We start from the raw sequence: 54,550 nt of genomic DNA, 5'->3' as shown, positions 1-54,550 counted from the left end.
GGCTGCTAATCTTCAACAATTTGGGCTTGCTGTGGTGGCTGGTTTGGCTTGTTTTTGCATACTTTTTCAATGTGGCCAAATTGATTACATGCTCTACATTGAAGGTTTGGTCTGAAGCAGCACTTCTTCTCAGAGTGGCCCTTCTTCTTGCAGTGAGAACACGGTGGAAACTCCATCATTCCACCTGATTTGTTCCACTGATTACTTGTTTTCTCCTTCCCTTTCTTATCTGCAGCAAACCTCATATTTCCTCCCTGACCAGCTTTGCCTTTAAAGCCTACCACCATTGCACCCTCACTTGGATCCTCTTGTCTCAGTGACCTCCTTTGCTCTTGAGCTTGTAGGGCATGCACCAATTCAGTGAGTGTGATATATGACAAATCTTTAGAGTCCTCAAGTGAAGAAATCTCGGACTCAAACCTCTTAGGTAGACTCACCAATACCTTCTCCACAATTCTCTTGTCTGTCATTTCCTTACCGAACAATTTGATTTTATTCACCACATTCATTAACCTATCCACATACTCCTTTACTAATTCTGATTCTGATTCTTGCATCTTCAGCATCTCAAACTCCTTCCTTAAGTTCAATACATGCATATTCCTTGTTGTATCACTACCACCAAACTCCTCCTTGAGCTTGTCCCATGCTTCCTTGGCTATCTCATACACCATGATTCTTGTAAAAACAAGTTTAGTTACAGCTGCATGGATATGAGACAAAGCTCTAGGAGCTTTAGTAGCTTCCTCCTCATGAAGCCTGATTTGATTAAACGTGGGGTTTGGCCCCAATGCAGGTGGTTGCTTGTTCTCTTTAACATACTACCACAAACCTTGTCCCCTTAGGAAGGTCTTCATTTTGACAGCCCACATGTGGTATTACTCACCATTGAAGATTGGAGGAATAAGAAAAGTTGTGTATTGTGCCATTGAATCAAGTTGTTTGGAGTTGACAAAGGTTTCCCCGTAACAGAGGTTGAGGAGTTGAATAGGAAGAGATGAATGTATCAAGCCCTTAGGATCAATTACGACTCTGATACCAATTGTTGGTTCAGATGGTTCTACTGGAGAGTGATGAAGAAGAGAGATTTTGTAAAGGAAAGAGACGACTGCAACTGGAAATGAGTGCTCTATTTTCATTCATAGAATATGGATAGTATATGTACAAGACCAATCCACTCTTTTACCTAAAACAACCTAATGCAATGGATAAATTTTATACATTTGAATTTTGAAATAAACTTACAACAAAACATGTTTTAATCTCAACTAAACATGTCACAAAAACCTTACACTAATTCATCAAAACAATAGCTTCAACCACTGCACCCGTAACAGCAACTTGAACACTTGGCGCCAAAAACAGTTTGAAGCTTTAACTGAATAATTCTGCATTTCCAGCAAATTATCACCATCTTCAACAATCTATTTCTCTGATCATTGCTTCTTGCCATTCTGAAATTTTAACTGCTTGGGAAAAGTTTGTGGGTTCCACTTTAGAGTCAAAGGTAGTAAGAAAAACTTAATGGTTAGTGGACAAACAGTTATAAGAAATGAAATTAGACAAAGGATGAAGCGTACCTGAACCATGAGAAGACATTAGCTGTGGGCAAGTTACTAAAATGGTGGTGTTGCATATGTAGTCATTCAAATGGAGTGGTGCACGTCGATCGAGTTAAAGCAGGCTAACGTTCTGCTTTAGGAGATTCTGTGCTAATAACATTAAAAGATGATTCAGATGTGAGAGTTGTATCTCTATCATCGAAAATAGGCAAAGGCAACACCAGATGATCATATGGTAGAGTATAAGAATCAAAATATGAAAAAACAAGTTCATGAAATAAAACATCCCTGGAGTTATAGATGGTTCTTGTTTCAAGATCATAAATTTTGTATCCTTTATGTCCAAAAGGATACCTAACAAAAATGTCATGCTTGGAACGGGCATCTCTTTGAGGAGAAAGATTATGTGCAAAGCAAAGACATCTGAAAACTCTAATATGAAAATAAGAAGGGGAATGCCCAAGAAGCATTTCATAAGGGGTTTTGTTATTTAAAACAGGTTAGGGAATTTTGTTAATTAAATAGGTAGCATTGAGAACACACTCTCCCCAAAAATTTAAAGGGAGATGACTTTGGAATCGTAGGTTGAGAGCTACATCAAGTAAATGACGATGTTTATGCTCCATGACCCTATTTTGTTGTGGAGTGGAAACACAACTAAGTTGGTGGATGACTCCATGAGACTTAAAAAAATCTTGCAAATCTTTCGAGAGGAACTCAGTCCCATTATCAATGCGAATACCTTTTATGGGAAAAGCATGTTGCAAATCATCACTTTTTATGACAATGTCATTATCAGTTTGTATATTTTTTACCTTGATGTTATATTGAGTAGAGACAAAGGAAAAAAAATATTTTAACACAGACTAAGTTTTAGACTTGTGTTTCATCAAGAAGACCCAAGTGCAACGACTAAAGTCATCCACAATAGTAAAAAAATAATATGAGCTAGAATTGCTTGGAATTGAGAAACCTCCCCAAATATCACAGTGGTGCAATTGAAGAGGTGAGGTCGTTTTTATTGTACTTGAAGGAAATGAGTTTCTTGTGTGTTTCCCCAAGGACATACATCACAAAAAACTTTTATTAGAGAAAGAAATTTGAGGATCTAAAGCAGAAATAGAACTTGTTCGATTAGCTGAGGGGTGTTCTAAACGCCAATGCCAAATGTCAAAGGAGGTTTTCAGATTGGCGTAAAATTTTGCAGCTGGATGATGCACTTGATAAAGAACATTCCAACATTTACCCACTCCAATCGTTTTCTTCGTGGTGAGGTTTTGAAAAATGCAATAATTGGGAAAAAAAGGTTATTAAGCAGTTAAGTGTTTTTGTAATTTGTGATATTGACATCAAATTAAACTTAAAAGCTGGAATGAGAAATATATTATCAAGATGAAGAGAAGAATTAATGGAGGTGGAACCAATCTTTGTTATTTGTGTGGTAGAGCCATCTGCCAATGGAACACTTGAAAGAGAGGTGTTGGGGGACAAGGTTTGAAGGATTTGAAGGGTGTAACACATATGATTTGTGGCTCCACTATCAATAATCCAAGCATCATTATGAGAATTGTTGATGCTTTATTTTGACATCAACGATTCGCATGTGCAAAGTGCTAAGTTGGCTTAGAAATTACACGTGAATGAAAATGAAAATAAATAAAATGGAAGATGATTTTTAAAGTGGTTTGGATGCCCTCAGCAAATCCTACGTCCATTGATATTTTATTATTCTCTGATTATTTCCATGATATTGCCTGTAAGACATACAAAGATGGAGAAATACTTTGTTTACAGAGAAAAATAAGCTCTGATGTGCCTAACTCTCATATGCTCAGCCTCTCATTTTACAAAGAGAGGTGCCCATTTATACACCTTTGAGGTCAATGTAATGAGTGCTTTTGCAAATTGCCTTGACACATGGAAAGCTCTCATTCATCCTTATCTTAAAATGAGATAGGGTTGGTATAAAATATTTTTGAGGCGGTATGGGCTTGACAGCTAGTATACTTTGTCTTTTAGATAGAGCTGACATCAGTGTGATTTTTTAGGCACAACATGAATTATTGAGAGCAATACCTGCAAAATTAGACACGGGATCAATTCTACCTCGTTGTAGCATGGCAACTTTTTGATCATACTGCTCTTGTGTTAAAGTCAAGGTAGATGAAATCAAAGGTTCTTTAGTGTCTGAGTTAGGTGCTGCTGAAATGGAAGTGGATTGTTCCTCAGATGACACAACAAAACCATGACACTGAGATTGATTATTATTGCGTGGTGGATATCCATGTATTTTGTAGTATTTGGCAATGGTGTGGCCTTCCTTCCCACAATGATTACAATGTCCCTTTGAATGACTTTTCGATTCGTTTCCTTGGTTTGATGTTTGCCAGTTTCCAGATTTGTTATGAGCTGGAGCATTTGAACCTTTGTTTATGTTTTGGCTATTGGGTTGTGATCCCACAAATGATGACCCTTCATTTGAAGTAGATGATGATATGGAGATAAGTCATTGTCTCTTTTCTTGTATTGACAATGAGTAAATTTTATTCATAGGTGGAACAAATGGGCGGGGTTAGGCGGGTCAACCCTAACCCGGCCTGCATCTAGGCAACCCGACCCGAATGCAACCCCCGAGCGGGTCGGGTTTATATATGGCAACCCAACGGGTTGCTGTTTTTTTTTTTTTTTTAAAGAACCTGCCAACCTGCTGGGTTGGCCCAAAAAAAAAACAAAATTAATTTGTTTTTTTTAATTCCCTTTTACCCTTGAAATATAGTCGTTTTATAGCTATTGGAGGGGTCTTTTTCGTCATTTTCTTTTCCTTTTTTTTCTATAAATTGCCCTAAACTCTCATATTTCTCAATCTCATTCTCTCATTTTCTCTATCTCTTTGAAATCTCTCAATTATTCTCTTGTTGTCAATTTGCTCTCATTTAATTTTTATTAGTTTTTGCAATTTTCAATTCATATTTCCATATTCCAATTGTCCTTCTTTAATTTTTATTTCTTCAATATCAAATTTTTTTTTTTTAACTACAATGGATACATATTTCCATCCTGTCAATTCCTGATGAAGGAAACTACTATCCGGTCCCCCGAATTTACTAACATAAATGCAGTAGATTCAAATGTCCCGCTTTCCAGTCTCAGAATCTGATACATCTCATAATATTTCCCCGATTCCTCCCCATGCTGCTACAGCTCCCGATTGTTAATCGTCGTCCTCGTCCAACTTCATCTCAAGCTGACGGTTCATCAACTGCTGTCGAAACTGACGACAGACATACATCAGACGTTTGGGTGCATTTCAATAATTTTACGAGACAAAAAATGGAGTTCAAGTGAAGAAAGCAAGATGCAAGTATTATGAAAAATTTATAAAGTTGATTCAGTAATGGTACTAATACTTTAAAAATGCTGCTAATAAACATATTGCTCAATATGGAAATAGATAAACCCATCAAACTCAAATAACTAATATGGATACTACTTGACGTTATAATTCTGATGTATATAGGGAACAATTATTTTTATATATTCTGAACTGATCAACCTATTAATATGGCTGAAGATAAATATTTTGAAAGATTTATTAAAAATTCATTTTTTCCAGGATTTAAAAGTTATTCTAAAACTGCAACTAGAAATGATTTAATAAAATTGTTTGGGAAAATGAAATTAGAATTAAAAAATAAAATACATAATTGTCATGTTAGTGTCGCTCTAATTGCCTATATTTGGAGTGGTACAGCTAAACAAGATTATATTTGTGTGACTAGTCATTATTTTGATAACGAATGTAAATTAAATAAATCTTTATTAGGATTTAGATTAATGGATGTGGATCATAGTGGTCAACAAATTTATAATAAAATTGTTGAAGTTTTAGAAAATTATGATGTTGTTAATAAAGTGATAAGTTTAACTTTAGATAATGCAAGTGCTAATAGTACAACAATATATTTTTTTAAAATTAATTATCCTTTTTTATAACAATTTGAAGTTTTTTCACCAATGTTGTGCATGTCACATTATTAATTTAATTGTGAAAAATGGTATGAAAACAATTAGAGATAATATTAATAGAATTAGAGATTTTTTAGCTTGGATTATTAGTAGTAATAAAAGAAATGATGAATTTCAAGATGCTTGTATAAAATCAAAAATAGCTCCTAGAACTTTTGCATTAGACATGCTTGTTAGATGGAATAGTACTTATTTAATGTTTGATTCATGTTTACCTTATGCAAATTTAATTAGTTATTTTGTAGCAAATAATAGAGGTCCTCATGGTAGAAAATGATTGGCATATAGCTAAAATATTTCATTCTTTTCTTAAAATTTTTTACCAATCCACTGTGTGTATTATCCTACCAGTCCATTGGTAATACATATAATTATAAAAATTTCTGAGTTATTTAAAAAAAACAAAAATAATGAAATTTTAAGGGAACCAATAAAGGCAATGGATTTTTTTTTTTTTTTTTAAACATTGGAAACCCATTCATTTTCTTTATTGTTTAGGTGCTATATTTGATCCTAGAATTAAAGTAGCAGGTTTAGAAAATGGTTTAGACACATTAACTGAAAATTTACAAAACGAAGCATATGTCAATCAACTAGGAGAGCTAAGAGATTGTCTTGCAGAGGTATATTTCCAATATGAAATCAGGTATGGGAACTCGCAAAGATGCGAAATACCCAGGGAAGTTGCATCAGAAGAAACAAATGAAGACTTCTACTCTTGGAGTGCATTTAATAGGCTGAAGAGGAGCCGAACCTAAAGCACAACCTCCTCTTCAGAAGCACCAACGATGAATATATTGTCCTTCATGTAGTCACAAAGCAACGAGCTTCAACAATATTTGGGAACCCCCGAAATGTTACTAGCAAATCCACAACAAAGAGCCAACTTTAATGTCTTAGAATATTGGAAAACCAGAAAATGTATTTTTTCGGTATTATCAAGACTTGTCTTGGATGTTTTTCGTTGTTCCTGTCTCATCCGAACAAACATTTAGTGCAAGAGGAAGAATTTTAAATGAAAGGAGGACTAAACTTTCACAAAAAATGATTGAAGTCCTCACATGTCTTCGAGATTGGGAAAAGTCACGACATCAAGATCAATACGAAGTTGTAAACGAAACTTTAATAGAATCATTTCAATTTTGTAATATAGATGATACGGATGAGGGAGGTCCTAGTCAACCCCCAAATTAGTTGTTTTGTTGTAACTTGTAAATTAATTGTCAATTATTGCACTCTTTGTTCTTTACCAAGTTTTTGTCCCATTAGGTTTTTTTTTTGTGAGGTTTTTAATGAAGTAATAATTGTTGTAATTTCTTATTTTATTTTTTGATAAATGAATAAATCTAACTTTTCTTATATTACAATTTTATTGTATTAAAATTGAATTAATATTTGAAATATTAAAAAAAAAAAAAATTAATTTAATTGAATTATTGATATTTGAAAAGTTAACTAAAAACAATTACACAAAACAAAAGAAAAAATTAAATTAAAAAGGGGGGGACTAACTCGGTCTAGCCAGCAGCATAACCCGCCAGGTTACTCGGTCTAGCCAGCAGCATAACCCGCCGGGTTAGGGTTGGAGGGCTGAGCTGGGCCAGCCAACCTTAACAAGTGGCGGGCTAGGTTAGGCCCGGCCCGTCAAAAACACTAACCGGGTTACTTTTCCAACATTTGGTGGGAGAGGTTCTCTCAACAATATTTGACTACGAAAAGCAGCATACCCATCATTGAGTCCTTGTAGGAATTGCACCGCATGGTCTTGTTGAAGTAACTCATTCACTGCATTTGCTGTCTCACACAAACAACTTGGAATTGTTATATATGACGCCGAGTCATCCCATAAGCTTTTCAACCGAGTGTAATAAATAGTGGCAGGGGGATCTCTTTGTAAACAATATGAAATTCCCTTTTTTATGTCATACATCTTTGAGCTATTTGGTTGCGAAAAGCGATCTCGCAAGTCTTCCCAAATTGCTTGAGCTGTATCAGCATAAATGATACTTTGAGCAAGCTCCGGAACCATTAAGTGAATTAACCACGACATAACCATGTCATTGGCTTGAACCCACTGCTTGTAAGTTTGAGATGTGGGATTTGGAGTTTTGAATGTTCCATCTACAATTCCCAATTTGTTCTTTACTCTCCAGGCCATTCGCATTGATTTGTACCAGGTATTGTAGTTATTATCTCCATTAAGAGGTGGAGATACATGAACAACAGTTGGATTATCTGAATGGTACAAAGTATATGGATTTGAAAAAGGCCTCAAGGGAAGTCACAACTACATTTTCGTTTGATGAATCATTTGTGGGTTGAACATCTTGGTTTGAAGGGTTATTTCGGGTTTGAACCTCTTGGTTCGAGGATTATTTGGGGTTGAGCCATTGATGAAAAAAAGAATATAATTAGAGCATGTGCTTTGATACCATAATAAAACTCAACAAAAAAGGGAAAGATTAATTCACAACCTTATTTCTTATGTACCATGTACAATAGAATTTATATACAGAGACTTGAATTCAAGAAAAGAAAGAATCAAATACTACTACACATAAGGAGAAAAAGAAAGGGAAAGAAGATAAACATGAGCAATATATGCATAGAGCCGTTATCATTAACAAACTCCTTAAATTACTCCATGTATCACTTTCATTTTCTCGCACAATAAGTTCCACAGATTGCTCCTTCATTTCTGCTCCATAATAGCATTCTTCTAATATTTTTGGTCAGCCCTCTCTCATCAAATCTCTGTTCTCCGTATATCTTTTATTAGAAGACTATTGATGAGAGAATTGATGCCTTGGGTTGAATCTCCGAGTTGCCTCCAAGGCATCAATATCTCATTCCCTCTTCTCTTGTTGTGATATTATGAAAAAAAAAAAAAAATTGTAGCGATGTTTCGGTCAAATTTTGGGACACATAACAGTCATTGATAGAATTTGAGATGGGCTTGACTCCTTACCAGTAAGGTCTTGTTGAATTGGAGGATTACTCCCTTTAAACCAGTAGGCTTAAGCGTGCCTAGTCGGTGTGGGACTCCAACACCCCCCTTACGTCAAGCCCATATGTTGGGTCATGTCTGTTATTGGACGTAGTTGTAACTCTAACTCCTCATCCGCTGGTCAAACATTCAGCTCAACTGAACCTGGGCTTTGATACTATGATAGAATTTGAGGTAGGCATCGGGCCCGGCTCAAGGGATAGGCAGTGAGACACCTGTCTAGGGCCCCCCAAAAATAGGGGCCCAAATTTTTTATAGTTTTTTTAATATTAAAAATGAAAATGATGTATGATTTTTTATCCAGGCCAAGGGCAAAAAAAAAAAAAAAAAAAAAAAAAAAAAAAAAAACCAAAAAGACCCAAATTTATTATAAACTTTTTACATATATTCTCACCCAAAGTTTGATGAAATAACAAGTTTGTACCTCTAGTTTTATATATTCTAATTCACACCCCTAAATTAACACATTGATTTTCTTTTAACAATAAAAGGCTAAAATAGTCATTTACATGTCTCAAATTACTCTATCCCAATTCCATCCCAAAATTCGACATTCACATAAATCATCTCCACCCCTCTTCGCCGCCAGCCGTTTGGAGTTGATTTCGATCAATATTCTCACCAAAATTTACCGGAATCATTACTTTATCATTTTCCAAGTGTTTTTCCAACCTTGATAGCCCTCGATTTGGCCGATTTTTTACAAATCTCATAACCCAACTCCACCACGCACGACAATCATTTTCAGCCTTTTCAGCATGTACCCGGCGTTGTTGGCCTTCCCCGACATCACCATCTTCCTCCCCCCAACCTTCTCACCAAAATCCCTATCATACCTCATCTGTTTACTCCGTCAATCACTGGCTACCGATACCTTTTGGGTTGCGACTTCTCAAGTCTTTTCTGGCCAATCCGGGCATTGGAAATTACCTATTTCACCACCTATCGTTTCTCCAACATCTGCTCTCCAAAACCCCCCACCAATCTGACCTCGTTAGCCTGCCGATCGTCGTCCACTTCTCCTAGTGATTTTGCATCTCAAAAGGCAAAAAAATAATTTTGAAATAAATTTTTTAATATATGCTTATATTATTAGAAGGCCCCAAAGTAACTCTTGCCTAAGGTCACAAATGTTCTTGAGACAGCCTTGGTAGGCATGACTCCTCACCCAATAAGGTCTTATTGAATAGAAGGATTATCTCCTCTTATAAACTAGTAGACTTAAGCATGTCTAATTGGTATGGGACTCTAACAGTTACAGTAAATGGTCGGGACCGAGGAGGGAAGTTGTCCGGAGGTACAAAGATGACATCTCATCACATACAAAACTAGCACGCGTCTCAAAACTGGCGACATTGATAAAAGAGAAAAAAAAGGGTGCTCTTCTTTATTAATGATGTGAGTGAGAAGTCATACACGTGGTGCCTCGTGGTATGCTTGTTTCATTTGTTTTTTTCTCTTTTCTGTTGATTCTATATCTTTTATGATTCATCTTTGCTTCTCTGTATATCTACGAATCTCAATTGTATAAATTCCAGATTGTGTTAATTGTGAATTTGAATTTTAAACTTGGATATTATAAGGAGGAAGATGCAAAATTTGAGATGGTTTAATAAATAATATGTTAATATGGTTAAAGAAGACTGTATATAGATCATAATATCGTTTTAATGTAATGGAAGCTCCAAATAAATATTAAATACTATTACACCATTTGAATTATTGAATATTAGACTTATGAACATATAATTAATAGGAGCAAAATATTCAAATAGTTTTCTATATTTGAATACAAATTATTTCTCTTCTTCTTTTTCATTTTTTATTATCCATATTATACGATAAAAATGATTTAAAACGTCTCTCAATACGAGGCACTCCAAAATATTTATTTTATTCTAGGTAAGACATAAACAATAAAAAAATACAAATAAAAATATTTGTTATTAATAATATAAATATCTCTAAATATTTGGTCTAAGAACTAAAATACATATATAACTGTATTCAAAGATTACTTTATGCGATTGAATTATAGAGAGTACAATTGTCATGGATGCAGCCACTGAAGCTTTGTGGGAGCTCTTGCCCCCTATGAGTTAATTTCTTTTTGTTTATTTGAAGAATTGGATGTTTCAATTCATTGATTTTCACTATAGAGTTTTAGGCCTTATGTAGGCAAGATACAATTTACAGAATCTCCTAATTGTGTCAATTATAATATACAGACATAATTAAGAGATTACAGGATATCAAGAACATTATGAATATCCTAAAACTGACAAAATAATAAGATTACGAAATATTTAAGAAATATTCAAGAAATCTCAACACTCGCCCTCAAGTTGGTGCGTAGATGTCACATATGCCCAGCATGTCTAAAACTTGTGAGAATATACGTTTAGAGACAACCTTTGTAAGAATGTTGGTCAATTGATCCTCTAATTGAATCTTGGGCAATTTAATAATCTTTTCATCCAATTTTTCTTTCATAAAAAATTTATCTACTTTAACATGTTTCTTATGACTGGACTGTGAGCAATATCAGTCCCTGCTTTATTGTCACAATATAACTGAATTGGTTGATTAGGCTGACAGCCCAAATCTTGTAGAAGAAATCTTAGCCACAAAGCTTCACAAATCCCAAGTGTCATTCCCTGAAATTCTGCTTCAACGCTTGAGCATGTCACAACATTTTGTTTTTTGCTTCTCCACAGGACTAGATTACCACCTACAAAAGTGAAATAACCAGAAATAGATTGCCTGTCATCCACTGCTCTAGCCCAATCAGCATCATATACATTCACATGCCCTTATTTTTAGTAACTAGGATTCCCTTTCTAGGAGTATGTTTTAGATATCTCAAGATACGCATAACTACGTTCGTATGTTGTTCTCCAGGACTATGCATGAACTAACTAACTATACTCAATGCATAAGCAAGATCTGGCCTAGTGTGTGATAAATACATCAATCTTCCTACAAGTCTTTGGTATCTCCCTTTGTCAACTAATACTTGATCAGTCTTGACTCCCAATTTCAAACCTTCTTCGATTGATGTATCTGCTACTTGACATGCTGACATACCAATTTCCTATAGTAAATCCAAGACATACTTTTTTTGTGATAGAAATATACCTTGTTAGATCGAGACACTTCGATTCCAAGAAAATATTTCAAAGAACCTAGATCTTTCATTTCAAATTCTTTTGATAAGTACTTTTGCAGAGCCTTCATTTTTTCTGGATCATTTTCTGTAACCACCATATTATTCACATATACAATAAGTGCAGTGATCTTTCGTTGATATTTTTTAAGAACAGTGTGTAATCTAAATTGCTCTGATGGTAGCTAAAAGACGTCATAGCTTTTGTGAACCTCCCAAACCATGCCCTTGGAGATTGCTTCAACCTATATAGAGATTTCTTTAACTTACATACCTTTTGGTTGTGCTTCTCTGTTGAAATACACCTTGGTGGAGGATCCATATAGATCTCTTCTGACAATGCTCCATATAGGAAAACTTTCTTTACATTGAATTATTGTAATGGCCAATCAACGTTTGCAACTAAAGATAATAAGACACGTATTGTGTTGATTTTAGCCACAGGTGCAAATGTCTCTGTATAGTCTATTCCATGGGTTTGGGTTTACCCTTTTGCTATTAGTCTGGCTTTGAATCTCTCAATTGTACCATCAGCTTTATACTTCACAGTGTAGACCTATTGAAATCCAACGGTCTTCTTTCCCAGTGGATGATCAACAAGTTCCCAGATTTCATTCTTTTGTAACTATCTCATCTCTTCATTCATAGTAGCCTTCCATTTTGGATCAGATAAGGCTTCCTGCACACTGTTAGGAATAGATATAGCAAATAATTGATTTACAAATGACATATTTGATTTTGACAGATGATGGGTTAGACACGTAATGACTCATGGGTTATTCAACCTTACTAGATAGTTCAGGTTCGTATGTTGGTTTAAGAATCCCTCTAGTACTACGTAATGGTAATTGTTTCCTAATTGGTTCGCACTCAATTGGTTCAGGCTCCAAATCAGGAACATACTCAACAAGAGATGGTTGTGGCATAAGCATTGGTTGTGGCATATCATATATAAGGGACTCGGACTGAGATGAAGATTCTTCGGATGGATTTGGAATTACTTCCATATTTTCATCATCCACTTCATCTTCTTGTTGATCAACATGCCTATTTTTTGAGCCATGATCTTCCATATTTTGAACAACATAATCAAGAGTCTGAATTTCTTCTTGACAATACTCCTCCTGAAGTTTAGACTCGGAAGAAAAATACATCAATTCTTCATGAAAAACAACATCCATTGTCACAAATGTTTGTTGAGTTGGAGGATGATAACATTGATACCCCTTTGATGAATATCATACCCAACGAAAACACATTTCAATGACGAGGGGACAACTTGTTGCGTTGGTGTTTATGGAGGTGAACAAATTTGGTACAACCAAAAACATGAGGCAGTAAATTCGGGATTGTTGGAGAATTCACTGCTTTACCAAGAGCCTGAAAATGTGTCTGGAACTAGGGTTGCAAACGAACCGAGCTGTTCGATAACAGCTCGATTCAACTCAATAACAAACTGTTCTCGAACAGTTCAATGTTTGGTCGATAATATGTTCGATTCGAGTTCGAACATATGGTGTTTGTTTGATTATGTTTGCAAACATACTACATTTGAGTGATCCATCCGTTCGCGAACACCTTGTTCGCTTATTTGTTCATTTATGTTCGAAAATATGATATATATATATATATATATAAATATAAATATATATAATATATATATATATATATATATAATATGGTGCTAAGTTTATCAAGGATTTCCTAAGGGTCCGCTTGAGAGTTTTTTTTTCACTGGTTTTGAGGGGTTTTTAATTAGATTGGTTTGAGGTGTTTAAAAAATAAAAAATTGGCCAGATTTTTTATGGACTGGTTTTGACTGGTTTAAAAACCCCTCAAAACCAGTGTAGTATATTTTTGAAGGGTTTATAAAACACCCCAAATCGGGGTGTTTTGGCTGGTTTAAAAATTTTATCCCAAAAAACCCTTTTCCACTATTAATAATCCCTTTGCTGCTAAAAAAGAAAAGTCACAAAATAGAGGAGCTAGTCAGCCTCTTCGTTTAATTCTTCCTTCTCCAGCTTCTTCAATTCTCTCAACAAGGTTTGTTTCTCTCTTTCTCTCTCATTTTTTGTTTGGGTTTACCATGCCATGCTTAAATGAGGGAAGGATCTTTTGTTCTTCTTAATTGATTTGCCCTAGATTTGCAATAGGTTATTCTATTAATCACATTTGAGATGAATTGTCGCTTGTTTGAAAGGTTATACTTCTTTTTAACTCGTATTACTTCATTCAATCTTTAACTTTTAGATGACTATTACAATGCTTTTGAATCTTTTATTTATAGAATAATACGTTAGAGTCAAATAATAAATCAGACTCTTTTTTCTTTTTCTTTTTTTCAGTTTGTTTTGTGCGAGCATGTGTGAGACTAAAACCCTTTTATTATTTGAGTTCTCTTTTTTGCATGCTTGTGCTGGCTCTGGCTTATATAAGTTGCCAATTAATCACATTTTTATTTAAAAATACTACACCAGATGCTAATCCAAGTTGATGATGATGAAACATTTATGGAGAGAAACCCCCAAGCCTTCTACCATTTTCTATAATGCAAAATACTTCCAGTTAAGACAAGAACAAAAAGTCAAAGCACCATTTACATTGAAACGATGATGTCCCTTTTAATAGACCCATAATTTCCAAAACCAACATTTTTTAAGGTTGTATTTCAATTGGTTTCACAATTAATTATTGATATTTTGCACCTTTTGTTAGGCTTTTGTTATGGGCATATATGTAAATTATCATTTTAAAAAACTATCAGAACTGCTAGAAAATAAACTCCCAAGCACAGGTTGAGTGTTTTAAAAACCGCTACTAAAAACCCCTCAAAACCGCTATGGTGGTTTACCCTTAAAACCGCTACGATGATTTACCCTCATAACCGCTACCATAAAACTCCCAAGCAGACCCTAAGGCTTAGTGTTAAAAATGCAATTCTTCTGACTTTAAGGTCCTTAGTTTGAGTTGTATTAATATCATATTTATATTTTTTTTCATTTTTTTTCTTTTTTATATCATGTTTGGTTTAGTTTGGATGATATTTTTTTTTTATAGTAATCAATAACAAAATATTATGATGCTTTTGTTTTTTTTTATATATATAATATGTTTGAAATTTTTTTTTTTCAAATGTCATCAATATTTAAATATATAAGTATATAGCATTTTAATTAACAAATAATAAATTATTATGATACATAGCTTAATAAATTTAATAAAATAATAGATTGTATAATCAAGTGATATATAATGTAACAAATCTAATAACATAATAGCTTCATATTTTTCCAAATGTAATCAATAATTAAATATTATGAGATAACATTTCAATTAATAAATAATAAATATAGTATGATAAATTGATGAACATAACATATTGTATAATCAAATGATATATAGCATGACAAATTTAATAACATAATAGCTTAATTAATCACACATTTATATTATTCATATATTACAATAGACTCTCATACCACTATGAATTTATGGGTGTTGATGCAAAATATATATATATATATATATAGACACTTAAATTTTTTATGATAATCTATGTAATGATAATATATATATGATAACCTATAATTTTGATAATTTAATAACATATTAAACGTATTTAATATATGATTAATATATGTATGATAATACTTTTGTATATACACAATTACACACACACACACACACACATATATATTTAAAATAAAAACTCAATAACCAACAAACTAACCTGGCCTAGCCCAAATTTGGTGTATATTTTTTATTCGAATATGTATTTGAACGATTAGTCGAATGATCACGAAAAGCTCATTTTGTTAATCGAACGAACTCGAACGGTCATTCTGTGTTTGTACGAGTTCGAACACGATTTTGAACAACCCTTTGTGCTTATCGAATGATTTTCGAGCGGGGGTGTTCGTTCGTGTTTAGTTCGTTTGCAACCTTATCTAGAACCCAATAAAACTAGATGGTACTCAATTGATTAGATAGACTGCTAAAGTAAGTGTTTCTCCCAAAGATAATGGCATGTGAGTTTCTATTAATGAGGCACAAACAACCTTCAATAAGTGTCGATTTTTCCGCTCAACAACACCATTTTATTGGGGTGTGTTAAGACAAGTAGTCTGATGAATAATATCATGTGTGACCAAGTACTACTGAAAATCCGAACTTTGATATTCTCCTCCATTGTCACTTTGGACTACCTGAACCTGTGCACTATACTACGTATGAACCATTTTGTGAAATTTCTGAAATATCAAATTAACCTCCCCTTTGGATTTTATAAGACATACCCAAGTCATCCTTGTACAGTCACTAATAAAAGTAATAAACCAACGGGATCCACCTAAAGTAGTAACTTGTGATGGCCCCAAGACATTCGAATGTATAAGCATAAAATGACTTGGACTTTTGTTTATTGTTATTGGAAATAGGACTCGATGACTTTTTGATAGTTCACAAATGTCACAACAGAAGTTACTGATATCATTTTTTTCAAACAAACCTGGAAAAAGCTTCTTTAAATAACCAAATAAAGCATGTCCAAGGCGTCGATGCCATAACCAGATGTTGGATTTATGTTTATCTTTTTCTACTGTCAAAGCCTACTGTACCATGGCGTGACTCTAAATCCAAATAATACAACTGCCCTCATCTAATAACACAACAAATCATCTACTTTGTTTGAATGCTTTTAAACTCACAAAATTCAGGCAAAAAAATCACCACACAAGATAAGGCTTTAGTTATTTTAAAGACTGATAACAAGTTATAATTAAGGGATGGAACAACTAACACATAATCTAATTGGAAAGTGTTTTTGAGGGTTAATGATCCTTCCCCAATGACTCAGGTGGACTCACCATTGGCAGTAGAAACAAATTTTTTGGAGGATGTTTTAAGGTTAGAAACATATCTAGAATCAAATATCATATGATCGGTAACATTAGAATCAATTATCCATGTACTATTAGAAATAGATATACATATATGTTATGATTTACCATCATTTCCAGCAGTGGCTACAAATGATGAAGACTATTTGACATAGTCTTCCTTTTCCACAACAACAAAAATAGAACTTCTCTTATTGTTATGGGCTTGCCAAGTTTCATCTGTGCATGTTGACTTTCGTTCTGAGCTATCATTGTTGAAGTTTGAATAAAATATGGAACAAGGTGTTTTGGTATAATTTCTTCGCACATCATTTTTTTTTTAACCCCTTTTGACTTTTTGACTCTCTTTTTGACTTTTTGACTTTGACTTTGACATTGACTCTAACTTTTTGACTTTGACGTTGACTCTAACTTTTTAACTTTGACCTTTTTTTTTTAAAGTTAAAACAAATAGAATTAAAAATGCAAACTCACAACTCTTTTCTGGTGCAAATCGGTTTTGGAAGTAGATTAGAGATGGCAGCAACAGATCGGAGGGCAGATGGGCAGTAGCAGCCAGTCAGCAGCAGACGATTAGCTTTCAATAGCAGCAATTCAGTGTTGGTGACAACAGAACGATAGCAAGAATGTCTTCGTTGGTGTCAAATCAGAAGCGACGACGTTAGCTTGGTGGTTTGATTTATTTGTTCTCGGCTGAAGCGGCGGCAAGAATGTGGATTGGTGGTTTGGGATTCAGTTGTGGGGCATCAGCAACGAACGATTTGTAGTTTGGGATTTGAAAATTTTCGACAGCGGCAACGACAACATGATCAACCGACGGTGGAATTTGGCGTGAACTTGATGCTGACTTTGTTTGGAGTTTTGGGTTTTTTTGTTTGTATTTTGGTTGTTGGCAGTGGCCAAAGTTGGTGGGGTGGTTGGTTTGATTGGATTCTGGTGTTTGAGTTACAATAGTTTTCTCCTTCTTGGATTGACGATAGTTCTCCAGAAAATTTTCCAGCGATTAGATTTGATTTGATTTTAGAATGAGATAATGGCAGTGGTGTTTGGATTAGAATTGGATAATTTGGTGGTTTTGAGATGGAAATGGCAGTGATGGTTTGCGTGTGTTGGTTGGTGTTTGGAGTGATTGGTTGTGGTCGTTTTCTCCTTGTCGGATTGACAGCCATTGGATGAATGTTTGCATGCCGGTAAATTTTCTGACGGTTGCTCTACCATGTGCAATTTTTTATATCTTTAATTCTATGTTTATTTGAAGAGTTGGATGTTTTAATTTATTGATTTTCATTATAGAGTTTTAGGCCTTATATAGACAAAATACAATCTATCGAATCTCCTAATTATGTCAGTCACAATATATAAACATAATTAGGAGATTACAGGATATCAAGAATATTATGAGTATTTTAAAACTGACAAAATTAGAAGATTATAAAATATTCAGGAAATCTTAACACTTTTATTATTATTATTTTGTAAATATTGTCGGTTTGTTGTAATATGTGTCTTTAGGGCATACATTCAACTCACTAGTAGATCAAAAAAAAAAAAAAAAAAAAAATTCAATGCAAGAAACCAATCTAAAGCATTTGATCACGACTTATCCATATATATCAAAGTAGATTTGATGACAATTGATAATTGGTGAAGTTAATTAAGAAGAATTTTGGCAGAGACAGTAGTTGTGAAAATAAATTAAACCNATTTAATTCAATTAAATTATGCACGGATATTTTTTTGTTGAGTACATTTAACTAAATTAATGCAATTATATACCATGGATATTATTTAATTAATTAAGTATATAAGTATAATGAATTTCTTATATACAATAAATATTATTTAATTAAGTACAAAAGTACAATGAATTTAAATTAATCCTTTAATGTATATTTAGTGGATTAATTCATATTTAATTAATTAGATGGTAAAATACAATGAATTTTCAGTTGATTAAACGTATGTTCCTCGAATAGTATAAATTAATGATTTATTGATTAATTAATACCTTTTTTTAGTTAATATAATTTATAAAATAATACTACACCAATAACTTTTTCTCACAAGCTTTTTCTCACAATCTTGACGTGGCAGTTCGTAATTGGTCGGTTCATAACAAATCCCACATAAGTCTTGCATGGTCCCATTAATTAATTAGAAACTAATCAATTGTAAGCTGTCACGTCAGAATTACGAGAAAAAGTTTATGAGAAAAGGTTGTTGGTTTAGTATTACTCTAATTTATATTGTCCCACCGTTATTAATTTATAGCTGTAATAACTTTTGGAATTATTTTATATTAATTACCTAATTAATCTCATTTTTAAATAAATACTTATCTTTCCTTCTAGACACGCCATGCATATAATACAAAGTCGGTTACACTCTACTACCCTTGCTATTTAAAAAAAAAAAAAAATCATATTTAACAAAAGAATAATACTTTGGGTACTAATGGATGAGTACTAATCTGTGTACTAACTAAAGCATAGTACCCGTACTATGCGTATAGTACGGGTACTATGCTTTAGTTAGTACACAGATTAGTACCCATCTATTAGTACCCATAGCATCACTCTTAACAAAAATTGACATTTATAACTCCAATGGATTAAACGGGCAGTCAAGAAGGTTTACTTCCGCTATTGACTTATTTACTTGTTATTTTGTAATAATTTTGTCATTAATTAGCTGCCACTACAATTTTATGTGGTCCTCTTTGCATATGGAGTTATNCACCCACTGACTTGAGACCAGTACATCAAAGAAAGTATCAAAAATTATTTTCATCAGCCATATACCAGTCAGATTGTGTTTATTTCTTCAAGTCCCTTTTCTACGAGGATTTTTTTCCTAAAAAATCAGTTTTTTCCTCTATTCTTATCAGTTGAAAGAATAAATTAAAAGATGAAGTCACCATTAAAAAAAAAAAAAAAAAACTGTAGGCAATATATTCTGAGCATTATTCAAAATTAAAATATTATTTCAAACAGAACATACCATTTAATTTAAAACATAAATAAAAAAAAAACAAAAAACTGACTCATGAAGAACCTGAAAAATCGTTTGAATTAAAAGCAAGATTATAAACATCGAAATTTACAAACTGAACTTACCAATCGTGCAAAACACCAGCAAAACCTCTATCAAGTATGAGAGAAAGTGTATCTCGAGCTGTGACAGGCACAACATTCATCATCCACACAGATTTTTTCTCCTCCTGAAATGCAGCATTTAAACCTCCATATTGAGCATTCATGTCCATTACATTGCGGATCATGTTAAATGGAGGTAATGGATCTTCATCGCCAGGCCTCTTAGGATGGTCAGAGAAAATCAAGGGTGTAAGCAAAGACCAATAATTTTTCAGAGCCATCCTCCAGACCTGTAAGTCTTCACTGAAATCTTCAGGCTTAACTCCTGCAAGGATGAAAGATGTAAACTAAGAATTGATGTACAAGCTGCAACAAAATTTAGGTGGAAAAATCATCTTGAAACAATACTTTCCATGAACTTCAAGCTCAGCTGAGCTCAACTGGGAACCAGCAGATCTCTTCTGAATGGAAATCCAGCGCTTGCTGGTTGTCCCACTAATACATGGCACGAGGGGCTGATAGTATTTTACAGCATCAGGTCCTTCTTGGCAAAGTGGTATAGCCTGCTTTCTAAATCCAATAACAAATAGAAAACAATTACTATAATTCTCCCCATAAAGCCGTAAGTTTAGAGGAAAGAAATGTGCAAAGCTCTCTACATACAGCCAGTTCAAGATAACAAGGTATATGGAAAGTTACTCAAGAACCTATCCAACAGTGAAACTAAAACTGAGATAATAATGGAAAAGTCCTAATTATTTTTGCTATCTCACCTAGATAAATGGCAATGAGAATCCACAGTCTTCTGCCAAATGAATGTCTCATCTTGCTGGGCCATCAGAGTCCAGCAGATTTTTTCGGCGAATTCTTGCATCGGTTTTAGCATGCCCCTCTTCTTCATACTCAGTGAACTTCCACGTGGCTTGGTTGCAGGCGAGGTTAAAACGAAGTAACCTCCAGGCTTAAGTAATCGATCCACTTCTATAAGGAACATTCCATCTGTTTTGAGCAGAAGAGTTAAAAGCAGAACAATGAGATTCAATAGAAGCAAAAAGTATTAACCCTCCACACCCATACAACATAAAAAATTATAAAAGAAGAAAAACCCACGACTAAGTTTATTAAATACATAGACATTATAACAAGAAGTTAAGCTCTGAAATTCCATCCATGCATTCAGTAGACTTTCCGGTAAATCTCCTAGATTATTTGGATATTCTTGTGAAGTAAACAAATTCAGTAATTCATAGAGGTCAGACATAAGTTCTAACATTCAAAATATTATGCCACACATGATGGGCCAATATATATCCGTCTGATGACCTATGATAAGTAAACAGTAAGTTACCAGGCTGCAATCTGCATGTCCAGCATCAATTGCATTACTGGAACATTTTCATGAAGGTAAAACCTTTTTGTACAATGGTCCAATAGCACCAATAGTGGAGCTAAACCAGAACGCACATAATAAATTATTATCAAGAACGGAAAAGGGAAACAATCAAGTCATTGATTTCCTACAATTAAACTCTGCTATTGGATCACCCAAAAGGAAGCACGTCAACAAATAGTAGAAAACATGAGTCATCGAAAAGCTCAAGATTTACCTTTTTGGTCCCAATTGATACCGCACTGAGCACAATGAACCATGTCAAATGACAATGATGGATATGGAAGTTGTCTTGAGATGAAATTCCCAATCATAGCTGGAAGACCTCTCTCAAGGGCCAATTGGACTTGACTGCCAGTGGCTTCATATGCCGCAACACAAATAGCCATTAGCTTCAGTGACACTAAATGAGCTGCAAAGCTTCCAAATCCACAACCAATATCGAGTATGGTGTGAACCTGCAGTTGACATATAAGGCTTAAAGCTAAGATGCAACAGATAATTCTATTCGCCTTTCAAAACAGAAAAAGAGGCAAACCATACTCCAACTTTGTTATGGTTAGACTTAAAAAAACAACAAAGTATCTATTCAAAAAATTCAAACTCTTTCAAATTTAATTTTGTCCAATATAGAAAGAATTATTCCATAATAACCATGATGTACAAAGAAAACTTACACCAGCTTGACCAAATTCGGAGTCACTTCCCAACCCTATCATCTCAGCGACTTGGCGAGAGTAATCTTTGACACCATCAAAAATCAATCCATCCTCGGAATGAAATGCGATTTGATTCTCTTCCAGTAACATCAATCTGGAAAGATTATTAAAATTTATAAATGCAATCATCATAACTTACAAAACCAAGAAATAGAAAAAATAATAACATAATGATAAAAGCAAATAGCAATGGTTTGTGGACAGTTTGAGCAAATTATGGAGCTAAAGGAGGTAGATTTAATGCTTATGACCACCACAGAATCACATCTAGCATTAATTAAATAGTACCTTTTCGTCATACTTCCAGACGAAAGAAATTGGTCTTTTGTAATTTTCACATTTCCGCTCCATATCACATCCCTGCCAGCGGGCCACCTTAAGGGGATCTTATAATCCTTTGGAGGGCGTACCAAGCACCGCTCTCCTAGTCTAGAAATTTCACAATGCCGATCAAACTCCTCTCCATCTCGAAATCCAGCCAACAAATTTGCTGACACATTGTAACACGGTATAAAATTTTCTCTCTCTTTGCCACAAAGGTCATACTCCTTCGGCCGACTCGCACCCAAAGAGAGAGTTCTCAGCTCCAAGTAATCAACTGCGGCTTGCTCCTTTAGCCTTCGATAGTTTGTATAAATATCAGGTTTTTGAGTTGAAGTTAAAGAGTCAAAGGTATTTGAAGATGATGATCCTAAGACGGCAACAAGTGCAACAATACTAATAAGGCATAATAACAACCAACTGACCGGCGGTCTAGGCCCAAAAATGACAGAAAGTTTATTGAACCAGGAGCTTCTCATGTCCAAATTTTGCTACACTCTTTAACAATTTGAGTTTCAAAGTGCACTAAAATAATCAATCCCTTTCACATAAATCTCCAAGAACAACCAATACCACAACATGTCATAAAATATAAGCTTCTAGATACGTTTCCATTAGTCCGTACAACACCTATTTTCTCCACAACACTTTTCTTCCAATAACAAAAACAGATGTTTCTCACGTGATTGTAGCATCACACTCACATTACTAAAAACCGAGAAAATTAGATCACGACAACCAAGTTTCAATCCGAATTATGGATCAACAATTCACACAACTACACAATGTAGAAGAACTAAAAGTCCAAATCAAACCCAAAAAAGAAATGTTGAATTCTCCCGAAACGTAACGCTTGATTGTTAAAAAAAAAATAGTATTGCCAATTGTAGAAAAATAACTAGTCTCCAGCAGCACGTAGCCAACAAACCACCAGATCAACCTGCAATAACAAAAAAAGTCAAAGATCCACCGAATCAATATCACATATCACGATTTAATTAGATTCCACGAGACTCAATGTGATTCCTACAAAATTCCATTTCCTTTTCGCAACAAAAAGGACGAAAATGCAAAACTTTCCATTTTTAATCAACTAAAACAAACCCAGATCTCAAAAAGGAAACCCAGATACAAATGTCAGATCAAATGCACATGCAAAAATGGAAACAAGATTAGGGTTTGGAGGACATACCAATTAAAGGGTGCTGAAGAATGGAGATTCAAAGCAAAACCAACATAACACAGAGGTATTATTGTTTTAAGAGTCCAGTTTTTATCGGATTCTAGTTTTGGGGTTTGTGTAATTGTTTTGGTTTCAGAGGTCTACACTATTAAAATTGATAGATCTAATCTATAAATAAACAAAAGCTCTAACTTTTAGACAGAACAAACAGGCAAATCATTTTTGCTCTACAACATAACAGGGGGAATAATTGTAATTAATCAACTGGATGTTGTGTAAACTTTTTCCTTTTAGCGGCACAGTATTAAATTTGTTAGTTCTAGCAAATCCGCTACGCAATCCTAAAATTATTCTAAGTCCACGTGGGATGTGCTACGATGACATGTGGTTCAAATCTAGTGGGTAACAGCTCGGTTAAGCCTTGGATTTAGTGTAGATGTTGGAATGGGTGGTTAAGATTTAGCCCTTTGTTTTGGAGGAGTATATGAAGCCCATGATTAGTTGTATTTAACCAGCAGAGACAAGATCCAAATGGAGGCCATTGTTGATTTATGATGAGGCTATCAGAACTGGAGGGGAGCCAACTCTCTCGCTCTCTTATTGTTGTTTTGTGTTTAAGCAGGTAGAGAATGTTGCATCATGTTAGAGTGGAGCATAAGTTTCCCTTTTTTATTATTTTTGGTTATTTAAAGCAGGGGATTCTGTAGGTGATGACTTAACCATCAATTTAATTATTGTTTAGTGGGGTTGGTTTGGTTTGATGGGCTAACTCGAAGCCAACTTGTAAAATATAAGAGAATGGCAGAATTCAACAAGTTTTTGAGCAATAACAGGATTTGATTCCATGGCTTTTGCCAGCTTATGGCTCCAGATCCAGAGTAGCGATAATAGTTTTCAAGTGTCGGTTATCTAGGAGTAAGGGCTAACCCACAAGCTGGTGCTTCTACACCTGAAAAGGCCATCCATGATTGGATTTTATCTCTTAACTGTGGACTGACAATTGACAAACACAGGCTTCTCAGAAATTGCTTTAATCACAAATCTTTTAATCCAACGGAATCTACAGAGAGAAGATTTCGAAATGTTAAGTCACCAAAAACATGTATTGACAATTTGAAACAATCCAAATAAATTACCATTGAACAAATGTTACAGTGATTCCTTTAGCAAACCACACTAACTTTCTTTGATACAATAGATACTAAAAACAAAGTGACCTATTTTTAAAACAATAAAAGATTGACTCACACCCTAATTTTCTAAACTTTCTTTCACAATCCTGACATAATAGTTCACAATTGATCAGTTCGTAATTGAACAAACAAGACCTATGCGAGCTATCACATTGAAATTGTGAAAGAAAGTTTGTAAGATTGAGTTGTAAGTGTAGTATTTCCCTTTTTAGAAGGCAAACCTCCACTTTCATTATTTGTTGGTACAACACCATTCGATATTGGACAAAACCTAGAATGGCCCTCACATTTGACTAATCCCAACGATATTTCAATAGAACAATGATATTTATGCTCATTCAAGCAGTGGTTTCTAGTTCCCTGTTCAAGTAGTCCACAAACATCCTCTTTGCACTGTCAGAATCCGAGGGTGGTGGTGGTCCACTCAAACTGGTTTGCCCTGTCAATTTAATGAATGTTCTTCGTAGTCTACGTAGCTCAGGCAGCCCAACTGACCTTGAAATATTGATAGTAGGCAACCCCTGGCCAAGAGATATCCCGTTAAGAGGCCCTCCAAGTGCCTTCGATTGTGCTTCTACAATAGCATTAGTCACTTCTTGTGTTGCTCTATCCAATTCATACAGGGAATTTGCCTCTGAAAATCGTGTATTTTGTGTTGCAATGGTTGGCTGTAAAATCTTAACATGCCGCGTTTTTGAATCCACCTTTTTTGTCAAATAGGAAACAGCATCCAAAATGGCAGCAGAAGATTTCTCAATTCCATCTCTCTGTGGCCATAATTCAAACAAAGGTGAATCCCATCGATTTCTTCTATCAGGTTTCTCAAACCTTCTTACAAGATCTTCAAGTATATTATCATCATATGTGGGTTCTCCTTTCTCCCGTCGTTCCTCATTCCATTTTCTACAATCATTTTCTTCCACATCACAGTAAAGCACACAGTATCTTATTCCAGCACCACGAGCCAAACACCATAGTTCATATCTGTAACCCTTGATACTGTTCAAAGAATCTACAATGATTATATTATCTTTCGACACAGATCTATCAACTTCAGACCGGAGCACTCCGCGTAAATTCTTCTCTGCAGTCATATTGGCATAGCTCTGATTGCGATCAAGATGAAAGGAAGTTTCATCAATTATCCTGACTGTCTCTTTTAACTCTGATCCTTTTAGAGCTTCGGCAAGGCACATTGCAGCCATTGACTTCCCACTACTTGGTTGCCCACAAACTACAACCAATGCCATTCTTGCAAAAATTGACCCTGAGATTCAAGGGAAACACATTGTCAACAATTGTTAGCCTCTGATCAGTTAAATATGTAAACAGTAAAACATAGTTATTTTCAAATCATAAATACAAAATCATAAGAGAAACATAAAGATTTGAAATCGGGAATATTGTATATAACTCTAGCAATGATACCATTTTATAAAGGGTATACAAGACCAGAGTTATAACTCAAGCTTATCAAATCAACTTTCGCTCGGGGCATCTCATTATCTATTTTACAATTTACACTTGCAAATAAAATGACAGTAAGAGAAAAGAAAACACGCAAATAACATGATGTAAAGTTGTAGAAATCATTCATTGCATCCAACAAGCCGCGGAGAAATGGTTCGCAAATTTGATAGGCCATTAACAACGGTAGAATAAAACCTAAAAAATGCCTTCTATGGCATACATCCCCAAATCTTGCTGCCCAGTGGAAAAAAAGGGTAGCCATTCGATATTTCACGCTCTTTGAACAGAGTTAGTTAACATAAGCATCTTATACATTCTTGATCATGCAACAAAAGTACTGAATTAACTCAGAAAATAAGGTTCCCACCCATGACCACATCATGATAAGTTTTATTAAAGAGTTCGATTTGTACAAGAACAATAAGAGCAATCGAATTTGGCAGAAACAAAGAATAAAAATGATATTACAAAAACAACTCAAAACAATCAATAATAATCAAAATCGTATAATATTAGCATGCCAGTGTACCTGAACTTTGCTCTCCAACTGCTCCAACTGCTAATCTGAAAAGTAAAAGTGAGTGAGTAGAGAGATTATGGATCATATACCAACCTCAGTGAGCAATGCGTATTGACAAATTTTTACAATTACTAATTACTCCGGGTTTACGAAGACTTAGGTCTAACATTATCAGTGAAAGTCCCGGGTTCAGTCCCCAGTTCAGAGATTTCACAAACAAACAAAAATCCTATCAAAAGAATATTAAATGAATAGATATTTTAATTTAAAAATAAAAATTGAAAAACCAAAAAGAAAAACCTGTTGAAGCTTGAATCGGCGGTTGCTGGAGCAGCTAGACAGCGAATCCGCCGGAAATCTCGGTGGAGGGACGTCAGAGGTTGGAGACGTCTCGGTGGCGTCCTTTGTCGACAAGGGCTTGGCGGTGAGCTGCGGGGTTAATTTTTGTCTTGCTAGAGTTTTTAGAGTCGGGTTCTTTTGTGGAGTCTTATTAGAGTAGGTTACTTTTAATTTTAATTTTTAACATTTTACAATATTCTCGGCGGCGTCCTTTGTCGACGAGGGCTTGGCGGTGAGCTGCGGCTTTAATTGTTTGTGTTGCTAATTTGCTATAGTTTTTAGACACGTGTCCTTGTGTGGAGTTTTTATTAGGGTAGGGTATTTTTAATTTTAATTTTTAACATTTTACAATATTTTAAGTTAAAAGTTGTATATTCGTAAATATTATATATAGATTGTAATTGTTATATATATCATTTTTTTTTTAATAAAAAATATTCGGACCAACTTGTATATACCTCAATTAATCTTTCAAATCTTAAATTATCGACCAGATAAAAACTTCAATAACTTCAATGGCGTAGAGAGACTCAAAATCAAAAACACATAATTCCTTCTTTTGCTCTTTTATTATTGGGTAACCAGCTATGGATTACATATTATATATCTGGGTTGGCTTACAATCTCATGAAAAATGATGAATGCACTTGTGAAATTTAAGTGTAAAATTACTAGCATGATTAAAATATAGGACATCTACATTCAAAACTTATCTGTATTTATAAGATTTAAAAACAAAAAATACAATTAAACAAATTTATAATAATAATAATAATAAAACAAAGCTACAAGGCGGCAATTCACACCTTGTCTGAACTTAATCACAAGTTAACCAAAATTACAACTTTAAGTAGTTGATAATACGCAAGTTCTGAAGGAATCAGTAAGAACATCTTTATTCAAATGAAGCCCTGCAACATTGAAAACCAACCAATTTCAGTAGAACAAAAACAAAGCATAAGGAGCTCCAACTGGTTTTTAGAAAAGGTATAGCTGAAAATAGTGCAAAAGTGTTGAGAACATTACCTATAAACACAATCTTATTCATCTGATTCTCTTCTGTTCTCCATTTTCGAGCTGGAACAATCTCGTAAATCTCCCTTACAGCCTGCCAAATGTTCAAGAACAAACAACTTGGTGATGAGACCACATGCAATTAATCAATTGCTGAGAACAAAGTAGCTTTAACAACAGATAAAAAGCAAAACAAACAAACAAAACGAAGTTGCATACAATGGGAAAAGAAGTACTAATAAAAAGCTGCAATAGACAATTAGAAAATAGAAATTTTATTAAATGCCAGACCCATTCTTTAAAATTTGAGATCTGTACGAAAACTTGTATAAGGGAACCGTTTATTGCAACCTCTCACTTAATGAGTTCACCACCCTTATTTGAGATATGTGATTAACGTTTGGGAGAACAATTGCAATGAAAACACCACAGTGAGTTAGTGACCTACAAATTCATTTCCTCCCCTGTTCTGGAAAACATCAGATAGACAATGAGTCTCAACATTACCTACTCTTTAGTTGGCCCAAGCATCATTTTACAAGATAGAGTAGGATAGAAATGGTTTGAACTCTTGAAAATTTTAAGTTCACAGAAGATGGAAATACTTTCTGTTGTAATTTAAAAATTTTGATTTGAAATATAATAAAAAAATTTAATGGTCTCTCAGCTGAGTTGATAATGGCACAGAGCTAGCATTTGTACATAATTCATGTGCTTGCTATCCCATGTGCGCTGCTACCTCAGGTTTTTAACATTCTCTGAAAAAATTCACTTGAGGGGCAGTTAAGTTACGGAGTATTATGATTATCAGGTTGCAAAAGTAGCTACCCATCCAGGAGAAAACACAAATATCCAAGAAACAGAGGAAAAGAGGGAAGCTAGGGAAGGAGTCAGTAAATGGGGACATAAATGTCAGAGAGAAAAAAAAGAACAGTCTACTCTAAATCCAAAGCTGCATCATAAGTAAACAAAGCAAAAATTGCAAATATTACCTGCAAAGTATGTAGTTGATCGGAGTTTTGAAGATTTAAAACACCTTTGCAACGGTACACATCCATGCCATATTTCTTATCCCAAAGAATCTCCTCAAGCCACAAGCGAACCTATGAATACACAGAATACCAGACATTATCAAAATAAATATGGATTTTACATACAAAATAATACACTATAATAAGGTAGGAATTTTCAATATATTGGAAAAAGAAAAATGAAAAAAGAGAGAATACATATACAATAATGAACAACAAGGTTATACAAGCAACAAGGATGTGATTGTTTGATTCAGATGGAATACATATATTCCAACAATTATTAAGTATACACTCGAGGAAACTGTAATTATTTTTCCAGAGCAGTGAATATAAGAGTACCTACTGAATACTCTTTCCAAACTAGTGAATATAAGAGCAACTAATAACAAATTACAATACTTGGTAGAGCAAGACCAAATTTTCCATAGCTATTTTGGAGATTACCTTATCAAGATCAACAGCCCCTGGTTCACAAATGCACAAAGTTCGCACGTCACTGTCATGAAGATCTGAAGAAGGCACAGATTGGTGCTCTTCCAACAGTGCCTGTAGATGAGTGATGTGCTGAGAGAAAAGACAAATTGCTTTGAGTGACAACAGTTAAAACAAAAGTCGGCACAAGCTGACAAGATGTACCTATAAAATAAAAATAAAAAGTTGTATTACTAACCGTAGCATCATATGCTCGGCAGTTCAATATCTTAGACAAGTCAACTTGACACCGGGCAGAGCGAATAATTTGAGCAAGAGAGTTAATTTCATGTATCTCCTTCTCCAATTTGTCAAGAGCATCTTCGGAAGCCTCTTGAGAAACTAAATCAATCTTGTTAAGAATTATAGCATCCTACAAGAAAAATGAATCTTATAAGCCTCTGATATGCTCAACTGACTGATATTAAATTATATCCAATGAAAATAACAAAGTGAAAAACGATCTTCCAGAAAACGAAAGGCTATTTTGCAACTAAATCAGTCATTAAGTAATAATATGAGACTTACCGCAAATGCTATTTGATGAATTGCTTCAGGAAATGAAGATACATCACGATATTTGTTTATCTGGAAAAGAAGGTTTTTGGCATCCACAACCTATTAAGCAAAAACTTATTAATAGAAAGAACTGAGATGAAAACCTGAGGTAACTGACGGAAGAACATATGATAGAAAAGAAAAAACAAAACATCAAAAGCTCAATTTTTATGAATCATAAATTACTATTATCCACTCATATACCAAGAAGATAAACAGAAAGTAACATAAAACATGATAAGATTGTCTCATACTACAAGAAGGAAGTAGAACAGTAAAGAAATATGCATCATATTAATCAACTCCCAACCCTAAATGGAAGAAAAGCTATTACAGCCATGGAAGTAGATAATTTGATGAAACTTTGGGAAAAACATAGGAAAAGCTCATAAGCTATATCCTTAGTCTCCATCATATGAAATGAGAAACTGGAATGCAGGCAAACATAATATAACAGCTTAACGATTGAATGATTAAAATAAGTACAATTCAAATGCTAAATCATACAGACAATTTATTAAAATTAGTCAAAGATCGTAATCTTACTTACAGTGATAATAGAATCAAGCCTGACAGCTGATTCCAGTTGATCATCTAACCATAGAATAGATGCCAGAGGAGCAGGGTTCGCTAACCCAGTGGTTTCGAGCAATATATGATCAAGTCTACACACAACAAAAGAACCATTCTTAGATCATTAATTTCCACTAACATATAATTTCTCCATGTGAAATATCAAACTTCCCATAAGCTGATTCCCAAAAAGACTTCAAAAAACAATGTTACCTTTCTTTCATCTGTACAAGTTGCTCCAGTGCTTGAACTAAACTATGCTTAACAGTGCAACAAATGCACCCATTTGCCAATTCAACCCATTCCTCAACAAGTACCCCACCTTCTCCATCATTAATCATCGCCCTTTCCACTCCAATCTCTTCACCAAACTCATTTAATATGACAGCAATTCGTTTTCCATGTTGTGCATTCAAGATATAGTTAACAAGCTGAAATTCATAGCCCCAATTGTCAGTTGAGAAATTTCTTGCAAACTAAAATAAGTTTCTGACCCAATAATAAATTTACATTAAAACCATAGTTCTTTGCATTCGAAAGTTAATCATTGTTCCAATATGCATACGTATCTGCCTCTTCTGTACATTCAACCAATAACTTTCAGTGTTCCCATACATTATGAGTGATCTAATCTTAATCTCTTTAAAATCTTCATCAAGCTTGAAGAGTTTAAACTGTCCTTGTACATGAACTTTGTGGCACATCCCATTTCATCTGACACTACAAATTATATTATTTTAGGGGATATTGAATAATTTCACTAAAGAACAACTTCATAATCTGTAATAATCATTAAACTTCAGCATCTTTTCGTCCCATATTGACACTAACTATAATCCAATATCTGTACCAAAAAAAAAAAAGCACTAGACAGGTATTTGACATAAAGTAGAAATAAAATCAAATTAAGAAAAAAAAATAGAAAAATAAGGGTTTAAGTTACAGTGGATTTTCCAGCTCCAAGAAAGCCAGTGATGACGGTAACGCCCACTGAAACGTCAGCGTTGTTGGAAGAGTAAGAGGGTTCTTCTGCAGTTTCGTCAATTTGAACGGCTAGAGGTGGACCTTCTTCTTCGTCCTCCATTTTCATTCCAAAGCCAACTTCTTTCTTTCTTTCTTTCTTTCTTTTTTATTTTTTAGAAGTCCTATTATTGAATTTACATGATTGTCCCTGGGTAAGATATCGCTCCACGTCTCTTTCTGTCTTTCACCGAGTTCTTGTTCTTAGAATACAAGAAATACATAAACGAGTAAATAAACTATTTTATTAATGAGTAATACTACACCAATAATCATTTTTTACAAATCTTTTCTCACAATTATGACATGACAGTTCGTAATTGATCAGTTTATAATTAATCAATGAGGCCCATGCATAACCTATGTGAGACCCGTTATGAACTGACCAATTACGAGTTATTACTTTAGGGTTGTGAGAGAAAGTTTGTGAGAGAGAGTTGTTGATATAATATTATTCTTTACTAATAGCTATATCTACTGTACTAACAAATTAGGGGTTATTTGTTTTACTTTTCCTATTCCTATCCTACCAAATTGCATATTTGTTTCCCTATTCTCAAAATTCAATCATATTATATTCAACTATTTTAAACCCCCATAAGTTTATTAATTTAATTAAATACCCCCAACAAAAAAAGTTTATAAATTAAAAAAAGAACACCCACACCCACCCACATTTGCTAGATTCTAATCATCACCAGTGGAAGGTGATCGGAATCTGGCATAATGGCGCTCTACTGGCTGGATCTGGTCAAATCTGGTCATAGATCTGACATTTTTCAATTAGATCCACGGTGGATCTAGCCAAAATAGGTCATATCGACGCACGACTGACCAGATCCAGCCGGTTGTGTACCATTACGCTAGATTTCGACCACTTTCCGACGGTGGTGGCCTAAATCTGACAAATTTGGGTGAGTGGAGGTGTTTTTATCAATTTATAAACTTTTTATTGTTTAGGGTGTTTAGTAAATTAACAAATCCAAATGGTGATTTTGTTAATTTTCAAATATTACTTTATAATAACAGCTAAACTCAAATTTTTTAAAAATACTACTCTAAATAATAAAATAAACACAGCCTTATATATCTTGAGTCTATGTTTTTAAAATAACAAATATTCTTAAAAGATAAACAATTTAATAAGTTTTAATTAATAAAATAAAAATTTTGTTATTTCTACAAATTTTAAGATATCTTTATCCTATCTAAATACTTGAACCCTCAAACTGGGATAAAAGTAAGAATGCAATTTCGTGGGTTCAAATAATAAAAATAAAAACAGATGGATGAAATGAAACCAAGACACGACGATTCCTTGCGTAAACATACTTTCTTCATAAGGGTAGATCTGGAACACGTGAGTTAACATTTTCCGTTCCTTGAGACATTTAAATTTTTCTAATTAAGTCCATTAGAATGTTAACTTTTTATTCTTTAAGTGTTAATTAATTTTTTGATAAACCCGATAATTATATAACAAAAACGAAAGAATACTGAGGAAAGAAAGAAAACCCCCATAGCCCACTTACCTTGGACAGACCCAAGAGGAAGCAAAGAAAGCTAAGGATGTACGATCCTTTACAACAGGCCTAACAAAAAACAAGGCCCGAACAAAAAGAAACACGTATTTACAAAGCAAAAATAAGCCCAAACCAGGACCAGAACAGACCAGCCTTTTTCAACTTACACAGAACAAGCCCAAAGTCTCTATATCTATATCAGTAATAATAACTCACATCAGAAATTTATATAAGATATTATGAAATGAGAACTAATATTATACAATTAAGTTTTTTTCTAATGGCTTTCCTTGTAAGTCTGCACTAAAACTTTCTGTGGGACTAGATACATAGAGCATATAGTCTTTGTAATTTCACAATGGTGTTTTTCTCACCCCCTAAGGTGTAATCAAATAACAACAGTAATATTTCATAAATAACAAAAATTTCACCGCCGAAAGGTGGTTGAAATCTAGTATAATGACACACTGCCGACTGGATCTGGCTGGTAGTGTGTCGATATAACCTTTTTTGATCAGATCCATTGTGAATCTGGCCGAAAAATGCTAGATCTTTGGTTGTACCTAGTCGTCAACGATGGCCAAGATTTGGCTGTTAATGGCCAGATCTAGCCTTTTCTGGCCACATCCATGATGGATCTAACTGGAAAAGGCCATCTCGATACACAATCGGCCAGATCCAGCCGATCGTAGGCATGACAATGGGGCGGGGATCTCATTCACCGTACCCGTCCCCACCCTCAAAATCATTCCCCACCCCCGCCCCATCCCGTTACAGGGATGAAAGGAATTCGCCTTCCCCGCCCCAAAGGGGAATGTTGTAGGCCCGTCCCCGCCCTATTAATTTTATATAAACATAAATTAATTTGAGCATTATCAAACACAATAGTTAATTCTCGTCCACATGACAAACACTTAAATTAATCGTTTAAACATAATCAATTATACATAAATATGGGTCAGGGTTTGTTCTTGTTCAATTGTTTAGGGTGAGGGAAATTAGGAAAATAGGGGTTTATATAGATAGGATAATTGTGTAATTAGGTGAAATATAGGGATATTAGTGAAAAGTAAATATATATATACATTTTTTTTATTTTATATATTATATACGGGGCGGGTCGGGGGGAAATGCATCACCCACCCCCGCCCCATCCCCAAGGACGGGGATTAAAACACCCCCCACCCCCGCCCCTATCCCCGAAAAAACCGGGGCTTCCCTGCCCCATATGGGGCGGGGCGGGACGGGTCCCCGAAATCCTGGGGAACATTACCATGCCTAGCCGATCGTGCATTGATATGGCGACTCCAGCCACCCTCCGACAGTGGTGGCCAGCTGTCGGTATTTAATGGGTGGGTGAGGGTGTTTTTATAATTTTTAATGTTTTTATTACAGGGGTGTTTAGTAAATTAACAAACATAAGAGGTGTTTTTGTTAATTTTTAAATAATACCTCGTTATTATCACCCAACTCTTACTTTTTCAAAAATACTATTCAAAATACTGAAACAACACATCCAAAACTATTAATTTGATTAAGAAAAAAAATATTATTATTTATCAATTAATTTCAATAGTCATAAATAGTATAACCTCTATAAATTTATACTCGATAAATTAATAACCTCTATTATATAATAATTTCTTATGGTCCCGACTTGAGCTATTATGTTAAATTAATAATGTCGATAAATTAATAAAATAATATTTTTCTGGAAAATCTTACATAACTCTGTGGTCCCATTCATATCATAAATAAATAATTTGCTAATTAACTATGATATTTTATTGAAATATGACTCCATTATTACTTGTTTTTTTATTGAAATTTAAATCTTGTTGGATCTCATCTCTAATTTTTCTCATTGCATCTAAAAGTTTTGGGGTTGAATTTTCAAATTGCAATAAAAATTATAAAGTGTTGTTGATGCTTTGAGTGCTTCCTTGCGCATAACAGATTCCAAAGTTATTGTATCATCCCCAAATTCATTAACAACAGGATTTTCAGTGATATTAGCAACGATTTCTTCTAAACTTGAATGGTTGATTTACTAACACTTTTTAGATGGAAGTCATTGTATTTATGAAATATAATAAGACTTTTTATTTGTTTATATAAAGATTATTTTTAATTTAATTTTGTTGAATACATTTAATTAAATTAAAGATATCAAGTAGAATGGATACATTTAATTCAATTAAATTATGCACGGATATTTTTTTGTTGAGTACATTTAACTAAACTAATGCAATTATATACCATGGAACTACAATGAATTTAAATTAATGCTTTAATGTATATTTAGTAGATTAATTCGTATTCAATTAATTAGATGGTAAAGTACAATGAATTTTTAGTTGATTAAGTATGTTCCTCGAATAGTATACATTAATAATTTATTAATTTATTGCTTAATTAATACCTTTTTCTAGTTAATATAATTTATTGAATAATAGTATAATACTACACTAACAATCATTTCTCACAAACTTTATCTCACAATCCTGACATGATAGTTCACAATTGGTCAGTTGATAATAGATCTCACATAAGTATTACATGGGTCTTACTAATTAATTGTAAATTGACCAATTACGAGCTGTCACGTCAGAGTTGTGAGAGAATATTTATGAGAAAAAGTTGTTGGCGTGGTACTACTCTAATTTATATTGTCCCAGCATTATTAATTTATAGCTGTAATAACTTTTGGAATGATGTTATATTAATTATCTAATTAATCTCATTTTTAAATAAATACAAATTAATTAAAAAAAAAAGTACCTTTCTTTCTAGACACGCCATGCATATAATACAAAGTTGGTTACACTCCGTTACCCTTGCTATTTAAAAAAAGAAAAAAAAAATCATATTTAACAAAAATTGGCATTTATAACTCCAAAGAATTGACTTGATAATCAATAAAGTTTGCTTTATTTATTTACATTTTACTTGCTATTTTGTAATAATTTTGTCAATAACTAGCTACCACTACAATTTTATGTGGTCCTCTTTGCATATGGAGTTATGCTTCTTTCAGCTTTTTCAAAGGTTTTATATATTATTTCTAAACAAATATTCTAGTACTAACATTATTATTTTTTTTTTTTAAATTTCTTAGCAGTTGATAGTTTTCATTCTCAAATCGAATTTTGTATGATCATTTAACTTTTTTATTTAAAAGGTTTCAAGTAAATAATAAGAAATGAAATAGACGATCTTACCGTTCTTGGTTTGTGAAGATATGTTGTTAGGTATTTTATTTTAATTTTAATTTTTTCTAGTAAGGGCAAACCTAACCCTGTGTTAGAAATATTGTATATGAATTATCGAGAAAGAGAAAAGCTGTGGTGATTCTCTCGAACTGTCTGAATCTCTTTAATGAATAAAAAGTTGGATCTCACTTAAATCGCATAAATGATTAGAAAGTTAGATCTCACTCCAGTCGCTACACGTAGGAGTTTGGTTAGTTGCAACTATTAAAAACTTAGTTGAGGCTTCCCCACCGGGCCACCCCCATAATTTCGGCTAAGCTGTTGAATTTTCAACTCTTTGTATCTTTTTCTCATTGAATTGGGTTTTCCTCGTTTTGGAAGTGCTTTTACACCAGCGCTTATGCCAAAATTGACCGACTTGCTGATAAGAATGTTAAGTCCCCCTCCATAAAGAGACGATGGCGTTTTGTGATAAAAAATCCAACCCACCATCTCAAAACTATCCAGCTTCCCCGCATTAATCATTCTCACCAAATTAACCTAACAATCTCGCCATCCAAATTCCATAAAGCCTTTTTTTTTTTCTTTTAAATTATTTTAATATTATTATCACGTTTAAATTTATATAAGATTAATTGAATTGTACTCAAACTAATCCGAACACGTAAGTTATATAAAAAAACGATATTTATTATTAGAAAAATAAAAATTGTGGTATGTTCGTATCAACTATAAATTCAATAGAGAATATAAAAATTTGAATAATTACCTTCCAAGTTAAAGTTCATGAAACGTAATCTTATTTGTCATAGATAATTCAGGCATTATGAATTAATAATCGTCTTTAATCAGGATCTATTTCCTAAAAATGACAAACACGTCACTACCTAATTATAGAGACTAAATTGTCGTATTTAGCTATACACTCTAGATTTCATTGCTTCCAAGTTTGAGCCAGCCATCTTTTCTCACAACGGAATCGCCTAATATATTCCTATATTAACTGCTGATTTACTCTTAATTAATTGCCGCAAAACTAACAAACAAAGAAGCACAGATAATATATACGAGAATTTAGTGTGAGATATTCAATGGTATCATAAGCAATCTGATTTCTCGCCTAGGATAGTAATTAATTTAATCAATCGATAATTACTGAAATTGGTTGATTTAGATGGGTTCTAGAGCGATGAGCATGTGGCACGAGGAAAATGCTGTAAACGCCAGTAATTATTAATTATATGGACCCAGATTGGCACTAAACATGGAGGTTGTTGATTGATTAAATCTTAATACTGTATTAATCATATTTATAAGTAATATATGGCCAAAATTAACTCCTTATCTAAATTTATTGTACTTTACTCTCTGGGAATGAACACGTCAGAGGCAAAGTAAAGTTTAAGCTAAGGACACGCAAAGGCAAACAAACCTTTTTTTTTTCAACTTCCTATGATGATTTGATAAAAGCATGACGTGACTCAAAGGAAACTGTTAACCGAACTCTCTTTTAAATACCCAACATTAAGCCCATTTTCTCCAACTTATCTACAATTTTTTTTTTCTTTTTTTTTAATGATTAGAGTATTTGGATTAGTTTGTATGTATCTCAATTATTTTTCTAAGATTCTAGAATTATCGATCGGAAAAAAACTTCAGTGACCACTCCTATTAGCAATCAGAGGACTCGAACTTGAAAGACCATATTAAATCTTCATTTACTCTTTTATCATCATGAAAACTCAAATTAATTTGAAAGATCATATTAGATTCTCTTTTTATTATTTTATCATAGATGACCCGATGGTTGTTCTTATCTACAATTTAGATGTGCCTCCTTTTATTTTTCTTCATTAAATGTGTGCCTTAATAAATAGAAGCACTTTATTTAAAAAAATAAAAAATATTATTTTTCAATCTATCAAGATGATTACTGATTTATTTATATGTGATCTTAAGTGTGTTCTTAAGATTTATATTAAAAAAAAAATTCAAATTCAAATTAAAATTAGGATAAAGAATTCTACGGTGAAGATCCTATTTTTGTGGCGTATGAGTGATACAAACTCACTCCCGAGAAAATGAAAGAAGATTGGCTTGGCATGTGGTTCGGCTTATGAGATGGTCAGTGTATGGATAAAACAAAGGTCCATATAGAGGAAGATATCCCAGACAAGGAAAGCCAAAATCCAGACAAAAAGACATGAAAAGATAAGCTGCATTCTAAAGGAAATATAGTTGGCGGTGTTGCTTATTATATTATAGTATTTTTGTGATTAAGTGTGAACCAAGGACTTTAAAAAGACGTATCTTTTGGCATTGGCCACCACCATATATAAGCTGCTAGCTGGCCCATTGCCACAGTGTATGCGCCACAAAAAAACCTCCATTTTTGCTTTTGTCAATCACCCTTTTCCCATTATTCTCATTCTCAGACATTCTACCCCTCATCTATTTCTCCCGGCCCTTTATAAAACTCAGAAATCTCTCACGCTCTTCCTATCTCTATCAACTTCTTTTTTCCTAAGACCAAAAAAAAGAGGAGTCAGTTTCACACTTACAGTGGACTCTATATACATAGCTCTTAATCTCTCTTACACTCCGTCAGTCTAGCTTAATTGTGAAACCATGTTTGCGAGGAAGGACATTGCTCTTGCAGTATCAGTATTGCTGGTGTTTCAGATTCAGACGTGCTTTTCACAGATAAACAGAGCAAGTTTTCCAAAGGGTTTTGTTTTTGGAACTGCCTCTTCTGCTTTCCAGGTTGGTATACTATAAATTAATGGAATACAATTTTCTTACGTTTCTATAAATTGTTTTTTCCCCATTTTCTGAAATGAAAATATTGATTCATGTCTATTCCTCTTAGATTAAGCATAGAATAAGGTTATCACGTGATACTTTGGTCACGGACTAAGGTATTTTCACCATCGCCAATAATCTTGAGAAGATATAACTGACATTGACGTTATAATTTGTGGTTTCCAAAACGAAAATAATTGAATTCGATAAAGATAACAAAAGCCTCATTATTGGTTCATTATTGTGATATGAGAAGTGTTTGTTAGATTTTTACAGTCTTTAGATGGGAAAATGAGAGAAGAAGATGGAGTTTTTGTTTCATTTTTTATTTTGTTTTTACGCAGAGAGAATATTTTTGTCTATATATATATAAATATGATATATTCGGTTGTAAAACGGCGTGTTTTTATAGGCCACAAATTCGTCGACAGGATAATTAGTGTGATAAGATATCAAGAATTATAGTAGCTCATGACCCACCTACTATATGTGTGAATGGAATAGGAATAGGAATAGGAACAGGAATAGGAATAGGAATAGTCGCATTTTGACTCATGTGAATCTAACTTTAAATCCGCTGCTTTTTCCATCAAAAAGCACTTGTGATAGACACCCTAATGTGCATGCAAAAAGTAAATAGCACCATTATATATTGTTTAATTAACAAAATTAATTATCTTTTTTATTTTTAATTTAGGGGTAAATCACTTATCATCTTTCATTTATGGCATAACATCTCACCCTTTGGTTTTAAAAACTAGCAATATCAACTAATAGTTGTATTCCTTTATTAACTTGAAAATTGGGAGTAAGATTGCCTTTGATAATTGAGTTTATTAGGTCTTATTCTTTTGTTTTAGAAACTAACAATGTGGGAGTGACGTCAGATTCTGAAACTGTTGGGGTGGGATTGTCATTAAGTCATAGATAGGGGTTACCATGTAATTCTCCCTCTTTATGAGTTTTGTTATGTTATTTGGATAATGCTGTTTTTTTGCATACATACTATAAAATATTTGAGAAGCAATTTTCAACCCTCTTTTTTTTTTGCTTTGTAAGTCCCACCTAGTATACAATTGTATAAATGATCAAAATAATTATATATTACAAAACCATTATCTAGAGATCGAGAGCATATATATTTTCAAGCTGCAGATGGCTTATGTATTGTATTCAACTAGTTTTGGGAGTTGCTGATGATAATGAACTACTTTGTTTGTAGCATGAAGGAGCAGTGAAAGAGGATGGAAGGGGACCAACTGTCTGGGATAAATTTTCACATTCTTTCGGTAACATGGCATTCATTTTCAATGCTTGATGTTGTAAATCAATTAATTAAGCTGAAAAAAATCTGATAATTTATTTATTTTTACGCAGGTAAGATCATGGACTTCAGTAATGCAGATGTTGCAGTGGATCAGTACCATCTTTACCCTGTAAGTCCACAAATGATGATACTCAATCAATAAGTGCCTTAATGGTTTATTAGATTATTCTCTTTTTGAAATAGAGATAAGTGACTGCTTTGGTAACAGGAAGATATAGACCGTATGAAGGACATGGGAATGGATGCCTACCGGTTTTCGATTGCTTGGTCTCGGATTTTCCCTAGTAAGCTTTAGCGTTATAGTCTCTCATCATTGTTATTCAGACACCAAAATTATGCAGAAAAAGTCTCACATTGTGCCTGTTTGTAGATGGAACGGGAGAAATTAATCAGGCAGGAGTTGATCACTATAACAATCTCATCAATGCTTTACTTGCTAAAGGTATTCCATTTCATTAACGAGTCTATCGGATCTAGTTCAATGTTATCTATGATCTAATCTTGATAATTTAATAAAGCTACCATCTGTTATTGTTTCTGCTATTCAAGTTCTTCAGTAACAATTTTCGCTTTCATTGCGAAACTATGTTTATGAGAGAAAAAAAAATCTTATGGTTTTCAACATGTGCAGGAATTGAACCGTATGTCACCCTTTACCACTGGGACCTTCCTCAAGCATTGGAGGACAAATACAAAGGATGGCTTGATCGTCAAATCATGTACATGTTCTTGAACTTTAATTGCTTTTCTTCCATTGTAAACATTCAATTATGCAATACATTCGTCATATAAGGGCTTCGTATGACCCAAGTCATTTACAGACAGGACTTTGCAACATATGCCGAGACGTGCTTTCAAAAGTTTGGTGACAGGGTGAAGCACTGGATCACATTCAACGAGCCACATACATTTTCTGTACAAGGCTATGATGTGGGTCTGCAGGCACCTGGACGGTGCTCAATCCTTAATGGATTACTCTGCAGGGCTGGGAACTCTGCAACTGAACCTTACATAGTCGCCCACAATGTTCTTCTTTCTCATGGAACGGCAGCAGATATATACAGGAAAAAGTACAAGGTGAAGTGTTAAAGGATATTAATTTGAATTAAGAGAAATGAACTTCTTTTGTGTGCCAATGCAAACTTATATAACAATGCTATTTGATGCATCATATTAAATCAAGTAAACGTTTACATTTAGGCATGTGTAAATGTGCAATTATGCAATCATGGTTTAGTTCTTTTAATTATGTTAACCAACAAACTCTAGCAACTAAGCCTAATTGGTGATTATGCAGCCAAAACAACATGGATCAGTTGGCATATCATATGATGTTATTTGGTTTGAACCTGCAACGAATTCCACAGCAGACATTGAAGCAGCACAAAGAGCCCAAGAGTTTCAGCTTGGCTGGTAGGTGAAATACTTCTGGGTTTGAAAGTATCTAAGAAAGAAAATACCAGTGTGTATGCTTTTTTCTTTTTCCAAACAAAGGTGTCAGTTACTTTATTATCCCTGCAGGTTTCTTGACCCTGTGATGTTTGGGGACTATCCAAGTTCAATGAGAAGTAGAGTAGGAAGCCGGCTGCCAAGTTTTTCCAAATCTGAGGCTACACTTGTCAAGGGCTCTTAAGATTTTGTTGGAATTAATCACTACACCACATTCTTTGCATCGAATTCGAATCTTGTTAAAGCTCTTAATGACTCTATTTCAGACTCGGGTGCCCTTACTGTTCGTAAGTGATAAAGTATCCTACATTTGGTCTATATTTATTACATAAACATTACAGTAAGAACTTTTTTTATTAGTTTTGCTTTGAATCTCAATAAAAAGGTTTCTCTTTGTTTCCGTATTGTTTTCAGCCTTTGCACTTGGGAAACCTATTCCAGACAGGGTAAGGAATCCATAGAAACTGACTTTTATTTTTTATTTTTTTTTATTTCATAATTGTTTAATAACCCAGTTGAAAAAAGTCAGCAGTAATTCTTCAGTAGACTTCAAAACTATGTCGATACAAGTATTGCCCTTATTGTAATTAATAGTCCTATCCCGGTAATGCACTGATTAATTATGTCATATTGCAGGCAAATTCTATATGGTTGTATATAGTGCCTCATGGAATGAGAAGCTTAATGAATTACATCAAACTTAAGTATGGGAACCCTCCAGTCATCATCACAGAAAATGGTAATCTTCTTAAAGCTGAAAAGAACTATTCAAGGAAGGCTTTAGTTAAAATAAATCTCTTTTCATGGTCACTACAGGAATGGATGATCCCAATAACCGACTTATTCCCATCAAAAATGCTATGAAGGATAAGAAAAGAATCAAATATCACAATGACTATTTAACAAACTTGCTATCAGCTATCAAGTATGTAACATTACTTTGCCTATTTCTACTTTCACATCGAAGTAAATGTGTGTGTTTGATGCTTTGTTTGAATGTGAAAGCTAATTGATTTAGTTATGAAATGCAGAGAAGATGGGTGCAATGTGAAAGGTTATTTTGTATGGTCTTTATTGGATAACTGGGAGTGGGCAGCTGGATACACTTCAAGGTTTGGTCTCTATTTTGTGGATTATAATGACAAACTGAAGAGATACCCAAAGGACTCTGTTCAATGGTTCAAGAAATTCTTGGCTTCTTCATAAGATGAGAAAATTGAGACAAATACTGAAACTTCACATTGTTATACCAAGATGTGCTGCCTAATGTAATTTGTGCTTTAGTGAAAAAATTTAATCATAGTCAAGCTTAAATTATAAAAATCAATAATAAGTTGTCCTCATTTTGGATATGTCGACTAATCCACAACCTTGTTTGGTTAAAATAAACTTGGCTTCAGTGATAAGCATCCAGATGAACTGATGAACTGCATCCAGATAGTGCCGGCAATTAAAGATTCATATTCATTTAAGAAAATACAATGTAAATCGTTGAAAAAATAGATATATAAATCCTGAATACAACAAAACCAAATACGGATTAGAACTCTCTCTAACTCTAATCACTATCACCCATATCCTTCAGCTTCAGCTTCTTCAGACGACAGATAACATAATCGTTACACTGCAAAGTAACAAGAGACCTTTTGATCAATATGGATATAGATATCAAAATAAAGGGCTAGCAGTAAGTGAGAAAGGAATCACGAAGGCCAGTACTCGGTCAAATTTCATCTACCATGTCTTCCGACGTATGTAAAAATTGTCTTTGAGCCGATACATTGTGTAGTACGACTTACCTCTTATCTTTTTTTGAGGCAACCACCGAGTAGAGCTCGACTTCTTCTCTAAATTTATTAATTATAATAGAAACTTATGTTTTATTTATATGAATTTATCAATATTAAGAATTAAATAGCTACAGTACTGCTTTTCTATTCACAAAAAAATTCAATAAAGAAATGCCATGAATTCCATATTACGAGTTATTTATCTTTGTAGACACAGAGTTTTGTGGTGTATATAAATGGCGAGTTAAGATGGAGTGATGAGTGATACAAACAAACTCCCGAGAAAACAATAAATTCCCGAGAAAATCAAAGAAGTTTGGCATGCCGGTCGGCGAATGAGATGGTTAGTGAACGGGTAAAACAAAAGTAGACATAGAGCAAGATATGAGTAGATACCCCAAACAAGGGAAGCCAAAATCCAGACAAAAAGACGTGAAAAGATAAGCTGCATTCTAAAGGAAATCAAGTTGCTATTGCTTAATGCTTATTATAGTATTTTGTCATTAAGTGTCAACTAAGGACTCTAGAAAGAGTTATATTTTGACATTGCCCACCACCACCATTAAGCTGCTAGCTGGCGCACTACCACCGTGTATGCACCACCTCCATTTTTGCTTTTCTCAAATCTCAACCACTCTTTTCCCATTATTCTCATTCTCAAATCCTCAAACCCTCTCCCTTTATATAAATCCAAAACCTATCACTCCGGCTCTTCCTATCTCTATCAGCTTCTTTTTCTTTCTAAAACAAAAAACGAGTCAGTTTCACACGTACAGTCGAGCTTAATTGTGAAACCATGTTGTTGAGGAAAGACATTGCTCTCGTAGTATCAATACTATTCGTGTTTCAGATTCAAACAAGCTACTCACTGATTAACAGAGGAAGATTTCCAGAGGGTTTCGTTTTTGGAACTGCCTCTTCTGCTTTCCAGGTTGGTGTAAATTAGTGGAATACAATTCTGTATTATTTTCTTTAATCTTTTTTTTCCCATATTCATTATTCATGTCTATTCCTGTTAGCTTAAGTATAGAATAAGGTTTTGACATGCTACTTTGGTCAGGACTCAAGGCTATTTTTACTATGGCCAATCTTGAGAAGAGATGATTGACTTTGAAAATGTAGTTTGTGGTTTCCAAAATGAAAACAATTGAATTCCATACAGATAACAAAAGCCTCATTACTGGTTCAGCTGTCTGCCATGTGAGATGTCTGTTACGGGCTTTAGTTGGGAGAATGAAGAGATGGGGATGGAGTTTTTGTCTTGTTTAAATTCTATTGTTTTTACATAAAGAGGGTATTTTTGTATTTTTGTCATTATATGATATATTCGGTTGTAAAAGGGCGGGTTTTTATAGGCTACGAATTCGTCGATTGAATAGGAACATTCCCAAATTACAGCTGACTTTCCTAGGTTTCAAAGTTTTGACTTTTGGAATAGGGTCTCTTATTAGAGTTTTTCTCAAACGAAATTCCAAATTTTCTCTTATATGATGTGTGTCTCAAGTAATGCTGACATATATATATGGAAAATAATACAGGGTGTATTTGGTTCATTACTTTGGATAAGATTTTGGGAATAATATTGGATAGTTGAATAAGAGAGTATTACGAGGTAAAATTTAAAAATTTATAAAAAAACCTCTAGATTTGCTAATTTAATTAAACACCCCAATATATAAAATGACAAAAACACTCCCACCATCTGCAGTGCCAGATTCTGGCCAGCACCGTCAGAATCTGGTCAAAAATTGTGTTACGACACAGACCGGTCAGATCTATGTCGTAATGGGTCGATATGGCCTTTTCTGGCTAGATCCACCACGGATCTAGCTGGAAAAGGCCAAATCTACGATCGAATGTGGCCGTCGACGGCTGCAAAGGTCCATCTTTTGGCCGTCAGTGACGGCCAAAGATATGGCCATTGTTTTAGGTCAACAATGGCCAAGATTTGGCCGTTGTTGACCATCAACGACGGCCATTTCTTTAAGCGACGGCCAGATCAGTGAATAATCGGCCAGTTCCAGTAGTGGTGTAAGCGTTGTGACAAATTTCGACTATCATCGACGGCGGTTGCCAGAATCTGGCAAGTATGGGTGGGTGGGGGTGTTTTTGCTAATTTTTAAACTTTATTTTTTGCGGGTATTCAGTGAAATTAATAAACTTAAGGGGTCTAAAAATAATTAAAAAAATACACTAATATTTCTGGAATAATGTGCCAAACAATATTTAGAGAATAGGATTGGAAATATAGGTAGAAATAATGAACCAAACGCACCCACAATTATCGAAGAATGCACATCAAATTAATGTACCGAATAACGTGATGTCATTTTAACCGTCGATTGATTATAAATTTTTTTTTAAGAAAATAAGATGATGTCACGTTATTCAGTGTATGAATTTAATACACATTCTTCGATAACTGCAACATTGCTCTATATATATTTATTTATATAAAGATGATTTTACTTTTAAGAAAGATAACTTGATAAAGAATAAATCACTAAATAGTTGAGTTGTNATTTATAAAAAAACCCATAGGTTTACTAATTTAATTAAACACCCCAATATATAAAATGACAAAAACACCCCCACCACCTACAGTGTCAGATTCTGGCCACCACCGCTAGAATCTAGCTGAAAATTGTGTTACGACACAGACCGATCAAATCTGTGTCGTAACGGGTTGATATGGTATTTTCCAACTAGATCCACCATGGATCTAGCCAGAAAAGGCCAGATCTACGACTGAATGTGGCCGTCGACGGCCGCAAAACTCCATCTTTGGCTGTCAGTGACAGTCAAAGATATAGCCGTTGTTTTAGGTCAACGATGGCCAAGATTTGATCTTGGCCATCGTTGACCATTAACGACGACCATTTCTTTAAGCGACGGCCAGATCGATGAATAATCGGCCAGTTTCGGTCGTGGTATAAGCGTTATGACAGATTCTGGCTATCACTAACGGTTGTTGCTAGAATCTGGCAAGTATGGGTGGGAGGGGGTGTTTTTGCTAATTTTTAAACTTTGTTTTTTGGGGGTATTTAGTGAAATTAATAAACTTAAGGGGTCTAAAAGTAATTAAAAAATACACTAATATTTTTGGAATAATGTGCCAAACAATATTTAGAGAATATGATTAGAAATATGGGTAGAAATAATGAACCAAATGCACTCATAATTATCGAAAAATGCACATCAAATTAATGCACCAAATAACATGGTGTCATTTTGACCGTCGATTAATTATAAATTTCTTTTTTTAAGAAAACAGGATGATGTCACGTCATTTGGTATATAAATTTGGCATACATTCTTCGGTAATTGTATCATTGTTCTATATATATTTGTTTATATAAAGATGATTTTACTTTTGAGAAAGATAACTTGATAAAGAATAAATCACTAAATAGTCGAGTTGTCAACTAGAAATTTTTGATATATTACTTTTGAATTTAATTTACTTTAGTTTCTAATATAGGTAATTATTAAAATTTTCACCCGTTGATAATTCTAAGATAGTAAAAGATTAGTTATAATACGTGTAAATTAGTTTAAACACACCGGTGATTAAAAAAAAAAAAAAAAACTGATAAAAAATAACGTACGTGGCCCAAATTTGTATAAAACTTTTCAGAAGACAAGTGATCTATTAATAATAATTAGTGTGATGACTGATGAGATGCCATAAATATCACATCAGTATGTGAAGGAAATAGTCAAGTTATTTGACTTAATTGTATCTAAACATTAAATTGGCTGCGTTATCTATCACCAGCAGGATTCTTTAACCAGATGTACTGTGATAGACACCCCATTCTATCTATATAATATATATGCTAAAAATCAATAAAAACCACGTTAAATATTTTTTTAATTATTTTACGGCTAAATCACTTGTCACTTGTGGCATAAGGATCTCACCTTTTGTTTTTAAAAAAGACTTAAATAATTTCTTTTTTACCCAAATAATGGTTTAATGGCACTTTTCTACTTATAACTTTTAAAATATCATTTTATTATCCAACTTTTTATATTCTGACAGCAAACAAAGAGCAAACTCATTTTAGGTTGTTAGAGCTTTTGAAGAGGGGAGACCGATGAATCTTTTGGTGGTGGTTTTGATTGATCTGAATTTGACTTGAGAAAAACGATTGCGTAAACCCTAATCACTTAATTGTCGATAATTGGCGGGTTCGATGAGAGTAGGGTTTGATGGATTTTGGTAAGTGATGATCGGAAAAGAGAATGGTAGTGGTGTGGGGTCGTAACAATGTTGGAATCAGAAACAGAATATAAATTTAGTTAATAAAATGATATTTTAAAAGTTTGAAGATGAAAAAGTGTCATTAAACCATTATTTGGATGGGAAAAAGTCGTTTACTCTATAAAAAACTAGCAATATCACCTAATACTAATATTGCTCCCTTAACTTCCATTTTTAAAAAACTAGCAATATTACTTAATACTAATAATCCTCCATTAACTTCCAATTTAACTTGAAAATTGGTTGTAAGATTGTCTTTGATAATTGAGTTTAGGTTTTAGGCATAATCAATCTCATTCTCTTGGTTTCAGAAAATACCAAGGTTTACCCACATATTAAGGTCAAATATTAAAATAAACTCATGAAGGAGTGACGTTAGATTCTGAAACTGGTGGGGTGAGATTGTCATGAAGTTATAGATAGGGGTTACCATGTAATTCTCCCTCTGTATGAGTTTGTTATGTTATTTAGATAATGCTATCTCTCACTATAGACCTATATTCGTTAACTTAATACATAACAATGAACATTATACTAGTTTTATTTATTTAAATACATAGTATCATTATTTAAGAAGTAATTTTCAGCCCGCTTTTATTGCTTTTGTAAGTCCCACCTATTATATAATTATATATACTTATTAAAAAATTCAGAGTAATTATATATATAAAACCATTGTGTGGGGATTGTTAGCATAAATACATTCAAGCAGATGGGTTGTCTATTGTATTCAATAGTATATGTGAATGGCTGATGATAATGAATTACTTTGTTTGCAGTATGAAGGAGCAGTGAAAGAGGATGGAAGGGGACCAACTGTGTGGGATACATTTTCACATACTTCTGGTAACATATAATAAACCAAAGATTTGATCAAGTTTCAATGCTTTGATAGTTACAGTGAACTAACAATTTTATTATTTTCTTTGCTTAAACTTTTGCCAGTTATTACTAGCTTGCTATCATAAATCAACTAACCAGGCTGAAACAAATCTGATAATTTATTTATTCTGATGCAGGTAAGATAATAGACAACACTAATGCAGATGTTGCAGTGGATCAGTACCATCTTTACAGAGTATGTCCACTTTATGGTTTATTAGACGGTCTTTCTGAACTAAAGATGAATCAATAATGTTATAAGAAACTGGTTTGGAAACAGGAAGATATAGACCGAATGAAGGACATGGGAATGGATGCCTACCGGTTTTCTGTTGCTTGGTCTCGGATTTTCCCTAGTAAGCTTTAGCGTTATAGGCTCTCATCACTGTTAATCAGAAACCAATTATGCAGAAAAAGTCTCAAGTTGTGCCTGTTTGTAGATGGAACGGGAGAAATTAATCAGGCAGGAGTTGATCACTACAACAATCTCATCAATGCTTTACTTGCTAAAGGTATTCTATTTCATCAACCAGTCTATCGGATCCAGTTAAATGTTATCTATGATCTTATCTTGATAAGTTAATAAAGCTACCATATGTTATTGTTTCTGCTATTCAAGTTCTTCAGTCAACAACTATCACTTTCTTTGCAGAGCTACATTTATGATCGGCGAAAAAAATTCTCATGTTTTCAACATGTGCAGGAATTGAACCGTATGTGACCCTTTACCACTGGGACCTTCCTCAAGCATTGGAGGACAAATACAAAGGATGGCTTGATCGTAAAATCATGTAAATGTTCTTAAACTTTAATTGTTTTTCTTCCATTGTAAACATTCAACTATACAATACATTCGTCGTATAAGCGCTTCGTATGACCCAAGTCATTTACAGACAGGACTTTGCAACATATGCCGAGACGTGCTTTCAAAAGTTTGGTGACAGGGTGAAGCACTGGATCACATTCAACGAGCCACATACATTTTCTGTACAAGGCTATGATGTGGGTCTGCAGGCACCTGGACGGTGCTCGATCCTAAATCGATTATTCTGCAGAGCCGGGAACTCTGCAACTGAACCTTACATAGTTGCCCACAATGTTCTCCTTGCTCATGGAAACGCAGCAGATATATACAGGAAAAAGTACCAGGTGAAGTGTTAAGGATATTAATTAAAAGAAATGAACTTCTTTTGTGTGCAAACATATATAATGCTAAGGTGTGGATGGAATAAATCACAGTGCCAATCTCTATGTCTAAATCGGTTCACGGAATCTGTTTTGTGACATTATCTGAAACAGATTATAGGGATATTTGATACTTATTAAATCAAGTATACATGTACATTTAGGCAAGAGTTAGTGTGCTAGTACACAGTTGTGCTGCTGGTACAAGATTCATTATGTTAATCAAAATAGTCGGGCAACTAAGGTCACTTAGTGATTATGCAGCCAAAACAACATGGATCAATTGGGATATCTTTTGATGTTATTTGGTTTGAACCTGCATCAAATTTCACAGGAGACATCGTAGCAACACAAAGAGCTCAAGATTTTCAGCTTGGCTGGTATGGCCAACATATTTACTTAAATATTTTTGGGTTTTGAGAGTATCTAAGAAAGAAAATACTATTGTATATGCCTTTTTGTGTTTTCAAACAAAGGTATGAGTTACTCTATTCATCCTGCAGGTTTCTTGACCCTGTGATGTTTGGGGACTATCCAAGTTCAATGAGAAGTAGAGTAGGAAGCCGGCTGCCAAGATTTTCTAAATCTGAGGCTGCACTTGTCAAGGGCTCTGTAGATTTTGTTGGAATTAATCACTACACAACGTTCTATGCGTCAAATGATACATTGAATATAATTGGAGGTCTGCTTAATGACTCCCTAGCAGACTCTGGTGCCATTACCCTTCGTAAGTAAATAGCTATCCACATTCGGTATTATATTGCATTAACAATACCATTAGAGATACACAAAGAATTTTGCTTTTTAAAATTTCATTAACAAAGTTTCTCTATATTCGCCTATGATTTTCAGCTTTTGCAATTGGGAAACCAACTCCAGACAAAGTAAGGAATCATAGAAACTGTCTCTCTTTCTTCGTATTATAATAATTGTTTAACGACCCAGTTGATGAACGTATTGCCCTTATTGTTTAATGTTCCTGCCTGCCGGTTATGCAAGATTAATTATGTCACATTGCAGGCAAATTCTATATGGTTGTATATAGTGCCTCATGGAATGAGAAGCTTAATGAATTACATCAAGCTTAAGTATGGGAACCCTCCAGTCATTATCACAGAAAATGGTAATCTTCTTAAAGCCGAAGAGAACTATTCAAGGAAGGTTTGAGCTAAAATATTCTCTATTCATGGTCATTACAGGAATGGATGATCCAAATAACCTACTTATTCCCATCAAAGATGCTTTGAAAGATCAGAAAAGAATCAAATATCACAATGACTATTTAACAAACTTGCTAGCTGCTATCAAGTATGTAATACTACTATTCTTCTTCTACATTCAAATCTAAGTAAACGTATGTGTTTGATTCTTTGTTTGAAGTTTGAAAACTAATTGATTTAGTTTATGATGAATGCAGAGAAGATGGGTGCAATGTGAAAGGTTATTTTGTATGGTCTTTATTGGATAACTGGGAGTGGGCAGCTGGATACACTTCAAGGTTTGGTCTCTATTTTGTGGATTATAACGACAAACTGAAGAGATACCCAAAGGACTCTGTTCAATGGTTCAAGAAATTCTTGGCTTCTTCATAAAATGAGAAAATTGAAGCAGATACTGAAACTTCACATTGTCATACCAAGATGTGCTGCCTGTAAGAATATATCATTCTAAATTGCAGGCACTTGAATAACAATCACACACAAACAAGAAAAGCCTACAAAACATAAGGAATTTATGCGATTCACTCATTGAACAGTTTTTCATTATAGTCTATTCACATTTTTCTATTGGCTCTCACTCTCTTATGATATATAATGCACTTAAAAAAAAATAAAATGAATAGTGTTGAAAACAAAGATATATAAATCCTAGATACAGCAAAACCAAATCCGAATGAGAATGAGAATTCTCCCTTTAACTCTAATCTCTATCATCATTAGTCAACAGCTTCAGCTTCTTGATACGACAAATAACATAATCACTACACTACAAAATAGCAAAAGAAGTTTTGATCAATATAGATATAAAAACATTATATCAAAATAAAGTGATAAAGAAATTTAACTTGATGATGAAGAGTTGATGATCGTGCTTACCTGAAGGTTCTTGAGAAAGCAACCATGAAGCCTGTACTCGGTCAAACTCCATCTACAATGTCTTCCCGCGTGCGTAAAATTTGTGTTTCAGTCGATACATTGTCAATTATGACGTATCTCTATCGTTTTTTGAGGCAGCCACCAGTAGAACTCGATTTTTCTCTAACTTAGAGAAGAAGTAAAGAGATTTCATCCCCATTGTCATGCCTAAAAAATCAGGGCTGACGTAAGTTCATGTCAACAAGGGTCAATCAGAGTTCAGGAAGGTTTTGTGCCATCCAGACACTGCCATGTCTCGCAAGGACGGAAGAGGTAAAGCTATCGTCAGTGGGGAGGTGAAAGCTTGGCTTGTGAGGGGTTATGAATTGTCCATCTGTCCAAGCCTTACGTGATTTAAGGATATTTCATGTACAATCAGTCAATGAGAAGCAGGTTAAGAATTATACCATATCTGCCTGACTACAGAATCATGATTATTACCTTGAATCTCTCAACTATAAATAGAGGGCTCCTCTCTCATTTACAATATCCACCCATTTTTTAGTTTTCTAAAGCAGACTCTCTCTCTCTCTATATTTAAATTTTCTCTAGATTGTAACTCAGCTCACTGTACACAACATTACTGTAATCATCCATTAATATAACTATAGTGGACATAGGATTCGCTTTTGAGCATCTGAACCACTTTAAAAATCGTCTCTTGTTTATTCTTTCGTTACACATTTCCACATCACATGTGATTTCTAAGCCTGCTTAGCACTTTACACGTATGAGTCATTGGTGTCAAAATCAAGCATCAACACCCATAAACAAATTTATAATTTTTTATGTCTCTAAGAAGGAGTTGAGGCAGGATTCGCATAGTGTAGAATGCAAAATAAACATTCAATGTAATATACAAATTAAGTATGTCCAGCGGCAGAGGTTAATTAATTCTCCTTTATTAAGAAAAACATATTTAATTCAAACAAAATAAGGCATCAGTTTCAGTCTAATAAAGCCACTAATCTTTATTCAAATGAGATTAATTATGGTCATCAGCAATTAACACAGCATGCTCTACAGCTTATTAATCATCAAGGAAAGTTATACTTGCTGTCATATACTTCACCAAATCGCCAGCAAGACGGCACAACATTAACAGCTTGCACCATTTTCCCATCACTGGTACTCACTCGAAACGACAAACTTTGCCCGACTAATTGCGCAGAAGTTTGCCAGTTTTGGCCCCAATTTCTCGACATTTGTATCCAACTTGTGTTCGAGCCTTTGATCTTCACGTCTGTGACATCACCAGCTCCTCCAACATTGTACACTAACACAAGTATCCAATACGGATTTCCTTTGATCTCAAACTTAACACCACCATGTTTAACGCAAGGAACTCTACGATATATTACAGGAACAATGCCAGCTCGGTAACGAGCGATTTGTCGGAACATGGGTTGTGAAAGATCAAAGTGTTGTAGAGGCGGATTGCACCAGTTTCCATCAGGTTTTGAGTAATTGGGTGGGCAAAAGTTGGTTGCAGTTACTGTGATTTTACCTTTCAAGCACCATTGTGTGGAGTTGTGGCACTGGATTTCGTAGCAGGCTCCACAAGTTTGACCATTGTTGAATAGTGCTGTACTTAAGGCTGTCGAAAGAAGGCCGTAACCTTGTTTAAACAGATCTCCATATCCACAGGCTCCTTCTGCAGTAACCCGTAACAAAAGAGTGAAATTGTTAGAGATTGCATGTTAAAATACTAAAATGAAAAAAAACTTGAAGAGGAAGATGATGTGGATGACTGACGCATGGTTTCGGAGGCAGTCATGTCACCATAGAACGTTGCATGAGCGGCTTTCCACTCATTCCCATTAGGCGTTGTGGCTCTGCAAAAGAGGAATAAAGCCGTCACCATCACCAACACCATGGACCTCTGACCAGCCATGTATTTTTTCTCACTTGCAGAAATATGCTTAGCAGCCATGTATAAATAATTATTCATTGAAAAGTATTATCTTAAAAGGGACAAATAATATTAATGAAAAACAATAAAAGTTTTACCAATTTGAGGGGTCAAACTGAGCACATTTAATTTTGCTTTATAATATTGAGGATTTGCAAGTAATTATAATTCTAACTTATGTGTTCAAGCAATTATTTGATATTAATTATTATTTGTAATATTATTGTAAGAAAGTTTTTAAATAAAATTATTTGCGTGAAACATTAGTGTATGAACATGATAGTTTTTAAATTAGTACAAGGTCCAATATAGTTTTTACATTAATTAAAGTCAATTAATGAGTGACAACCCTTGTAAACGTAGTATAACTTTTTCAGAGTTGGTCAGCTTTCTCTTTGACTGCTAACGTAACCTCTACTTCCAACGTAGTTAATCTATTTGACTTCATATAATAAATAAAATTATTATAATTAAAACAAAATTCAAGAAAAGACAGTATTTAGTAAA

General features: G+C 34.0%; 7 protein-coding genes across 7 annotated transcripts; 2 read left to right on the top strand and 5 right to left on the bottom strand.

Moving 5' to 3' along the window:
* Positions 1–7,218: 7,218 nt before the first annotated feature.
* On the bottom strand, positions 7,219–8,284 carry LOC116127880. Its single transcript, XM_031413537.1, has 2 exons — positions 8,230–8,284; positions 7,219–7,823 (listed from the first exon to the last, which is right to left on the bottom strand). Exons 1-2 carry the CDS (start codon positions 8,282–8,284, stop codon positions 7,219–7,221), a joined length of 660 nt encoding a protein of 219 aa, XP_031269397.1.
* An 11,487-nt stretch (positions 8,285–19,771) lies between these two features.
* On the bottom strand, positions 19,772–23,692 carry LOC116127879 (probable methyltransferase PMT5). Its single transcript, XM_031413536.1, has 7 exons — positions 23,377–23,692; positions 22,152–23,124; positions 21,822–21,957; positions 21,362–21,602; positions 20,528–20,753; positions 20,167–20,324; positions 19,772–20,079 (listed from the first exon to the last, which is right to left on the bottom strand). The coding sequence occupies exons 2-7, from the start codon at positions 22,661–22,663 to the stop codon at positions 19,772–19,774; spliced, it is 1,581 nt and encodes a 526-aa protein (XP_031269396.1). The 5' UTR covers positions 22,664–23,124; positions 23,377–23,692.
* Positions 23,693–24,846: 1,154 nt separating this feature from the next.
* LOC116127950 (protein KTI12 homolog) lies at positions 24,847–27,138 on the bottom strand. The gene is made up of 3 exons (XM_031413608.1): positions 26,851–27,138; positions 26,560–26,594; positions 24,847–25,827 (listed from the first exon to the last, which is right to left on the bottom strand). Exon 3 carries the CDS (start codon positions 25,808–25,810, stop codon positions 24,899–24,901), a length of 912 nt encoding a protein of 303 aa, XP_031269468.1. The 5' UTR covers positions 25,811–25,827; positions 26,560–26,594; positions 26,851–27,138; the 3' UTR covers positions 24,847–24,898.
* Positions 27,139–27,575: 437 nt separating this feature from the next.
* Positions 27,576–31,649, bottom strand: LOC116127988 (COBW domain-containing protein 1-like). Its single transcript, XM_031413651.1, has 9 exons — positions 31,483–31,649; positions 30,753–30,970; positions 30,517–30,631; positions 29,937–30,026; positions 29,608–29,781; positions 29,382–29,501; positions 28,896–29,006; positions 27,916–27,997; positions 27,576–27,800 (listed from the first exon to the last, which is right to left on the bottom strand). Exons 1-9 carry the CDS (start codon positions 31,627–31,629, stop codon positions 27,736–27,738), a joined length of 1,122 nt encoding a protein of 373 aa, XP_031269511.1. The 5' UTR covers positions 31,630–31,649; the 3' UTR covers positions 27,576–27,735.
* Positions 31,650–38,922: 7,273 nt separating this feature from the next.
* On the top strand, positions 38,923–43,086 carry LOC116128055 (beta-glucosidase 40-like). Its single transcript, XM_031413725.1, is given in 13 exon segments — positions 38,923–39,057; positions 40,319–40,385; positions 40,474–40,532; positions 40,632–40,707; positions 40,794–40,865; positions 41,055–41,142; positions 41,245–41,500; positions 41,721–41,836; positions 41,945–42,159; positions 42,287–42,318; positions 42,509–42,611; positions 42,689–42,797; positions 42,904–43,086. Coding segments are annotated over 13 exon segments (1,503 nt in total). The 3' UTR covers positions 43,079–43,086.
* Positions 43,087–44,458: 1,372 nt separating this feature from the next.
* LOC116128054 (beta-glucosidase 40-like) lies at positions 44,459–51,708 on the top strand. The gene is made up of 13 exons (XM_031413724.1): positions 44,459–44,593; positions 48,709–48,775; positions 48,949–49,007; positions 49,092–49,167; positions 49,252–49,323; positions 49,515–49,602; positions 49,705–49,960; positions 50,261–50,376; positions 50,500–50,723; positions 50,849–50,880; positions 51,017–51,119; positions 51,196–51,304; positions 51,414–51,708. Exons 1-13 carry the CDS (start codon positions 44,459–44,461, stop codon positions 51,586–51,588), a joined length of 1,512 nt encoding a protein of 503 aa, XP_031269584.1. The 3' UTR covers positions 51,589–51,708.
* A 1,460-nt stretch (positions 51,709–53,168) lies between these two features.
* Positions 53,169–54,056, bottom strand: LOC116127878 (expansin-A23-like). Its single transcript, XM_031413535.1, has 2 exons — positions 53,887–54,056; positions 53,169–53,785 (listed from the first exon to the last, which is right to left on the bottom strand). Exons 1-2 carry the CDS (start codon positions 54,023–54,025, stop codon positions 53,169–53,171), a joined length of 756 nt encoding a protein of 251 aa, XP_031269395.1. The 5' UTR covers positions 54,026–54,056.
* Between the last annotated feature and the right edge of the window lie 494 nt (positions 54,057–54,550).

The sequence above is a fragment of the Pistacia vera genome, unplaced genomic scaffold (genome assembly GCF_008641045.1).
Source record: "Pistacia vera cultivar Batoury unplaced genomic scaffold, PisVer_v2 Contig196, whole genome shotgun sequence".
Classification (NCBI taxonomy): domain Eukaryota; kingdom Viridiplantae; phylum Streptophyta; class Magnoliopsida; order Sapindales; family Anacardiaceae; genus Pistacia; species Pistacia vera.
The sequence above is the reverse complement of the archived record's forward strand: the minus strand, read 5'-3'. Positions and strand labels throughout refer to the sequence as shown.

Coding starts and splice junctions, on each gene's coding strand:
- LOC116127950 (XM_031413608.1), bottom strand. CDS start 25,810: ATGGCATTGGTTGTAGTTTGTGGGCAACCAAGTAGTGGGAAGTCAATG.
- LOC116127879 (XM_031413536.1), bottom strand. CDS start 22,663: ATGAGAAGCTCCTGGTTCAATAAACTTTCTGTCATTTTTGGGCCTAGA. Junction 21,603..21,821: donor CCGAATTTGGTCAAGCTGGT/GTAAGTTTTCTT, acceptor TGTCAACTGCAG/GTTCACACCATACTCGATAT. Junction 20,325..20,527: donor TCTCATTGCCATTTATCTAG/GTGAGATAGCAA, acceptor TATTGGATTTAG/AAAGCAGGCTATACCACTTT.
- LOC116127878 (XM_031413535.1), bottom strand. CDS start 54,025: ATGGCTGGTCAGAGGTCCATGGTGTTGGTGATGGTGACGGCTTTATTC. Junction 53,786..53,886: donor GACTGCCTCCGAAACCATGC/GTCAGTCATCCA, acceptor GGGTTACTGCAG/AAGGAGCCTGTGGATATGGA.
- LOC116127880 (XM_031413537.1), bottom strand. CDS start 8,284: ATGAAGGAGCAATCTGTGGAACTTATTGTGCGAGAAAATGAAAGTGAT. Junction 7,824..8,229: donor AAATGAAAGTGATACATGGA/GTAATTTAAGGA, acceptor TGTACCATTCAG/ATAATCCAACTGTTGTTCAT.
- LOC116128054 (XM_031413724.1), top strand. CDS start 44,459: ATGTTGTTGAGGAAAGACATTGCTCTCGTAGTATCAATACTATTCGTG. Junction 49,324..49,514: donor CAATGCTTTACTTGCTAAAG/GTATTCTATTTC, acceptor CAACATGTGCAG/GAATTGAACCGTATGTGACC. Junction 49,961..50,260: donor TATACAGGAAAAAGTACCAG/GTGAAGTGTTAA, acceptor GTGATTATGCAG/CCAAAACAACATGGATCAAT.
- LOC116127988 (XM_031413651.1), bottom strand. CDS start 31,629: ATGAAAATGGAGGACGAAGAAGAAGGTCCACCTCTAGCCGTTCAAATT. Junction 30,971..31,482: donor TTGGAGCTGGAAAATCCACT/GTAACTTAAACC, acceptor TATGAATTTCAG/CTTGTTAACTATATCTTGAA. Junction 27,801..27,915: donor GAATAAGATTGTGTTTATAG/GTAATGTTCTCA, acceptor TCAATGTTGCAG/GGCTTCATTTGAATAAAGAT.